Below are 72,089 nucleotides of genomic sequence, written 5' to 3'. Positions count from 1 at the left end.
TTGTTGTTCTTGTTTGTTTTTATTTTGTTTGGGGGGGGTTAGTGAAGAAAATAAATTTTTATTTCATTTTCTTTCAGGAGACATTTGCCTTGCTGCATACCAAGAAGATGATGTTAAAAGATGCACAGATCCAAAGCCTGTTAGAGCTAGGCAAGATCTTAACATCCATAATATCAGTGATGGAAGGTATTTTTAAGTACACAAAAAAGTTGAAGGAATTAGAGATTTTTGAGATTATCTTGTCTGACTCCTTCGTTACATAGACTAGAACAATGAAGGTAAGAAGAATCCAGTGACTTCCTTAAGATTAGTGTCAAAGCCAAGGCTCTAACTGAGAGTGTTCCTGTATGTTTAACAGCTGACTCTCCAAAGGGACATGACACACTTTTATGTTTAATCTGAATTAATAAAACAAACCCTAATTTACAGCCCTTCACTGATTTCTGAAGTATAAATGCTTACAATGAAAATTTAACAATCAAGTTAGGTTTGAGTTGGCTCCAGTACAGCCATTACTGTAACCCAAATGTACTGGTTTCCAGTCTATGAAATCTTTTTTTTCCCCTTCTAGTATCTGTTATAGATAAGTTTTTTTCCTCATATTGTCTATGCTACAGTACCAAATGTTGTATGCAAACACAGCTGGATTAGCTCATGTAGAATTGAATCTTGGACTGGAAAGCCAAAAAGACCTTTATACCTGCTGCTATTGTGGCACCACTGAGATACAGAAACATAATACAGAGTTATTTGCCAACCAAAACATTGCTGGGAAAATGGTTGCCCTGGGAATAGAAAAAAATTATCTGTAGGTGGGGAGGAGAGGAGAACTCCATTGCAAGCAAGAGTATCTAAATCTAGACCCTTATTACTACTAGCTCATGTCGATGTTCTAACAGTGATACACAAAGGAGTGTTTGAAAATGTTCCCATTGATCGGAAGTGAATAATTATTACCCTCCCTCTATTATGAAATCATTATCAGAAAGTGATGGTGGAAAAGATAACCAAGATTAATATACACTTTTCATTATTTTAATGCAACCTATTGATTTTAAAGTAGTGTAGGGTATGACAGTTTATTACAATAAGACAATAAAATAGATGATGTGAAATAATTGAGAATGATCTCTTCACTTTCTATTGTGGTTGCGGCACATTATGTGCTGTGCATGTGGAGACATTTATGGCAAACTCTATCCAGCAATGGCAGCTTAAGCACTCTATAAATGAGCACTTTGGAAGCAGAGTATTATAAAATAATAGGCAATAAAGCTGGTAAATGTGGTCTTAATTTGATTCCATTATGTCTTAGAATGACAAAGAAGGAGGGGGGTCCTGACATCAAAGCAACTTAATGTTGGGTTGAATACATCTGTGCCACGCATGATGTAATGGGAGAACATAAGATGATCTAGATAATTTAGTCCCTCATCTGATAGAAAAGTCCAATGGTGTTCTAAGTTGCAGAAATAAGAATCTGTGGTAGGCTATTCCTTATACATGGAGGTATATACTGTTTCTGACAACTTTGTTATCATCATTACTGATTTGTTCTTTAGCTTCATGAATCCTTGGAACTTTTCTATAATAAACACTACTTCCAGAATTCACCCCCAGTGATATTGGTTTTATTAACTTTTGATGCTTAATTTTCAAGTTTGCAAGAATCATACCTAATCCAAACTAGTTCTAGAACACAGATAACATTCTTAGTAGGAAGGATATTCTAATGGGTAGTAAACTCTGTTCTTTTTTTTAAAGATTTTTTTTATTTTGAGTTTTATAATTTTTCCCCTAATCTTACTTCCCTCCTCCCACCCTACCCAGAAGGCAATTTTCCAGTCTTTGTAAACTCTATTCTTAATTCTTGTACTTAAAAGTAATAGATTATCTCCACAAAAAAAAAAAATTCCTCTGCTGTCATAGCCTTCTTTCTTTTCTTTTCTTTTCTTTTCTTCTTAACTATTCTCATCAGTCCCACTCCTCCCATATTCCCCTCTACTTGGCCTTTCTTTTCAGTTGTGCCCTTCTTAACCTCTTTGTTTCATGTTCTTTTTTTCTCCTTTTTGCCCTGAATTCTAGCTTTCCCAGAAAGTTTCATCTCTGGCAACCCAGAAATACAGGGTTAAATAGAAATGTAGAAATGCTTTTTGTTCTTCAATATTACCTTTTGACCTTCCCCTTACCAATCCAATCCAATTCAATTACCTAACTTCTTTATATTTTGTGCCACAAAATGCTACCTATTCATCTTGTGCCTGATCACTAGTTCCCTATCTTATTCTCCCTTCTTAAAAAGTTCAATATTGGGCTGTCTTTCTTATCACCCCAACATTTGCCATCAAATTTTGGAAGTTGAAAACCACTTAAACATGCTTGCTTCCCAGTTCACGAAATGCCTTTGTTCTTTCTGCTTCTTTATTGTATCCCAATTGTACATAGGGAAGGCCATATTATTATATGATCACTTTTATTTAGTTTAAAATATTTTCTTTTATTTTGTCTTGTTTCTTAATTTGGATAGTATTTTTTTTTCTCATTACATAAAAAGTTTTCAACATTTTTATAAGATTTTGCATTGTAAATATTTTTCTGTCTCTCTTATTTCCTTTCTCCATAAGACAGCAAGAAATTTGATATAGGTATATGTGTACAATTATGGTAAACATATTTCCATATTGGTCGTGTTTTGAAAGAAAAATCAGAAAAAAGGGGAAAAAACAAACAAAAAAGTGAAAATTTGCATTCAGTCTCCATAATTATTTCTCTGAATACGGTTAATAGTTTCCATTTTGAGACTTTCTGAATTGTTTTGGCTTATTGTACTGTTGATGAGAACCAAGTCTATCATAGCTAATCACAGCACAATGTTACTTTTCCTCTCTATATTGTTCTTCTAGTTCTCTGCTACATCATTAGCAGCAATTTAGGTAAGTGTTTCCAGGTTTTTCTGAAATCCACTTGTTCATTATATCTTATAGCACAATACTATCCAATATTATTCATATACCACTACTTGTTCAGTCATTCCCCAATTGTTGGGGATCCCTTCAATTCCCAACTCTTTGTCACCACAAAAATAACTGCTATTAATATTTCTGTACATGTGGGTCCTTTTTCCTTTTTATAATCTTTCTGGGATGCTTGTAGTGATTTTGTTGGATCAAAAGGTATGTGCAAATTTATAACCTTTTGGCCATGGTTATAAATTGTTCTCCAGAATGGTGGAATCAGTTCACAACTCCAACAGCAAGACATTGTGTTCCAATTTCCCTACATACTCTCTAACATTTTTCATTGTACTTTTCTGTCATATTAGAAATCTGCCAAAAGAAATGTAAATTTGAATTTTGGACATGTGCAAGATGTGTTGGTGTTTACTAGGGCCAAATCACTCTGATTTTCATCAATTGGTCAACAATAGGTTTCAGGTCAAGTCCCAATTTATCATTGTTTGAGTCAAGATTGTTTTAGATTAATGTGAATAGAAACTATTTCTATTATGACCAAAAACTCTGATTTTTTTTTTGACCAGGTAAAAGAGGCCAATGCTTACTTAATTTCTTTCTTATATCCCTAATATGTTTGGACTAAGTAAATGAGACAAAACTTGATTTCTTTCTTACATAGATTAATCCCTGAATGGACACTGCCAATCAAACTGAGGCCTTTTAAAAAGCTTAGTTTGAAAGGGCTAAAATCTCTCACTGCATCCAGGGCTATCTCCAGTTATCCTGATCCATATCTGGCCACTGGACCCAGTGGTTCTCAAAGAAAAAAGTGAGACTGGTGGCTTTGTACAACCCTCCCTCACTTAAATCCCCCCAAATTTACATGCCATGACATCATATCCTGATGTCATGGTCCTCTTTGAGAATGGAAGATAAGCACAAACAACAAAACCAATCTTAAAGATGTGAAGTGACATCTCAGAGTTGTTTTAGATTTCATTTCTGAAATCAATATTGATTTAGAGCATTTTTAATATGACTATACAAAGTTTTAATTACTCAATTTGAGAAGTGACTGTTCATATCCTTTTGCAATTGATCAATTGCGAAAATAACTTGCATTCTCATAGATTTGATTCAGTTCTCTCTATATATTTTAGAAATGAGATCTTTTTCCTTTGCTAAATTTTCCTTTTTAAAAAATAATTTATTTATTTATGAATTTTACAATTTTTCCCCTGATCTCACTTTCCTCCCCCAAACCCCCCACAGAAGGTAATTAGTTTGTCTTCACTTTGTTTTGATACATTGATATAAGTTGAATGTGTTGAGAGAGAAATCATATACTAAAGGGAAATATATATATATATATATATATATTATATATATGAAATAACAAAATTACATAATAAGACATAAATTAAAGGTAATAATCTTTGGTCTTGGTGCAAACTGCAAAATTCTTCTCTGGATATAGATGGCATTCTCCATCACAGATACTCCATAATTGTCCTTGATTGTTGCACTGATGGAATTAGAAAATCCATTAAGATAGATCATCAACCCCATATTGCTGTTCTAGTGTTCAATGTACTTCTGGTTCTGCTCATCTTGCTCAGCATCTCTTCATGCAAATCCTTCCAGGCTTCTCTGAATGCCTATCCCTACTGGTTTCTAATAGGATAGTGTTCCATAATGTACATACACCAGTTTGTTCAGCCATTCCCCAATTGATGAACATTCACTCAGTTTCCAATTATTTGCCAACAAAAACAGAGCTGCTAGGAATATTTTTGTACAAGTGATGTTCTTATTCTTTTTCATGATCTCTTCAGGATATAGACTCATTAGTGGTATTGTTGGCACAAAAGGTATTCATATTTTTTATTGCGCTTTGGGTGTAATTCCAAATTGCTCTCTAGTAAGGTTAAATAAGTTCATAGATCCACCAACAATGTATTAGTGTTCCAGATTTCCCACATACCTTCCAACATTGAATATTTTCCTTTCTGGTCAAATTGGCCAGTCTGAGAGGTTTAATTTGCATTTCATTAATAAGTAATTAGAGCAATTTTTCATATGACTATGGATCACTTTGATTTCCTCATCTGTAAATTGCCTCTGCATATCCTTTGACCATTTGTCAATTCGGGAATGGCTTGCTTTATTTTTTTTATAAATTTGATTCAGTTCTCTATTTATTTTAGAAATGAGTGTTTTGTCTGAAATACTACTTGCAGGGTGGCTAGGTGGCACAGTGCATAGAACACCAGCTCTGGAGTCAGGAGTACCTGAGTTCAAATCCGGCCTCAGACAGTTAATAATGGCCTAGCTGTTTGGCCTTGGGCAAATCACTTAACTCCATTTGCCTTGCAAAAACCTAAAAAAAAAATACTAGTTGCAAAAATTGTTTCCCAGTTTACCACATTTCTTTTGATCTTGGTTACAGTGGGTTCGTATGTGCAAAAGGTTTTTAATTTAATGTAATTGAAATTATCTAGTTTTTTTTAAATGATCTTATTTCTCTTCCTTGGTCATAAATTGCTTCCCTTTCCATTGATCTGACAAGTAAACAATTCCTTGATGTCCTGTATTGCCTGTAATATTATCTTTTATGTCTAAATCCTGTATCCATTTTGATCTTATCTTGGTAAAGGGTGTGAGATATTGATCTAATTCAAGTTTCTTTGATACTAACGTCAAATTTTCCCAACAGGTTTTTTTTTATTTTTTAAAAAATGTTTATTTATTTGTTTGTTTGTTTTTTGCAAGGCAAATGGCGTTAAGTGACTTGCCCAAGGCCACACAGCTAGGCCATTATTAAGTGTCTGAGGCTGGATTTGAACTCAGGTACTCCTGACTCCAGGGCTGCTGCTCTATCCACTATGTCACCTAGCTGCCCCCCAACAGTTTTTTTAAAAGAGAGTTTTTATCCCCAAAGTTGGACTTCCTGGGTTCATCAAGCAGAAGATTACCATAGTCATTTCTGACAGTTGTACCTACTCTATTCCACTGATCTATCACTCTAATTTCTAACCAAGTTCAGAAAGTTTTGATGACTCCCAAGTATTTTATTTTGTGTGAAATTACTTTGAATGGAATTTCTCTCTAGCTTTTTCTGCCGCATCTTGTTAGTCAAATATCGAAATACTGAAGATTTCTGTGACTTTGCTAAAGGTGCTAATTGTTTCTTGTACTTTTTTAGAAGATTTTTTTTTTGATTCTCTAGGCATAGCATCATGTCATCTGCAAAGAGTGAGAGTTTTGTCTCTTCCTTCCCAATTCTAATTCCTTCTATTTCTTTTTCTTCTCTTATTGCTGAAGCTGATATTTCTAATACAATATTGAATATAGTGGTAATAATGGATATCCTTGTTTCACCTCTGGTCTTATTGGGAATGCTTCTAGCTTATCGCCATTGTACATAATGCTTGTTGATGGTTACAGGTACAACTACTTATTATTCTAAGAAACAATTCATTTATTCCTATGTTCTCTAGTATTTTTGTAGGAATGGGTGCTGTATTTTGTCAAAGGATTTTTCAGTATCTATTGATAAAATCATATGATTTCTGATAGGTTTGTTATTGATGTAATTATTTATACTGACAGTTTTCCTAATATTGAACCAACCCTGCATTCTTGGGATAAATCCTACTTGGTCCTATTATCCTAATGATAACTTACTGTAATCATTTTGCTAAGATTTTATTTAAAATTTTTGCATTTATATTCATCAGGGAGATAGGTCTATAATTGTCTTTCTCTGTTTTGATTCTTGAGAGTTTAGGTATCAGAACCATATTGGTGTCATAGAAAGAGTTAGGCAGTGTTTCATGTTCACCTATTTTTCCAAAAAGTTTATATAAAATTGGAAACAATTGTTCCTTAAATATATGACATAACTCACCTGTGAATCCATCTGGCCCTGGAGATTTTTTCTTAGGGAGTTCCATAATGGCTTGTTGAATTTCTTTTTCTGAGATAGGGTTATTTAGGTATTTAATGTGCTCTTTATTTAACCTGGGCAATTTATATTTTTGTAAATATTCATCCATTTCACTTAAATTATCAAATTTATTGGCATAAAGCTGGGCAAAATAATTCCAAATTATTATTTTAATTTTCCCCTTATTGGTGGTGAGTTCTCCTTTTTCATTTATGATACTAGCAATTTTGGTTTTCTTCTTCCTTTTTTACAATCAAGTTAGCCAGAGGTTTATTAATTTTATTGGTTTTCACAAAAGCTACTCTTGGTTTTTTAATTATTTCAATACTTTTCTTGCTCTTGATTTTATTAATTTCTCCTTTAAATTTTAGAATTTCTAATTTGAATTATGCTCAAAGGGTAAGAAAAATGTGCATGCCCTTTGATCCAGCAATACAGCCACTGAGTCTATACCCTGAAGAGATTATGAAAAAGGGTAAAAATATCACTTGTACAAAAATATTCATAGCAGCCCTGTTTGTGGTGGCACAGAATTGGAAATTAAGTGAATGTCCTTCAGTTGGGGAATGACTTAACAAACTGTGGTATATGTATGTCATGGAACAATATTGTTCTATTAGAAAACAGGAGGGATGGGAATTCAGGGAAGTCTGGAAGGATTTACATTAACTGATGTTTAGTGAGATGAGCCGAACCAGAAAAGCACTGTATATCCTCACAGCAACATGGGGATGATGATCAACCTTGATTGACTTGCTCATTCCATCAGTGCAACAACCAGGGACAATTTTGGGCCAGCTGCAATGGAGAATACCATCTGTATCCAGAGAAAGAATTGTGGAGTTTGTACAGAGAACTATTACCTTCAAATTGGAAAAAAAGCGGTTAACTTCTTATGTAATTTTGCTTTCTCATACTTCATTTTTCTTCCTTAAGGATATGATTTCTCTCTCATCACATTCAATGGAATTTGGAAAATGTAAAACTCAAAATCAATAAAATCTTTCTTAAAATTTTTTAAAAAACATGCAAATCAAAAAACAATTTCTAATTTGATATTTAATTGGGGATTTTTAGTTTGTTCTTTCTTTAATTTTTTTGTTTCATGTTTAGTTCATTGATTTCCTTGTTCTCTAATTTATTCATTTAAACATTTAAAGATTAATACATCCCTTTGTAACTGCCTTGGATGTATCCCATAAGTCTTGGTATATTCTTTTGTTATGGTCATTATCTAGGATAAAATCATTAATTTTTTCTATAATTTGTTCTCTGATCAATTTATTCTTTAAAATGAGGTTATTTAGTTTCCAATTAGTTTTGGGTCTATCTGTCCCTGGCCCATTATTGCATGTAATTTTTATTGAATTATTATCTGAGAAAGATGCATTCAGTATTTCTTCCTTCCTATAACTATTAGGTTTTTATGCCCCAGCATATGGTCAGTTTTTGTGTAAATGCCATTAAATTTCCTCCATAGGTCTATCATGGCTAGGTTTTATAACAACCTATTTATCGCCTTAACTTCCTCCTTGTTGATTTTATGGTGAGATTTATCTAAATCTGAGAGTGGGAGGTTGAGGTCTCCCACTAGTAGAGTTTTACTAGCTATGTCTTCCTGTAACTCCTTCTTCTCCTCTAAGAATTTGGATGCAGGACTTCCAGGCCAAGATGGCAGACAGAAGACACACACTGTGTTAAGTGCTCCTCTTTCCTCTCAGAAATAACATAAAAATCCTCTTAACAGCACATTATTCAAGGTCAACTCAGACCCTGCTGCTGAGGGCTGCAAAACACTCCATAGAAAGCAGGTAGTGCTCCCTACAGTTTGGGCCTTGGAATTACTAAGCCAAGAGAACAAAGCCTCTAAGATTGTCAAAAGGAAACCTCTGAAAGCCAGCCCTCATCCACCCAACACAAGATACTAGAAATATGAAAAAAGACCAGCAAAAAGGGGGAACATGGAGAAATATTTAGCAGAAATAGATTCTAACCTGGGACTAAGCCAGCACTTCTGTGGAGAATATGAATTAGTCTCCAACCCAGAAACACTTCCTGGAAGAAATCAGGAATGAGTGTAAAAATCAATTGGAAAAATTGGGAAAAGAAACTCAAGAGAAGATTAACACTTTGCAACAAGGAAAGAAATCCTTGGAAAATACATTTGTGCAAATTCAAAATGAGAATAACTCTCTCAGATCTTCAACTGGGCAAATGCAAAAAAGAAAATAATTCTCTCAAATTCTGAATTGGGAAAATGCAAAAAAATGATTCTCTCAAAATTACACTTGGGCAAATGGAAAACTCCTTCAAAAATAGAATTAACCAACTGGAAAAGTAGTTACAAAAGGTAAATGAAAAATATTCTTCTCTATAAAAAAGAATGGAATCAGTGGAAACTAATGATTTCATGAGTCATTAAGATTCTTTTAAACAAAACCAATAGAACAAAAAAATAGAAGAAAATGTAAAATAGCTCATCAGCAAAAACACTGACCTTAAGAATAGATCAAGAAGGGACAACCTGAGAATTACAGGCCTTCCTGAAAACACTGAAGAGAAAAAAGCCTGGACTTAATATTATAGGACTTAGTGATGGAAAATTGCCCTGATATCATGGAACCAGAGGGGAAAATAGTGATTGAAAGAGTACATTGATCCCCTCTAGAAAGAGATCCTAAAATGAAAATACCAAGGAATGTTGTGACCAAATTCCAGAACTATCAGATAAAAGAGAAAACCCTGCAAGCAGCCAGAAAGAAATTATTTAAATAGCAAGGAGTCACAATCATGAGTATGCAGAACCTAGTGGCAGCAACATTAAATAATCAAAGGTCCTGGAATAAAATATTCCAAAGAGCAAGGGAGCTTGAAATATAGGCAAGAATACAATAGCTGGCAAAGCTGAGCCTTCTCTACCAGGGGAAAAGGTGGACATTTAATGAAATTGGAGATTTCCAAAATTTCTTGATGAAATGACCAGCTAAATAATAAATTTGGACATCAAACAGGAGGCCCAAGAAACACATGAAAAAGGTAAAATAAATGGTCAAGAAATAAAAAAATACCTTGCTATCCCATAAGATGAAACGGGCTATATACCCACTTATGAGGAAAATTCTCATAACTCTTGACAATTGTAATTCTATTAGAGAGAACATACTTAGCCAGAAGTGATGGACACTCATACCTTTGTGACTCAGAATGATTTAAAAACAATTCCTCCATAAAAAGGGGGACAGTAAGGAGATAGGAGGATGGAGGAGACTGAATCTGCATAAATATCAAAAAGTACAAAAGATGTGGGGAAGAAGGGAAGAGATGAGATCCACCTGAATTTTCATTTCATCAGACTTGGCTTAACATTAACTTAGACAAACTCAGTTAAGTTAAGAAACTTATCTTACCTTTCAAGTATTAAAAGTGGAACAGGGGAGGATAGAAAGGAAAGGGGGAGGAAAAAGTGTACTAATAGAAGGAAGGGGAGAAGAGGAAAGGGGAAAGAAATGGGAGGGCAGTTGATATAGGAGGGCAAACACACTGAAGGTGATGGTATTCAGAAACAAAACATTGGGGAATATGGCTTAAGGGGAAAGGGGGAAAATACAAACAGACGGAAGATAGCATGGAGGGTAATAAAGATTTAGTAATTTTAACTTTGACTGTGAATGGGATGAACTCTCCCTTAAAACATAAATGAATAGCAGAGTGGATTAAAAACCAGAATCCTACACTATGCTGCTTAAAAGAAACTCACTTGAAGCAAAAAGATACATATAGAGTAATGGAAAAGGTTGGAGCAAAATATATCATGCTTCAGTTGAAGTGAAAAAGGCATGGGTAACAATCCTTATCTCAAACAAAGCAGCTACAAAAATAGGTAACATTAAAAGAGATAAGGAAGGAAACTATATACTCCTAAAAGGTACCATAGACAATAAAGTAATTTCAATACTAAATATGTATGCACCCAATCATATAGCATCCAGATTCTTAGAGGAGAAGTTGAAAGAGCTAAAGAAGACATATAGAGCAAAACTTTACTAGTGGGAGACCTTAACCTCCGACTCTCAGATTTAGATAAATCTAACTATAAAATAAATAAGAAGGAAGTTAATGAGATAAATAGATTTTTAGAAAACCTAGATATGATAAAATTATGGAGGAAACTGAAAGGAGACAGAAAGGAATATACTTTTTTCTGTAGTAAATGGTACTTATACAAAAACTAATGTGCTGGTGCATAAATACCTAATGATGAACTGTAGAAAGGCAGGAACAGTGAATACATCTTTCTCAGATCATAATGCAATAAAAATCATATGCAATACTGCAGCAGGGGAGATAAAAACCTAAACCAAATAGGAAACTAAATAACGTCATTTAAAAAAAATGAGTGGATCAGGGCAGCTAGGTGGCACAGTGGATACAGCACCAGCCCTGGAGTCAGGCGTCCCTCAGTTCAAATCCAGCCTCAGACACTTAATAAAGACCTAGCTGTGTGGCCTTGGGCAAGTCACTTAACCCCATTGCCTTGCAAAAACCTAAAAAAACTCAAACAAACAAAAATAAGTGGATCAAATAAAAAATCAGAGAAATTAATTAATTATTTTATTCTAGATAATGAAAATAATGAAATGACATACCAAAACCTATGGGATTCACTCAAGGCAGCTGTCAGAGGATATATCTATAAATGCTTACATGAATAAATTACAGAAAGAAGAAATCAATGAGCTAAATATGCAACTAAACAAGTTAGAGGAAAAAATTAGAGAAAGTACAAATTGAAAACCTCCAATTAAATACCAGATTAGAAATTCTACAAATTAAAGGAGAAATTAATAAAATCAAAAATTTGAATTAATAAATAAAAGCAAGAGCTGGTTTTATTGAAAAACAATAAAATTGTTAAATCTCTAGGCAATTTGATTAAAAATAAAGAAAACCAAATTGCTTGTATCATAAATGAACAAAAGTGAACTCACCACCAATGAGGAGGAAATGAAAGTAATAATTCAGAATTCTTTTATCCAACTCTATGCCAATAAAATTGACAATCTAAATGAAATGGACAAATATTTACAAAAATATAAGTTGCCCAGATTAAATGAGGAAAGAAATTAGAAACCTAAATAACCCTATCTCAGAAAAAGAAATTCAGCAAGCCATTATTGAACTCCCTAAGAAAAAATCTCCAGGGCCAGATTGATTCACAAGTGAATTCTATCAAACATTGGAGGAACAATTGTTTCCAATTTTATATAAACTCTTTGGAAAAATAGGTGAAATCGGAACTCTGGCTAAGTCTTTCTATGCACCAGTATGGTGTTATTACCTAAACCAGGAAGAGTTAAAACAGAAGGAGACTTATAGAGCTATCTCCCTGATGAATAGAAATGTAAAAATCTTAAATAAAATTTCAGTAAAATGATTACAATAAGGTATCACTAGAATAATATATTATGATCAAGTAGGATTTATCCCAGGAATGCAGGGTTGGTTCAATATTAGGAAAACTGTTAGTTTAATTAATTATATCAATTAAAAACCTGTAAAAATTATATGATCATATCAATAGATGCTGAAAAAGCTTTTGACAAAATACAGCACCCATTCCTGCTAAAAACACTAGAGTGTAGGAATAAATACATTGTTCTTTGAAATAATAATCAGTATCTATCTGAAACCATCAACAAGTATTATATTCAACAGAGATAGGCTAGAGGCATTGCCAATAAGATCAGGGGTGAAACAAGGTTGCCCACTATCACCACTACTATTCAATATATTAGGAATGTTAGCTTCAGCAATAAGAGAAAAAAAGAAACTGAAAGAAATAGAATTGGAAAAGAAGAGACAAAACTCTCACTCTTTGCTGATGACATGATGGTATATCTTAGAGAATCCCAAAAACTCATCTAAAAAACTACTAGAAATAATTTGTAACTTTAGCAATGTTGCAGGATATAAATTAAACCCTCATAAATCCTCAATATTTCTATATATGACTATCAAAATACAGCAGAAAGAACTAGAAAGAAAAATCCAATTCAAAGTAATCTCAGACAATAAAAAATACCTGAAAGTCTACCTTCCAAGGCAGACTCAAAATTTTTTCTGAAAACAATTACAAGACACTTCTCACAGAATTAAATTCAGATTCAAATAACTGGGCAAACATCAACTGCTCATGAATATGTCAAGCTAATATAATAAAAATAACAATTCTACCAAAACGAAATTACTTGTTTAGTGCCCTGTCAATCAAAATTCCAAAAAATTTTACTTTAATGAATTAGAAAAATCTGTAAGTAAATTTATATGGAGGAAAAAAAGGCAAGAATTTCCATGGATTCAATGGAAAAAAGTTCAAATAAGTTTGGCTTAGCCTTACCAGATCTAAAATTATATTATAAACTATCAGTCATCAAAACTGTCTGGTATTGGCTAAGAAAAAGAGTGGTGGATCAGTGTAATAGTCTAGGTGCAATAGCAGCAAATGATTATAGTATCTGCTGTTTGATAAACCTAAAGAGTCCAACAATTGGGATAAAAACTGTCTCTTCGATAAAAACTGATGGGCAGCAAATTGGTAGTTAGTATGGTAGAAACTTGGATTAGACCAACATCTCACACCCTATACCAAGATAAGATGAAAATAGATATAGGATTTAGACATAAAAAATAATATTAAAATAAAACTTGAAGATAAAGGAGTATTTTACCTATAAGATCTATGGAAAGGGAAACAGTTTATGACTAAGGAAGGGATGGGAAACATTTCTAAAAACAAATGATGTTTTTGATTAAATTATTATTATTATTATTATTATTATTATTATTTTAGTTTTTGCAAGTCAATGGGATTAAGTGGCTTCCTCAAGGCCACACAGCTAGGTAATTAGATTACATTAAATTAAAAAAAACCTTTTGTACAGACAAAATCACTACAACCAAGATCAAAAGAGATGTAGTAAATTGGGAGACAGTTTTTACAACTAGTATTTCTGACACTAGACTCATTTCTAAAATATACAGAGAACTGAGTCAAATTTTCAGAAAAACAAGCCTTTCCCGAATTGACAAATTGTCAAAGGATATACAAAGGCAATTTACAGCTGAGGAAATTAAAGCAATCCATATTCAATGTGAAAAATTGTTCTAAATCATTACTTGTTAGAGAAATGCAAATTAAAGCATGTCTGAGATACCACCTCACACCTCTCAGGTTGGCCAAAATATCCAGAAGGGACAATGATCAATGTTGAATGGATTTGGGAAAGCTGGGACACTAATACATTGTTGATAGAGCTGTGAACTCATTCAAAATTTCTGAAGAGCAATTTGTAATTATTCCTGAAGGGCAACAAAAATGCACATACCCTTTGATCCAGCAATACCACTACTGGTTCTATACTGTAAAGAGACTATGAAAAGGGTAAAGACATCACTTGCACAAAAATATTCATAGCAGCCCTGTTGTGGTGGAAAAGAATTGGAAATCAAGTAAATGTCCTTCAATTGGGGAATGGCTTAGCAAACTGTGGTATATCTATGCCATGGAACACTATAGTTCTATTAGAAACCAGGAGGGATGGGATTTCAGGGAAGCCTGGAAAGATTTTCTTGAACTAATGCTGAGTGAGATGAGCAGATCCAGAAAAATGTGGTATATACTAACAGCACCATGGGGGTGATGATCAACTTGGATAGACTTGTTCATTCCATCAGTGCAACAACCAGAGACAATTTTGGAGTATCTGCAATGTAGAATACCATCTGTATCCAGAGAAAAAAATGTGGAGTTTGAATAAAGAACAAAGTCTATTACATTCAATTTAGAAAAAAAAACATTATCTTAATATATAATCTTGCTGTCTCGTATACTTTATTTTTCTTCCTTAAGGATATGATTTCTCTCCCATCACATTCAACTGAGATCAGTGTATACCATGGAAACAATGTAAAGGCTAACAGAATGCCTTCGGTGGGGATTGGGGGGGGAGGGAAGCAAGAATGGGGGGAAATTGTAAAACTAAAAATTCATAAAATCTTTCTTAAAAAAAGGATTTGGATCCTATACCATTGGATGCATACATATTTAGTATTGAAATTACTTGTCTGATTACAGTACCATTAGAAGTATATAGTTTCCTTCCTTATCTATTTTAATGATATCTATTTTTACAGCTGCTTTGTGTGTAATAAGGATTGCTACCCTTGCTTTTTTCACCTCAGCTGAACAAAACATATTTTGCTCCAACCTTTTCAATTACTATATATATGTATTTTTTTCTTCAAATGTGTTAATTATAAGCAGCCTATTATAGGATTATGGTTTTAATCCACTCTGCTATTCTCTTACACTTCATGGGAGAGTTCATCCCATTCACATTCAAAGTTATAATCACTAATTCTTTATTATCCTCCATGCCATCTTCCCTCTGTTTTTATTTTCCCCTGTTTTTCAATTTATCCATATTCCCCAGTAATTTGTTTCTGAATTCTACCATCTTTGGGGTGTATGTCCACTTCTATAGAAACACCCTCCTCTTTTTTCCCCTTTCCCTTTTCCCCTTCTTCCTTTCCTTCCTTCTATTAATTCCTCTTTTTCCCCCAACCCCCTCTCCCTTTTTATACTTGAAAGGTAAGAAAAGTTTCTTATTTTTTAGGTTTTTGCAAGGCAAATGGGGTTAAGTGACTTGCCCAAGGCCACACAGCTAGGTAATTATTAAATGCCTGAGGCCGGATCTGAACTCAGGTACTCCTGACTCCAGGGCCAGTGCTCTACCCACTGCACCACCTAGCCACCCCTAAGAAAAATTTCTTAATTGAATGTGTGAATGTAAACTTTAAGCCAAATCTGATGAGAGTAAGATTCTTCTTCCCCTCTAATTGAATAGGTCCTTTGTACCTCTTTATGTATTGTGATTTACCCCATTTAAACTCTTACATCCTCCTGTCTCTTTACTGTCCCCCCTTTTAAAAGAGATATTGCTTTTAAATCATTCTATCAGAGTCAAGGTTAAGTCATGAGTGTCTATTATTTCTGGCTATGTATATTCTCTCCAATAGAGTTACAATCCTAGAGAGTTGTGAGAGTCTTTCTCCCAGGTAGGGATATTGTAAGTTTCATCTTATTTGAATAACAGTTTTTTTTCTTTACCCTTTTATTTTTAGCATTTTCATGTTTCTATTTGGTCTCCTGTTTGAAGTCCAAATTTTTTATTTAGCTCTGTTCTTTTCATCAAGAAAAGTTGGAAGTCTCCTATTACATTAAATATCTATCTTTTCCCCTGTAAAAGAAAACTCATTTTTGCCAGATAGTGAATTCTTGCCTGTATTCCAAGCTTCCTTGCTCTTCAGAATATCACATTCCAGACCCTTCAATCCCTTAATGTTGATGCAGCCAGGTCCTGGGTAATCCTTCCTGTGGTTCCTTGTTATCTAAATTGTTTCTTTCTGGTTGCTTGCAGGATTTTCTCTTTTATCTGATAGTTCTGTAATATGGCCACAATATTCCTTGGTGTTTTCATTTTAGGATCATTTTCTGGGGGGGATCAATGTATTCTTTCTTTCTTCTTTTTTTTTAGTTTTTTTGCAAGGCAATGTTGTTAAGTGGCTTGCCCAAGCCCACACAGCTAGGAAATTATTAAGTGTCTGAGACTGGATTTAAACCCAGGTACTCCTGACTCCAAGGCCGGTGCTTTATCCACTGTGCCACCTAGCTGCCCCAATGTATTCTTTCAATACTATTTTCCCTCTGGTTCCCTCAGATGGTTATCCAATATAGTTCTTCCCTTTCCCTATCAAATTCATATGCAAAAATCTATCTAATTTCAGAGTCTTAACTTTCTTTCCTCTCACTAATTTTTCTATCCTTTTATATGATTTCTCCCATAATCATTCAACTTAAATATCATCCTCTAAAGTCACCAATGATCTCTTATTTTCTATATATTATAACCTTTCCTCAGTCCTTAATTCTCTTGGTCTCTCTGTACACTTCATAACATTGGCTTTCCACTCCTTCCTCAATGTATTTTCCTACCTTTAGTTTTCATGACAGTACTTTCTCTTGGTTTGCATCCCACATATTTGACTACTACTGCTCAGTGCCCTTTGCTCTATCATGAACCACATTCACAACATCTTTTCAACCACAATATGTGAGAACATCCATGCTACAGTCCACATCAATCTTTTCTTTCTCTATACTTTCAGTGGTTTTATCATCACCCACATTGGTGAATTATTATCTCTTGTTTTATGGTACCCTCAATTTCCCTCTTGAGCTCTTGTGTTTCATCAACAACTGACTGCCAAAGAAATCTCCCTGGAAATGCTGTAATCATTACTACATGTCTAAAACACAACTCATTTTCTTTTTCTCCAAACTCATTACACTTTCTAACTTCTATTTGTCTATTGAGCAGTTCAACATCCTTCCAGTCACCTTATTTCATTATTTGGGTGTCTCTTGATTCTTTAGTCTTCCTCCTCCCTATTTCATACTTAGTTAATGAACAAATGTTATTGATTTTTCCTTTATAATATCTCTTATCTCTTTCTTGTTCCCTTATTTCAACTCACAAAACTCCCACCAATTTCTCATCCTCTTTGGTCTAAATTCTTGTAATTGGCTCCAACCTACTCTTTTTACCTCAAGTCTTTTCTTTTTACCTCAAGTCTTTCCTTTTATGGGCAAAGCTGCCAAATTGATATTACAAGCACAAGTTTGACCACATTACTCTTGTGCTCAGATCACTTTGGTGTCTCTTTATATTCCAGGATATCTTAAACATTCCTATGTCATTTAAAGCCCTTTACAATCTGGTTCCCAACTATATTTATAGGTTGATTTCACATTACTCCTCATGAACACCATATTCCAGCCAAAGTGATGTACTTGTTATTTTTTACATAGACTATTCCATTCTCTGCCTCCTTTTCTTTACATACATTCTCACCACCCAATCTTTCTATTCTAAGAATACCTTCTTATCTAAGTCTTTTGCATTTGACTTTAAACTTAGATGCTACCTCCTACCTTTGCTGATTCTTCAGAATATTATTCCTCTTTTATTTCATTCCCATTGTATTCTTTGTACATATGTGTGAGTGTGTGTTTATTTGAGTTCATGCTATTAACTACTATAAATTTTGAACTCCAAAATGTTAGGAAGTATTTGCTTTTTGCCTTTTTAATTCCAATTTCTAGCAAAATAATTCATAGATCACATATACTTAATGAAGGCTTATTGAATTGAATTGCATAGATTTAAGCTATATTGAATTGAATCATCTTAAGCATAGCCTCTGAGAACTTTAAAGAAATAAGGCATTTAGAAATAGTATAATCCAATACCTTCATATAGCCTATGTAGAAATTAAGAAAGGGGTTGCTAAAGTCATACAGCTATTTAATTGTAAGATTTGAAGTTGAATCAAGGAGTTCTAACTTTAAGGATGGCATCCTTTTAAATATGTCAAGATGATATACTTCCAGGGAAAAAATAAATTAAAGGAACAGAATAGCAAAAGATTGGAGCAAAAGATTCAAGTTAACAAAAAATTCAACAGTAAAGAAATAATTGTTTATTGATCAAAATCACTAAAATAAGGGATCTTAAATCCTAGCCCAGTGCAAAAGTAAGGAGCATATTTCTCTGGTTATTTCTGATGACTGGACTGGATTAGTGAAATTATGTTGATTTGATAGGGAAAATGACACAATTATTTAATTAGCAGGAAGTTATTCAACATACATCATGTATCTATCTCCCCTAATCCTCAGGATTTTATAACTTTTACATTTAACCATCTGACTTCTGAATTTTCTCTTCATTTTCTTTATTTACCAGTATTAGTGTGCTAGTGAAAAAAAGTTATAGATTCACACTGTCTGCTCTAGACTACCATACCCGCATTACCTATCATTTTTTCTCTCTTGTCATATTATGGTTCTGGGTTACCTTTACCATATGCTTTATCTTCTCCTTTTCACATGTTATTCAATGGATCTAACTACATTTATGACAACAAGGTTGTGCTGATACCTAAATGAGGAAGAACTAAAACAGACTAAGAAAATTATAAACCAATCTCCCTAATGAAAATTTATTTGTTTCCATGTTGTACATTGATCCAAATTGAGCATGATGGGAGTGAAATCATATCCTTAAAGAAGAAACATAAAGTATAAGAAATAACAAGATCAGACAATAAGATATAAGTTTTATTCTAAATTAAAGGGAATAGTCCTTGAACTTTGTTCAAACTCCATGGTTCTTAATCTGGATACAGATGGCATTCTGCATTGCAGACAGCCCCAAATTGTCCCTGATTGTTGCACTGATGAAATAAGCATGTCCATCAAGGTTAATCATAACCCCCATATTACCATTATGTTGTAAAGTATTTTTCTGGTTCTGTTCATCTCACTCAGCATCAGTTCATGCAAATCCCTCCAGGCTTCCCTGAATTCCCATCCCTTCTGATGCAAAATCCTAAATAAAATTTTAGCAATGAGACTACAGGAAGTTATTACTAGGATAATACATCATGATCAGGTAGGATTTATACAGTTAGGCAGGGATGGTTCAATATTAGGAAAACACTCAACATCATTGAACATATCAGTAGCACAACCAACAGAAATCATATAGTTAGCTCAATAGATGCTGAAAAAACCTTTGATAAAATTCAACATCAATTCCTATTAAAACACTGGAAAGTTTAGGAACAAATGGATTTTTCTCTTAAAATAATAAATAGTATCTCTCCAAAAACTGTCAACAAATATTAGATGTAATGGAAATAAACTTGGAGCATTTCCAATAAAATCAGGGGTGAAAAGGGGTGCCCATTTAATATAGTATTAGAAATGCTAACTGTAGCAATAAGAGATGAAAAACAAATTGAAGGACTCAGAATTTGGCAATGAAGAAACAAAGTTTTCCCTCTTTGCAGATGATAAGATGCTATATTTAGAGAACCCAAGAAAATCACCTTAAAAGTCTTTGACACAATTAACAAATTCAGCAAAGAAGAAGACATCAATTACACCCACATAAATCATCAGCATTTCTATATAGGAACAACAAGGCCCAAGAACAAGAGATAGAAAGAGAAATTCCATGTAAAATTACTATAGACAATGTTAAATACTTGGGAATCTAACTTCCCAAGATAAACTCAGAAACTGTATGAACACAATTATAAAGCACTTCTTATCCACAGAAAATCAGGTCTAAATAATTGGAAAAATATTTATTGCTCATGGTTAGTTCAAGTTATCATAATAAAAATGATTATTCTACCCAAATTAAATTACTTACTCAATGCCATACCAAACTACCAAATAAATAATTTATTATGTAAGAAAAAAATAGTAAAAAAATTCATCTGGAGCAACAAAAGATCAAGAATAGCAATGAAACTTATGAAAAAAAATATAAAGGAAGGTGACCTAGCTCTATCAGATCTAAAACTATACTATAAGGTCGCAGACATCAAAACTACTTGGTACTGGTAGTGGATTATGATCTGTTAAAAAAAACAGTAATAAATGACTACAGCAATTTACTATTTGACAAATCAAAAAACAACACTTTCTGGGATAAGAATTCTGTATCTGACAAAAATTGTTGGGAAAACTGGAAAATAGTATGGCAAAAACTTGGCATAGACTCACATCTCACAACTTATATCTAAATAAGGTCAAAAATAGGTACAATATTTAGACATAAAGAATGACACCATAGATAAATTAATAGACCAAGAAATACTCTATCAGATCTATGAAAAGGGGATAAATTTATGGCCAAACAAGAAGTAGAGTACATTATGAAATGCAAAATGAATGATTTTGACTATATTAAATTAAAAAGTTTTTGCACTAATAAAAGCAATGCTGCCAAAATTAGTAGAAAACCAGAAAGCTGGGAAAAAATCATCACAGCTAGGAGTTATGATAAAGGGCTCATTTCTAAAATATATAAAGAATCGTATCATTTTTATAATGTTACAAGTCATTCCCCAATAGATAAATAATCAAAGGGTATGAACAGACAGTTTTCAAATGAAGAAATTAAAGCTAAAAATAATAAATGAAAAAATGTTACAAAACATTATTGATTAGAGAAATGAAAATTAAAACAACAATGAGGTATCATATCACCTCACACCTACAGATTGGTCAACATGAGAAAAAGGGAAAATGATTAATGTTGAAGAGGTAGTAGGAGGATTAAGACATTGATGCATTGCTAGTAGAGTTGTGAATGGATCCAAGCATTCTGAAGAGCAATATGGAACTATGCCCAAAGAGCAATAAAAATATTCAAACCATTTGATGTAGCAATTATAATGCAAGTTCTACATACATTTTTCTGCAGTAAATGGAACTTAAACAAAAACTGACCATGTATTACCATAAAAACCTAATGATAAATTGCAGAAAGGCAGCAATAGTGAACATACCTTTCTCAGATCATAGTGCAATAAAAAATCACATGCAATATTGGGCCAGGTAGATATAGAACTAGAGCTAATTGGAAACTATATAACCTCATTTTAAAGAATGAGTGGATCAAGCAACAAATTAAACAAAGAATTATTTATTCATTCTAGATAATGACAATAATGAAACAACACACCAAAACCTATGGGATACATTCAAGGCTGCTGTCAGGGGATATGCTATATCTTTAAATGCTTATATGAATAAATTAGAGAAAGTTGAAATCAATGAACTATATATGCAACTAAAAAATTAAAGAAAGAACACATTAAAAACTCCCAATTAGATAGCAAATTACAAGTTCTAAAAATTAAAGAATAAATTATTAAAATTGAAAGCAAGAAAACTATTGAACTAATAAATAAAATCCAGACTTGGTTTTATGAAAAAAAAACTCAATAAAATTGATAAACCTCTGGTCAATTTGATTAAAAAAAAGAAGGAAGAAAACCAAATTACTAGTATCATAAATGAAAAAGATGAAATCACCACCAATGAGAAGGAAATTAAAGTAATAATTCAGAATTATTTTGCTCAACTCTATGCCAATAAATTTGATAACCTAAATGAAATGGACAAATATTTAAAAAATATAAGCTTCCCAGGTTAAATGAAGAGGAAATTAGATACCTAAATAACCCTGTCTCAGAAAAAACGAAATTCAACAAGACATTGTTGAACTCCCTAAGAAAAAAATCTCCAGGGTCAGATGGATTCACAAGTGAATTCTATCAAACATTTAAGGAACAATTCTTTCCAATTCTACATAAACTCTTTGGAAAGACAGGTGAAGACAGAACTCTGACTAACTCTTTCTATGACACCAATATGGTGCTGATACCTAAGGAAGAATCAAACCAGAGAAAGGAAATTATAGACCTATCTCCCTGATGAATATAGATGCACAAATCTTAAATAAAATTTAGCAATATGATGACCACAAGTTATCAGTAGGATAATACAATATGATCAAGTAAGATTTGTCCTAGGAATGCAGGGGTGGTTCAATATTAGGAAAACTGTAAGGATAATTAATTACATCAATAACAAACCTATCAGAAATCATATGATTATATCAAGATATGCTTAAAAAGCTTTTGAGAAAATACAGCACCCATTCCTGCTAAAAACACTAGAGAATATAGGAATAAATGGATTTTTCCTTGGAATAATAAGTGGTATCTACTTGAAACCATTAACAAGCATTATATGCAATATGGATAAGCTAGAGGCATTCCCAGTAAGATCAGGGGTGAAACAAGGATGCCTACTTATCACCACTATTACTCAATATTGTATTAGAAATGTTAGCTTCAGCAATAAGAGAAGGAAAAGAAATTGAAGGAATTAGAATTGAGAAAGAAGAGACAAAATTTTCATTCTTTGCAAATGACATGATGGTGTACATATAAAATCCCAAAAAATCATCTAAAAACTAGTAGAAATAATTGGCAACTTTAGCAAAGTTGCACAATACTAAATAAATCCTCAGAAATCCTCAACATTTCTATATATGCTTGCAAGATACAACAGAAAGAGTTAGAAAGAGAAATCCCATTCAAAGTAACCTCAGGCAATATAAAGTACTTGGGAGTCTACCTTCCAAGGTAGACTCAAATACTCTTTTTAAACAATTGCAAAACACTTCTGACACAAATAAAATCAGATTTAAATAACTGGGAAAACATCAACTGCTCATGGATAAGTCGAGCTAATATAAAACAAATGGCAATTTTATCAAAACTAAACTATTTATTTAGTACCCTAACAATCAATATTCCAAAAAATTACTTTAATGAGTTAGAAAAAATTGTAAGGAAATTCATATGGAAAAATAAAAAGTCAAGAATTTCCAGGTATTCAATGAAAAAATTGCAAAACAATGTGGCTTAGCCTTAACAGATCTAAAATTATATTATAAAGCATCAGTCATCAAAACTGTCTGGTATTGGCTAAGTGGTGGATCAGTGGAATGGACAAGGTGTAATAGCAGGAAATGATTATAGTAATCTGCTCTTTGATAAACCCAAAGAGTCTAGCTGTTGGGATAAAAACTCTCTCTTTGATAAAAGCTGTTGTGAATATTATAAGTTAGTGTGGAAGAAACTTGGATTAGACCAACACCTCACACCTCATACCAAGATAATACCAAAATGGATAAAGGATCTAGACATAAAAAACAATATTAGAAACAAACTAGAAGATCAAGGAGTAGTTTACCTGTCAGATCTATTGAATAGGAAGTAGTTCATAACCAAGGAAGAGATGGAGAACATCATGAAAAACAAACTAGATAATTCTGGTTACATTAAATTAAATAGCTTTTGTACAGACAAAAACCACTGCAACCAAGATCAAAAGAAATGCAGTAAATTGGGAAACAATTTTTCAACTAGTATTTCTGACAAAGTACTAATTTCTAAAATATACAGAGAACTGAGTCAAATTTTCAAGAGAAAAATAGTGATTTACACTTCTTATTAGAGTAGTGAGGTACCACCTGAGGTACCACCTCACACCTCTTGGACTGGCCAATATGACCAGAAAGGACAATAATCAATGTTGGAAGGTATGTGGGAAATCTGGGGCATGATTGAATTCTTGGTGGAGCTGTGAACTCATCCATCCTTTCAAGAGAACAATTTGGAATTATGCCCAAAGGGCAACACAAATGTGAATATCCTTTTATCCAACAATACCACTACTGGGTCTATACTCTGAAGAGATCATGAAAAGGGGTAAAGACATCACTTGTAGAAAAAAATCATAGTAGACCTGTTTGTGGTGGCAAAGAATTGGAAATTAAGTGAATGTCCCTCAACTGGGGAATAGCTTAATAAACTGGGCTATATGTTTGTCATGGAACACTATTGTTCTATTAGAAATCATGAGGGATGTGAATTCAGGGAAGCCTGGGAGGAATTTCTTGAACTGATGCTGAGCGAGATGAGCAGAAGCAGAATAATATTTTACACCCTAACAGCAACATGGGGGTGATGATCAACCTTGGTGTACTTGCTCATTCCATCAATGCAACAATAAGGGACAATTAGGGGCTATCTGTGATCGAGAATACCATCTTTATCCAGAGAAAGAATTGTGGAGTTTCAACAAAGACAAAAGACTATTACCTTCAATTTAGGAAAAAAAAATACTTATGAAATTTTGCTATCTCTTATAATTTATTTTTCTTCTTTAAGAATATGATTTCTCTCTCATCTCATTCAACTTAGATTATTGTATACCATGGACACAAACAAACAAACAAAACGATTCAGGTGGTTCTCACTTCCTACCTTATTCCCATCTATTGCAATAGTTCCTTTGAACTATTAATGTAATGAGTTTTACCCCCCCCTTCCATCTCCTCTATCCCTCCATCTCTTTACTGTCCTCCTTTTAAAGAGGTATTTTTTAAAATCTGTCTCATATAATTCTTTATTGTACAAATGTGATCTTTTAAATCTTAGTATAAAATAAACAAGAAGGAATTTTAGAAGGTAAAAGGATTGTTAGAAAACCTAGGCATGATAGACCTATGGAGGAAAACGAATGAGGATAGAAAGGAAAATACTTTCTTTTCTGCAGTACATGGCACTTACACAAAAATTGACCTTGTACTAGGGCATAAAAACTTAATCATCAATTGCAGAAAGGCAGAAATAGTGAATAAATTTTTTTCAGATCATAATGCAATAAAAATCACATACAATATTTGGCCACAGAGATATAGAACCAAAAATATTTGGAAACTAAATAATCTCACTTTAAAGAATGAGTGAATCAAACAACAAATTATAGGATGTATTAATTATTTTATACTAAGTAATGAAAATAATGAAACCACATCCCAAATCCTATGGCATACATTCAAGGTGACTTTCAGTAGAAATATTACAACTTTAAATGCTTATATGAATAAATTAGAGAAAGAGGAGATCAATGAACTAAATACACAACTAAAAAAATAGAGAAAGAACAAATTAAAACCCCCAGTTAAATACCAAATTATTGATTCTAAGAATTAAGGGTGAAATTAATAAAATCTAAACTAAGAAAGCTATTGAACTAATAAATAAAACCAAGAGATGTTTTTTTAAAAAAACAATAAAATTGATAAACCTCTTGTCAATTTGATTGAAAAAGAAGAAAAACAAATTGCTAGTATCAAAAATGAAAAAAGTGAAGTCACCATCAATTGGGAGGTAAATAAAGTAATAATTCAGAATTATTCTGCCCAATTCTATGACAATAACTTTGAAAATGAAATGAAATTGATGAATATTCACAAAAATATAAGTTGCCTAGTTTAAATGAAGAGGAAATTAAATACCTAAATAACACTATCTCAGAAAAAGAAATTCAACAAGTCATTATTGACCTCCCTAAGAAAAAATATCTAGGGCCAGATGAATCCATAAGTCAATTATATTAAAAATTTAAGGAACAACTGGTTCAAATTCTGTATAAACTTTTTGGAAACATAGGTGAAGACAGAACTCTGACTATTTCTATGACACCCATATAGTGCTGACACCTAAACCAGCAAGAGTTAAAACGGAGAAAGAAAATTACAGACCTATCTCCCTGATGAATATAGATGCAAAAATCTTAAATAAAATCTTTGGAAAATGACTACAAGTTATCACTAGAATAATACATTATGAACAAATAGATTTTATCCCAGAAGATATTATTTTTAAATTATTCTATCTGAGTCACAGAAAAATTATGAGTGTCCATCTCTTCTGGCTAAGTATATTCTCTCTAATAGAATTACAATTATTGTGAGTTATTAGAGTCTTTCTCTCAGGTAGGGATATAACCAGTTTCATCTTTTGGGGTAGCAGTTTTTTTATTTTTTTAGCCCTTTTTATTTTTTACCTTTTCGTGTGTTTCCTGTTTCTTGTGACTGAAATCCAAATTTTCTATTAAGCTCTGGTCTTTTCATCAATAAAAGCTGTAAGTGTCCTATTTCATTAAATGTCAAGCTCTTGTCTTTGAAGAAAAGGCTCAGTCTTGCCAGATAATGACTTCTTGACTGCATTCCAAGCTCCCTTGCTTTTTGGAAATTTGCATTCCAGGTCCTTCAGTCCCTTAATGTTGATGCAACTTGGTCCTCTGTAATCCTTACTGGGGCTCCTTGGTATCTAAATTGTTTCTTTCTGAATGCTTGCAAGATTTTCTCTTTTATCTGATAGTTCTGGAATTTGGCCACAATATTCCTTGGATTTTTCATTTTAGGATCATTTTCTTGAGGAGATTAATGTATTCTTTCAAAACTATTTTTCCTCTGGTTCTATGATATCATTGCAGTTTTCCACCACTAAATCCAGTAATATTAAGTCCAGGCTTTCTTTTTTCTTTTCAATGTTTTCAGGAAGACTAATAATTCTAATTTTTTTAATGATGTTCTCCTCCTTGGACATAAACCCCTTCCCTTTCCATCCGTCTGACAGGTAAACTATTCCTTGATCTCCTAGTTTGCTTATAATATTGTCTTTTATGTCTAAATGTTGTACCCACTTTGATCTTATCTTGGTATAGGGTGTGAAATGTTGTTCTAATCCAAGTACCTGCCATACTAATTTCCAATTTTCCCAACAGTTTTCATTGAAGTGAGAGTTCTTATACTAGAAGCTGGACTCTGGGTTTATCAAAATGCAGATTATCACAATTTCCTGCTCTCTCTTTTGAATATAAACTAGTTCACTGATCCATCACTATTTCTTTCTTTTTTTGCAAGGCAATGGTGTTAAGTGACTTGCCCAAGGCCACACAGCTAGGTAATTATTAAAGTTCTGAGGCTGGATTTGAACTCGGGTACTCCTGACTCAAGGACCAGTGTTCTATCCACTGTGCCACCAAGCCACCCCCCACCACTGTTTCTTAGCTCATACCAGGAAATTTTGATGACTGGTACTTTATAATATAATTTTAGGTCTGGTAAGGCTAAGTCACCTTCTTTTTCACTTTTTTTTTCATTAAAATCTGGGATATTATTCACTTTTTGTTGCTCCATATGAATTTAGTTACATTTTTTAGCTCATTAAAATATTTTTTTCAAAGTTTGATTGGTAAGGCACTAAATAAGTATTATACTTTGGGTAGAATTGTCAGTTTAATTATATTAGCTTGGCCTGTCCATGAATAGTAAATATTCGCCCAGTCATTTAAATCTGATTTTATTTGTGAGAAGTGTTTTTGTAATTTTCTTTCATAGTGTATCTGAGTCTTTCTTGGCAAGTAGATTGACAACTAATTTATATTGTCTGAAGTTACAGACAAAAAAGATCCTGAAATATTAAGTTCAGGCTTTTTTCCCCTCAATTTGTTAAGGAATCCCAATGATTCTTAAGATGCCTCTTCTGGATCTATTCTGTAGGTCAGTAGTTTTTCCGATGTGATATTTTTTGTTTGTTTAACAGATTATTGTTGTCTCATGAAGTCATTATTTTTCATGGATTCCATCCAATTTTTTTAGATTTTGCAAGGCAATGGGGTTAAGTGGCTTGTCCAAGGCCACACAGCTAGGTAATTATTAAGTGTCTGATGACTGATTTGAACTCAGGTACTCCTGACTCCAGGGCTTTTGCTCTATCCACTGAGCAACTTAGCCACCCCCATTTTTTGTTTTAGAGAAGAATTTTCTGCATTTACCTTTTGTACCAGCTTTTCCATTTTTCCATTGAGAGAATTATTTTCTTTTTTTCACTTGTCCAATTGTATTTTCCAAGGATTTGTTTTCTTGTTGCAAGGTGTTAAATTTCTCTTGCAAGTTGTTAATTTTCTCATGGGTTTAGTTTCCCAATTTTTTTTAGTATTTTTTTTGCAAAGCAATGGGGGTTAAGTGGTTTGCCCAAGGCCATACAGCTAGGCAATTACTAAGTGTCTGAGGCTGGATTTGAATTCAGGTACTCCTGACTCCAGGGCCTGTGCTCTATCCACTGTGCCACCTAGCCGCCCCCACCCAATTTTTCCAATTGACTTTTGATCTCCTTCCTGATCTCTTCTAAGAATTCTTTCTGTGCTGGAGACCAATTCATATTCTCCTCAGAAATTCTAGCTCTCTCTGAGTTAGGGTCTTTGATTTCAAGGTAGCTTTCAATGAATTCCCCTTACCTCTGGCTTTTCTTCATTGTCTAGAATCTTGTGTTGGGGAGGAACTGTTACACCGACTTTGGTTTTGAAACCCTCAGAGGCTTTGCTCATGGAGCTTAGTAACTCCAAGTGGGCTAGCCAATAGGGAGTGTTAGAGGCTTTCTCTGAATTGTCTGTGATCTTTATTTGTGATCCATTCACTAGATCCAAGGTATGGGGGGAGCAGCAGGATCTGAACTATCCTTGAAAAATATGTGCTGTGCTCTTGGACTATAGAGGTAATCTTATTAGTCACTCAATACTGAGAGAGATGTGCTACTCACACCTGACCCTGGGGGATTGGGGAGGTTATTACTGTTTTTGCTGTGGGAAGAGTTCCTTTCTCCAGCAGGGATGAAGGGAGGGGCTAAAGTGAAAAATATGGGGCTTGTTGCTTTGATCTTCTAGGCCAGCAGAGTTGACCAGATTAATATCTATCCATTGTGCTGGAGCTCTCCCACCCTCTACACTGGAACTTTTCCTCCAACCTCACTGGAGCTATCCTGCCTGCTTACAAAGCCAAAGATTTTGATGCTGTTCTCAGATTAGACCCAGGTCTCACCCTACCTTCCTTGTATTGGGTCTCTGGTCTCTGTCCCTGGCTCACCCCCATTCCCTTGAGACAGACTTTGTTAGTAGATGTTCTTCTCCTTTGCTCTTTCAGGATTTTTTAGATCTGAATTCTATTAAGAGGATTGATTAATATTAATTCTGAGGAAAAGCCAGGAGACCTTAGGAAAGTGCCTGCCTTCTCTCCACCATCTTGGCCAGAAGTCCTTTGCAAAATTTTTCACATGACTCCTCTCTACAAATAAGCCTCTACCTTTGCTTAGATCCTTATAACTTCTTGCCTGGAAGAGCATACTACCATCATGACTGATTCACTCTTAGCATATCTCTACTTTCTAATCTATTCTGCTGATATCTTTCACTTTATGGATGATTTCATGTAATTCACATTCAGAGTTCATAGTTAATAGTTTATTTCCCTTCATTCTCTTTTCTTATATTTTATATTTCCTATATTCCTCATTCCGTATTTATTTCAGGTTCTTGCTTTTACTTATACTGTTTTAAAATTTTCTTCACTATCCCTGTCCAAGTCTACTTTATTTTATTTATAAATAATCATTCTTTCATTCTCATCTATCCTGTTACCAATCCTTTGGAGTTGAATACATTGCTATACCAAACTCTGCTATGTATCAAACAGTTCAGATTAAAATTAATTAAAAAATTAAACCAAGATTATTTTATAATTATATCAGTTGTCAGCTAATTTTAATAAACAGAAAAAAAGAAAAGCAAATTCCCAACATCAAAAATAGAGAATTCACAAGTAAATGAAAAGATATTAGAAACTCTCACTATATGCTAATGAAATTGACAATGAAATTCATGAAATGTATATTTATTTAAATAAATAAAATACCTGAATTAACAAAACAAGAAAGAATAATTTAAACAAATCAAATATAAAATATTGAATGAACCATAAACAATATGGATTCACAAGTGAACTCAATAAAATATTTAAAGAAAAATTCTCTTGTTGAATAGACTATTACTACTATTACCATTCCAACAGATTCATTCTATGATATAGATATGGTTTTGATTCATAAAAGAAGTATAGTTAAAACAGAAAAAGAAAACTATATACCGGGGCAGCTATGTGGCATAGTGAATAGAGCACCGGCCCTGGAGTCAGGAGTACCTAAGGCAAATCCAGCCTCAGACATTTAATAATTATCTAGCTGTGTGGCCTTGTGGGCAAGCCACTTAACTCCATTTGCCTTGCAAAAACAAAAATAAAAAAAACTATATACCAAAACAATTAATTAATATTGATGCAAAATTTTTAAATGAAATATTTGTACAATAGCCTAAACATAGTTGTTTTCCTTCATTGAAGTAGAGGATCAAACTAACATCACAATGTCAAGTATAAGATATATTCTGTCTAACTGTGGCTAAAGAAATCAATACAAGTTAAGAAGTTTCTATCATACCTTAGACACAAATAGTCCATATTTGGAGTGGAGATAACTCTAAATTTGTGCACTTTTTTGAGTTACTGAAATCTTATTTTGCTAACAGAGTACATTGGTAAAGAAGCTAAAGCAACATAGCACAAAAATTTATGATCCAATTGGGTTTATTTCACTAATGCAAGATTTACTTAATATTAAGGAAACCATATTAGCCATATTAGTAATGAAATGAACAAAATCATAAGCTACATGATGAGGTAAAGAAAGACAATTTTGACAAAAAAATAGAAATTTGCTAAAAAAATCAATTTGGAGCAACTAGGTGGTGCAGTGGAAAGAGTACTGGTCCTGGAGTCAGAAGGACCTGAGTTCAGATCTGGCCTCAGACACTTAATAATTGCCTAGCTGTGTGATCTTGGGCAAGTCACTTAATCCCATTGCCTTAAATAAAAAAAAATTTTTAAATAAACTTAGAAAATAATAGGAACAAATAGATGTTTAATTAAATGATAAAGGATATCTAACCAAAAGATACATACATTCATACATATGTAGGTATATATGTATGCATGTACATATATAAAGAGATGTGTCTGTATACTCACATATATACATACATGTGTATATATGTATATATGTGTATATACACATGTATATATATATATACATATATATATATATATATATATATATATATGAATGAACTGTAATTCTTTCCAAATAAAATCAAGTTTAAAACTGATGTTTATTGTTGTCATTTCAATTTTACATTGTGCAAAAAGAATTGGCTGGGGTAAGAAGATAAGAAAAAAGAAATTGAAAGATTAAATGTATTTCACAATGGAAAAACCAAGATTTTGGTATAACAATGCATTATTTGGTAAAAGAAAATGTTGGAAAAATTAGAAAGCAGTATGAAAGAAACTAAGCATAATCCAATATCCCAAACTATTTACCAAAATAAGGTCAAAAATGGATATATGACCTAGATATAAAGAGAAATATTATAAGAAAATTAGATCATGGAACAATTTCTTATAAGACAGGTGTAAGCAAACAAGAGGTAGAAAACAAAGTATTATAAAATAGATAATTTCTAAAATATTAAATTAAAAAGTTGAATTTTTTGGTTGGTTGTTTTTTTGTTTTTGATTTTTAAAAATAATTATACTCCAAATCAAAAGTAAAGTAGAAAATTGGGGGATTATAGACAATCAGATAAAGGTCTCATGTAAAAAACATAAATCAGTGTTTTTCAAATCTATAAGAATATGAATCATTCTCCAATTAATAAATGTTTAAAGGATATTGATAAACAATTTTCAAATGTAGAAATCAAAATAATTTGTAGTCAGATAAAAATGCTATAAATCATTATTTAGACTAGTAAAATTAATTATTTAGATTTAAATCATTTTTAGATTACAAAAATTGAAATTAAAAAATCAACCTTGAGAAATCATTTAAACCTACCATATTATATAACATGATCAAAAGAGAAAGCAACAAGTGTTGGGAGTGGAAAAATGGGGCATATTAATTTAAACTATGTATACCCTTTGATTCAGCAAAAGCACTACTAGTTCTATTTCAAATGATGATTAGGAGAAAAGGAAAAGTGAAATATATTCTAAGATATATATATATATATATATATATGTATATATATATAAAACAGCTCTTTTTGTGGTGGCAAAGAACTGGAAATTGCAGTTTCATCAATTGACAAATGACTTAAGAAGTTATGGTTTATGCTTATGATGGAATACTATTATGCTATAAGAAACAATGACTTCAGCAGTATCAGAAAATATGGAAATACTTGCATGAATTAATGGAGAATAAAATGACTTGAACAAAGAGAAATTGTAAAAACTAATAGCAATAATGTTTTAAAAAATGAATAATTATTTTGACACTTATAAATCTCCCACTTGGCCATAAAGGTTATATGAAGAAAGATACTATCTTCATTCAGTGAAAGAACTGAGAAATAGAAGTATGTGTAGAATAAATTTACATATATAAATACATAAAGACATATATCCATACATAGACACACATTTGGGTATATATGTATGTGGTAATCCTGCATTATTGAAATAAGTTCAATTGGATCATTCTTATTTGTTTTTAATGGTACCCATCTCCAGAGTGGTCTGAGAGATGGAAAAAGAAGAATAAAAATAAATTTACATGATTATTTTGCTGTTTATTTCAAACAAATGGCAAGTTGTACATAATAAATTTGCATTTTCATTCAGAATCATCTGGAAATGCTTGCTCTACTCTACAAATGTTTATTAATATAACAGGAGGTAAAGAAAAACAGAATTATTGTTTTTTCAGAGAACAAAAGGATGTGTTTAAAGAATTATGATGATTTAAATAGTTTATAGCTTCAAGAAATTTTCAGAAAAATAAAATTAATACACACAAATCATTTGAAAGATTAAATAATTAATCCTTGCCATTTGTTTGCATTATCAATACCTCTCAAGTAGAAGAGATTGTAAAGGATATTCCACTTGAAATAATTACAAAATTTATAAAATACTCGGGAATCTATCTACCAAGATATGCATGATAGCTACATAAGCACCATTATGAACCACTACCTAAAGAAATAAAGAAAAAGCTAAGTGAGTAGAATAATATTAATTGCTCATGGCTAGGATGAGCTAGTTTAATAAAAATGACAATACTATCAAAATTAGTTTACATAGTTAAGGCCATATCAAACTACCAAGAAATTACTTTCTAGATTAAAAGGAGAAAAAAACAAATTGATGAATTTCTCATGGAGTCAAAAAAAGATTAGGAATTTTAAAGGAAATTAAAAAATGGAAACAAAGGGGGATACTAGTACCATATTTCAAACTAATATACAGATTCTTTTTTTTTTTTAGTTAGAATTGGGATCGTTTTATTAGTACTCCATTCCTTTCTTTCTACCAGAAAGATGTCATCAACACTTACTGGTTGGTCATGACTAACAAGACTCAGAACGAACTAGAAACAAGCTTGGACTGCTGTGGCCTCTTCAACTCTACAACCTTGTACTCCCAGGATTATAACTTCTGCACTGCTGTGAGGATATGGGGCTAGGGATAGTGACAGTGGACAATGTCCAGATTAGGGAAGAGGATTAGCATCATGAGATTACAGAAACTGTATGAATGTATGAATGGCTGGAAAAGGTTTGAGTGATAATCAGTGAACATTAATACTGGTTAACCATTTCCCAAGCTATATGGCCTCTTGAAAAGGGTGGAACAGGGCCTGTTCTTTTATCCACCAAGAACCATCATTTTGAATCCTCTTATTTCTAGCTCTGCAAGACCCACGGCCCAAAGTGCCAGGTTTGTGGAGACAAGTTCATTAAGCATTCTGATGAAGCACTGAAAATCCTGGGCGGGTGTTGGACTCTTCTTCAGCTTTACAGAGGTGAGGTCTTCCCTTCTTGTTGGACTTATCTTCCACATCACTCTCCTTCTCCTAGTTGGAGCTATAAACTGTGGATTTGAGTGCATCATACACAGGTGTTGCTATTTCTTTCCTTCTAAAATGTCCCCATTTCCTCCCCCAGATCCTAGGTGTGTGGTTAGCAATGAGATTCCGGAATCAGAAGGACCCTCAAGCAAACCCCAGTGCCTTCCTATAGAGATCTCTGGATGCCCCTGACCCATCTTTTCCCTACTCCTTTGTGGTGGGGACCCCAGGGCCTTTTCCATGTAAGGAAATAAGAAGAGGCCCTTTTTTTTACTACAATCCCTAAGCTGATTGGACAGTTAGGCTTCTGTCCTTGACATGAGGTTTTGGGGATAGGCAGAGTTGGGAAGATTCTGAGAATACCCCCATGCTCCCAGGAAGCAGGATGCTATTTATCAAGTGCATGTGATTGAATGAGGCAAGAAGCTCCCTGTAAACTCCAGCCCTGCCAGCCTCCTTCTAGACTGACTTGATCTGTCTTACCCTGCCCAGGATCTCTCCTCTCCAAGGTTAATCACAGCCAAGGCACAGCCAATCATTAATGGAAATAATGTTCCTTAGGGGTGAGGTGAGTGGGTAACAATCCTCCAAAGGTGACAACTTTCTCACATCAAGAGCATATAGGCTTTGTATTTTTGGATAATGTAGTGAATGTAAAAAAAAAATAAAGCCTTTTTAACCCTGTATTTGCATATTTTTTTCTATTTTCTCAAATGAAGACTGTATTAACCTTAAACCCTATACGATTTGTATTATTCCATAAAGACCTTATTCATTCACTTTGAACTACCACATTGTCTATTTTCATCCCTCACTAATTTGCAGATTCACAGTTAATCAGAGAGTCAGAAACATAAAAACCAGACCAGCTTCGTGTTTTGCTTTTTTCCCCCGGTATAAACCATCCTCTACCCTCTCCTCTCCCCCGCAATCTAGGGGGTTAGGGTGGGAAAGAGAGATGTCTCACAAAGGGCATTGGTGGTAGGGAATGTCCTTAAGGCAGTAAAAGATTCTGTGTGTAAAATGGTTAAGGATTTGGGAAGGGTATGTGTATGGAGGATCGTGTTCTCCCTCCTGCCTTGTGATGTTGAACATCACGGTGGCGGTAGGAGTGATCCCAGTGTCCGTGGGGAGCGGAAATGGTAGCTCTTCTTCCTTTTGTATTGGTCCTGGATGTAGTTCTTCCAGTGGTCATTCTGGGTTCCCTTGCCCAGCTGTCTGTAGGTAAGTGTGTTGCAGAGCTCGGAAGGCAGAGATTCGTTTGTGGGGGCTAAAGGTTAGCATTTTCCAGCAGCAGTTGTGCTCCAGGTCCCTCAAGCTCAGGCACGACAGATTGTAAAGGCTGGGGACTACAAGGAGTAAAGGCTCCTCGGGGCAGAGAAACATCAGGAGGCCAATCATCTTCTACTGGCAGCCCGATCAGGTCAAAGATTTTGCTTAACTGGTCAGCTTCAGAGTTTCCACAGAAGAGAGGCTTCCTACGGAACATCTCTGCGAAGATGCAGCCAACACTCCAAATGTCCACAGGTGTTGCATATGCTGACTGCAGGAGAACCTCAGGAGCACGGTACTAGAGAGTGACTACCACAGGTGTGAGTGCCATCTGGCAGCTGTAGATCCGGGCTAAGCCAAAGTCAGCTAAGTTGACGGTTCCACTACTGGTCACAAGTATGTTTTCTGGCTTCAGGTCACGGTGGACAATGCAGTTGGAATGAAGAAAGTCTAGGCCTCTTAAAAACTGTCTCATTAGGTCCTTAATGGTCTCCAAGGGCAGCCCTGGTGGAGGGGCCTTGTCCAGGTACGTCCTCAGGTCTTGGTCCACATGTTCGAACACCAGGGTCACCTTGGTCTCTCGGTCAGTTCGGGCGGTGGCACAGACATCCCTCAGCCGGACCACGTTGAGATGCTCGAAGGCCTTCCAGCCTCCTCAGGAGGGCGGACCGTGCTGACAGGCAGTCCCCCCCTTCCTCCTCCCGTGGGGACCTTCACACTCTTGAGTGCCACGAAGTGGCCGCTGTGGGGGTCCCGGGCCTTGTAGACCGGCCCGTAGGCACCCACGCCGATCTCGGCCACCGGTTCATACCGAGGGATGTCCGTCCTGAGCCTAGGAGGAGGCGGCATGGTTACCCTGGCCCGCCGGGGCCCCGGGATAACGGGGGATCCTCCGCCCCCGCCGGCACCCCGCCTGGGAAATGACAGGCCAGGCGCTGCGGGGCGGGCAGGAGCCGCGGGGCAGCCAGGCGCCAGGCCGGTCCAGCAGCCCCCGGCCCCGGCCCCTTCCCGGCCGGCCCGGCCCTTACCCGGCGGCCCAGCTCGCTCGGCCTCCCGCTCGGGCACGCGGGGCGCCGAGTAAAGTACAGATTCTTAAAGCAATTTAACAATTGTTGAAAAACAACAGATGAATCAGTGGGACGTATTAGATACATAACCTAACAAATATAGCTAATACACTTAATAACAATAATGATAATAATGATGATGATGATGATGATGATGATGATGATAATAGATTCCAATTACTGGGACAAGGACTAATTATTTTTCAAAATCTTCTGGGAAGGGGAAGCTAGGTGGTGAAGTGGATTGAGCACCAGCCCTGGAGTCAGGAGTACCTGAGTTCAAATCCTCAAAGCCTCAGTCACGTAATAATTACCTAGCTGTGTGGTCTTGGGCAAGCCACTTAACCCCATTTGCCTTGCAAAAACCTAAAAAAAATCTTCTGGGAAAATACATAGAAGACATTAGATTTATATCACAACTTCAAAACTTTTACAAAGACTAGCTCCAAAGAGATTCATATGTACATATAGAAGATATAATAGCTAGAAATAAAAGATACAATAAAGAGCAAAAAAGTCACATCATAAGTCAATTACTAAAAAAAGGAAATATCAAGACCAAAAAGAGACAGAGAAGATTATAGGATATAAATTTATAATATCATGAAATGTGAACAATAAAATCAATAAAGTTAAGATTAAAAGGGAAATAAATAGAAAGTAGGAAGTTAAATTGATAAAGGTCTTCTTTCCAAGCTATACTGTTGTCCCAAAAGATTTAGTGCAACTTTAAATTTTAATAGAGAAGAAACAGACAATCTATAGCCAAAAATTGAAAAAAAATCCCAAATCATTACTAATTGGTGAAAATTAAAACAATTCTAAGTTTCCAACCTAACACTAATTCAATCCATAAAAATGATTTAAAAGTATAATGATAAATATTGGAAGGGTTATGGAAAAACAAACATATTGATATACTGTTTTTATACTACAGATTTGTTCTACCATTCTTAATTGTAATTTGGAGTTATCGGCAAAATGTTATTAAATAGTGCATATACTCTGCTCTAGCTATATCACTGGAAAACCTATAAACAAATAAAAATCATTAAATAGGAATATGCTATAGGTACAATAAAACAAAACATATTGTGGTACCAAAAAAAACTAGAAATTAAAGGGATATTCACCAATTAAGAATTGTGACTAAGTTGGGAGAACAAATTGTTGAGTTTCATTGTGCTAAGTATATCCAAGTAATCAACAAAAGCTATTATGCAGAATTTTTTATTATTTAGACTTAAGAATATGTTAATAATGGAGACTAAATTAAAATATTTTATATACATACATATATCTATTATCTATCAATCATATATCTATCTATTCATTCATTCACCAATCCAGCCAGCCAGCCAGACACCACCCATTCATTTACAAATATATCCCTATATTTCTTTATTAATCTTGTTTAAGCATGATGGAAGTATAGTAGTTGTCTCAAGGAATGAATTTCTCATCATCAGATTGGAGGCCTAATTAATACTATTGCTACTGCTGCTGCTAGTACAGGTATTACTACTGCCATTATTATTATTACTATTACTCCTTCTCCTCCTTTTCTTCCTTCCTTTCCTTCTACCTGATATTATATATTGCATTTTGAAGTTTGAAAAATACTTTACATCAATTATTTCTTTTGAGCTTCACATCACCATTGGGAATGACTGGATAAATTATGGTACAGTAGATTCTCATCCTTCATGGTATTTATGTTATATAAGGTCACTGTGAACAATGTATTAGCCAATTCTGAACCATTGCTCCTAGGAGAAATGTAAGGTTCGTTTTTGTGAATCTTTAGTCACAGCATTTACTTTAGTACTTTCCAGAGAGACCTTATATACAGCAAATTTCCATTTACTTTTTCTGGATGAATCATATTTTTGATTCATTAACATTGAATTCATAGCCAACTGCACTATAATCCATGCCTCAACAAAGTTTATTTAACACATATTTTCCATAATTCACATCATAGTCTTCTTCTGCTTATAAGCACCATACAGCACTTTAGCATTACACATGAGGGCTATTTTAAATAGTGAAATCACTAACAAAAAGAAGAAAAATGCAAAAAAAAGGAAATGCTCAGTAGACTATTAAAAGGATGTTTATTTACATTAAGAGAGCTGAATCAAGAAGTTAGCACATCACTTTCTTTGACCTCAACTGGGAACTTGTATGTCAGGTGACTAAAATCATTGACATTCTGCACATGTCAAAAATGATCTTGAAGTCATCCTGAGAATCTATTATAAAAAATAAATATTAGTAAATATGGAATCCACAAATAATGAAGATTGACTATGATTGTGATGAATTCTGTTGTACTTCAAGAAATGAGGAAATAGATGATTTTAAAAAGACAAAGAGGGGCAGCTAGGTGGCACAGTGGATAGAGCACCGGCCCTGGATTCAAGAGGGCCTGAGTTCAAATCTGACCTCAGACACTTAATAATTACCTAGCTGTGTGACCTTGGGCAAGTCACTTAACCCCATTGCCTTTAAAAAAAAACTAAAAAGATATAAACAATCTTTAAAACTTTTATGAACTGATGAAGAATAAAATCAGCAGAAAAAGATTAATACTTTTTTCAACAACTTGAAAGATAACAACAGTCTTTGGAACCTATAAGAATTATGATCATCATTACACTGAACTTCTATGATTCCAGAAGAATGTGATGAAATATACTATGCACCTCATGACAGGTAATGGATTTACAGTAATGTATGAAACATTATTTTTAGATTTTTGCAAGGCAATGGGGTTAAGTGACTTGCCCAAGGCCACACTGGTAGGTAATTATTAAGTGTCTGAGCCCAGATTTGAACTCAGGTACTCCTGACTCCAGGGCTGGTTCTCTATCCACTGCACCACCTAGCCACCCCAGAAACATATTTTTGTAAACAGCCAATGAAGAAATGTATTTTTCTTGACAAGGCTTTCTTCTTAAAAGGAATGTGTTTTTCCTTTCTTTTTCTTTTCCAATGATGTGTGTATTCGGGGAGTCAAAATAGCTTTATGTTTTTAAAACAACCACTTTAAAATTATTGCTATTGATGTATAATGTTGGATGCACTTTCAGGTGAAAGTCATATTATTGGCTTCATTAATTGCTTCAAGTTGTTACAGGAAAGTGGTCATGGAGTGGGGGAAATAAACTGGAAATGTTGGTAAGGTGAAAGTAAAATATGTCAATACATCTTTTAAATTATTTTTCTTACAAGCAGTTCTGACTATATTACTTTCTTTTTTTTAGGTTGTTGCAAGGCAAACAGGGTTAAGTGGCTTGCCCAAGGCCACACAGCTAGGTAATTATTAAGTGTCTGAGACCAGATTTGAACCTAGGTACTCCTGGCTCCAGGGCCGATGCTTTATCCACTATGCCACCTAGCCACCCCTATATTACTTTCTCAATAAACTCCAGTGACTTCCTATGGCATAAAAAGTCCTCTGCAAACCTATCTTGTCAACTTTGTATATTACTCCCCTTCTGGAGTCCTGTAATCCAATCAAACTGACATTGTCTCTATTCCTGACATATCACTCTATTTCCCCTTTCTGGGCCATCCTCTATGTTTTAAATGTTTGAATTCCCTCTCAAACCTTGCTTCACAGAATCTCTGTTCCTTCCTTTAAGATGAAGCATAAACCCCATCATCTACATCAGTGTTTCTCAAACTTTTGGGGCTTAGATCTCTTTTACATTCTTAAAAAATCATTTTGGAGAGCTTTCATTTTCTTCATTATATTTTTATATATTTATCATATTATATATTACATCTTATATATTTAAAATATGCATTTATTAATTCATTTAATAAAAATCAACATATAGCATGTTAAAAACACATTTCATGAGAAAAGCATTATTTTTCAAAAACAAAAAAGTGAGAAGAGTCACAATGTTTTCATAATTTTGCAAATCTCTTTAGTGTTTAGCTTAATAGAAGAGAGCTGGATTTTCATATCTGCTTTTATATTCAATCTGTTGAAATGTTACTTTGCTTGAAGTATATGTAAAAAAGATGGTCTCATATAACTGTGTAGTTGGAAATGGGAGGACTATTTCAATAGACAAATAGCATCTTTGTGTTTTTATGAAAATAAATTTTACCTTAGACTGTGCTTTGGGAATATCTGCTCTGCATGAATCCTTTTCCTGCTCCCCATAACCGTTAATGCCCTCCCTCTGTTGAATTTGTTGTATGTATATTATCTTTTAAAATGTTTTTTTCAAATATTTAGCATTTTTTTCTCCTCTGAACCCTTCTCAGAAAATTAGAAATTCATGATTCTTGTTTCTTATAAGGATAGTCATGTAAATAAGTGCCTACATTAACTGTGTCCACTACTTCTCTCCCATGTGGTGTGTAGCTTCCTTCATCATCAGTCCTTTGGAATCAGGATTGATTATTGCATTTATCAGAGTTCTTATGTCTTTCACACTTCTCTATGATTTTTTTCCATCAAGAATCTATGAGTAAAAATTAATTCATTTCTTTGTACTTCTATATCCAACTCCTAGAAGAATGCCTGAAATATAATAGAGACTTAATAAATGCTTATTGTTTTTAATGCTAGAACTATTGAGAACATAGAACAGCAGGAATAGTTCCTTCAAACATTTGTAAGTTTGTTAGGACAATGAGCTATATATTACCTTAGCTAATTAGCATCTTTAAGGCATTGTGTACAAAACATCATATACAAAGAGCTAAGAGATATATCATATAGTTCATAATATAACTTCAGAAAAGATAAATCATTGTAGCTTTCAGTATTATGAGGTTACTTTGAATTGAGAATTATAGAACAGTAACTTTCCCTTGATGTCTAGTCATTCATTCTAAATTGTCTATTGGATATAGATACCTTAGAGAAATAGATAGGAAGATAAGGATTTCAGATTGTATATACTGAATTGTTATGCCAATAATCCATCCTTTATACTAATTTTCTCTATCTACTGGATTGTGGGTTCTTTGAAGGCATGGAATATCTTGCTTTTGGAGGGACTTTCTTATATGGCATTTCCTACACTAAAAAATTAGATAAAGTTAAAAAAATAATATTTAACATAAACATTTGAAAAATGGTAAATATTTGTTAAATGTCTTTCATTCATCTTACTAATGATTTCTTGTTTGCAAAATCCGATGATCTTTATTTTTTGAGTTCTCATTCTCTTTGAATTTGCTACAGTCTTTGACATTTGTGACTATTTCTTTCATACACTGTTCTCTCTAGGTTTTAGGATACAGCTCTCTCTCTCCTCCTTCTCCTCCTATCTATTTGACGACTCCTTTTCTATCCCCTTTGCTGGATCCTTCTTTATATTATATACTCTAACCATTGGTATACTTCAGGGCTCTATCCTAGTCCCTCTTTTCTTTCCCTCACATGGGAATTTCAATACTTCTCTGTGATTTAATTACCATCTCTATACCCATGAATCCCAAATATTCCTTTCCTACTCCAATACCTCTTCTGACTCAACCTTACATCTCTGTGTTTCAGACATCTTGAATTAGATGTCTAGTAGAAATCTTCAACTCAATATGTTCAAAATGGAACTCTCCCCTTGCTCTTCTATTTTCTCTCTTATCATAGAGGGCAACAACACCATAATTCCAGTCCCTTAGTCTTAAATTTCAGAAGTCATCCTTAATTCCTTACTATATCTCATGCTCCATGTGGCTAAGGCTTTGTGGATTTCACCATTGCAATATCTCTTGAATCTGGTCCCTTTTCCATTTAATACTTCTAGCACTCTAGTTCAGGTCCTCATCATCTCATATTTGGATTATAGTTATGGCCTATTAGAGGCTCTGCCTACTTGAAGTCTCTCCCCACTTCAATACATTTTCCATTCAGACTTAAGTGATTTTTCTAAAATACAAACTTCTCACCATGTCACCCTCTTACTCAGAAACACTAGTGACTCCATATTGTCTTCAGGATCAAATAAAAATGCTCTGTGGGATATCCAGCATCATTCATAACCCTGCCCACCCCCACACACACATGCACTACACCTTTCCATTACCATTATAGTTTTCTTCCTGCCATATATACTTTTCAATTCAATTATACTAGATTCCTGGCTGTTCCACAAATAAGGTATTTCATCTTTTGATTCCAGGCATTTTCTCTGACTGCCCCATCCCTACTTAAGATTCTCTCCCTCCTCTTCTCTAATTACTGATCTCGATGATTTTCTTTATGCACTAATTAAATCCTACTTTCTATAAGAAGTCTTCTCTAGCCTCACTTAATTCCTGTGCTTTCCTTCTGTTAATCATTTAAAAAAATTTTCTGTAAACCATTTGTTTTGTATTTATGAGTTGACATAGTCTCCCCCATTAGGTTGTGGACTTCTTGAGGTCATGGACAGTTTTCGCCTCATTTTGATTTCCCCACAGTGTTTAAGCAGAGTATTTGGCACATAACAAGTTTGATTCTTAAAAAAAAAAGGGTTAACTGATTAATTGATTGATATTTATTCAGATAATTCCCAGAATGACATATCTATCTCTAATCTTTCTCCTGAACTCCACTGCCTATTACTTAATTGCATCGGTCAAAATGGATGTCTCACAGATATCTCAAACCTAATACACACAAAGCAGAAGTTGTTATCTTCCACCTCTACAACTGACTTCTCTTTCTTAGTTATCTATTTCTATAATAACTATTTTAGATGCCAGACGTGCATTTGGAGTCATCTTTGTTTCTTCACTCTCCTTTACTCCCCTTGGCCAATCAGTTAAGAACTCTTATTGATTTTACCTGTATAATTTTACTCTCATTCTTTTCACTCACATTGCTGCCCTATAGTTCAGGCCTTCATCACTTCTTACCTGGACTATTGTAAATGGACTCCTAATTGATGTTTCTTTGCCTCAAAAGTCTCTCATCTCTAATCCATTCTTCATATAGTTGCCAAACTGATTTTCCTAAAGCACAGATATATGTCACCCCCTTTCTCAAGAAACTCCCAAAAGCTTTCTATTAACTCTTTTTAAGTTTGTCCATTTGTAATTTTAAGATTTTAAGAATATAGCTCCATTCTATTTTTTCATGCCTATTAAACATTATCCATTTTCATATATTCTATGTTTCAGTCAAACTGGCTCATAATTTTGTTTCTTCTATATGAATTTCTATTTTTTGTCAATTCATTTTTCTAGGCAAAAATCAAAGGACAGTCCATTATCACACCTTTCCCCATAAAAATTGTAATAATTATGTGAATACTGCTCTCAGGACAAGGTAAAGAAAGGAGAAAGTAGAATGGGTGAGGCAATGGAGTGGATACCAAGGAGATGACTGGCATGGATGTTCAAATAGAATATGAAATATGGTCTATGTCAAGCTAGATATGATGAGTCTTGTGCATTTCTGTTTGTTGACACAAGCCAGGACTGGATGTTCTTAGGGTAATGACTTCAAAGCAAAAATGGATCATCAGTCAGGTCATAGTCTTAGGTCTGATGCTCTGGAGGGAGCAATGGTGGACTAAGAAGAAAGGAGATAGCAATTCACATTGTGGGAGCTAATGAAGTCTGCAGGGCAGAGCATGTAGAGACAAAAGATAAATGTCCAGGTCAGAATATTGGATTATGCCTATAATTTACAGGAAATGAATAATGATTTCCAAAAGAAAACTGAGAAATAGCAACCAGACAGAGAGGAGTAGAATTAAGAGTATTGCCATGAAAATCTGCAGAAAAGAGGGTATCCACATCTTGAGGATTACAATCAATGCTATGTGCTAAAGAGTGTTCAAGAAATGAGTGGACAGAGAAAGGTCAAATGGACTTAGCCATTGAGAAATCATAAAGAGATCAATTTAATTGAGTCTTGAGGTCAGAACTTCGATTCCAAGGGGCTGAGAAGAGAATGTAAAAAGAATTGAAGGAAGCATAGCAATCTGTACCCCACCTCCCGGAAGTTTGACTGTGTAAGAGAAGAGAGATGTACTTTTAGGGGATAGTAAATCTCAATGAAAAATTCTTTTGTTGTTGCTTTAAGTGCAACTACATTTCCAATCAAACAAGTAATGTTTTATTTGCTGTATTTGTAGAAGAATTGCCTCCTGATTCAACAATTATCTTGAAAGTGATAGTCACAGAGAGTTGCCTATAACACTGAGGGGTCAAATGACTTTTCCAGGGTATCACACAGGGTATCAAGTATAGACTTGAGCTTAACTTCTTTGACTTTGAGGCCAGTTCTCTAACCAATCTACACTACCTCTCTGATCTGTAAAGTCCCTTGCTTTTCTATGTTAAATGACATGGTATCTCCAACACAGGAACACACTTGATTAAAACCAGTTTTAAAAGAGCTCAATGGAAACTAGGCAACTGTGGTTCAAATATAAGTCTTGTTGTAAAGGATCCCTTCAGACATTTATTCCTCAGTGTTACAGAAAATAAGTGGAGTAACTCCATGTAGTGGGGTCTACAGGATTGCCTCTGATATCACCACCCAGTTTGCGACTGGGTATCATTGATTTCCCCTCATGACAGAACTGTTATATCACCAGTTTGATCTCTCAGCATCTATTTATGAATCCTATGGAGTTAATAGCATAGTCATGGGGAAAGAAATGATACATTTTCATTCCTATTGAGTATGCCTTCCCAATCCCTCTCTTTAAAAACAAACTTTTATATCCCCTACAGTGGTTTAAATATCACACTTCAGGGGTAGCTCACCATATATAGTAACCATGCCCACATTGTAGCTCCTATGTGGTCATATAATTATATTTTATGTCTAAGTCTTTATTTGCATCTTCCAAGAGACTAGGTCACATTTCATGCTAATTTTGGTTTGAATTAAAGAGTTGTAGAATATTAGAGCTTGATGATACATCACAAATCATGGAATTCAGGAGAATGAGAGTTCTTATGAAGAATGAGAAATTAGAGATACTTCTTGGGGGAAGTGAATTGTTAAAGTTCTCAAACCTATTAAGCAGAATCACCTGAACTTAAAAATTGGGTATTATGACTTCAAGTTAAGTTCCCTTTTTATGGTGACAAGGGGAAGAGGATTTGGTTTTAAACTTCAACCCCACATTAATGGGAAATAAAAATATCTATCTTTAAACCAAGAGCCTTTGAGGCTGAATCTACTGAATCTACTGAATACTAAATTATCAGAAAAATACATTTTATATTTATTAGAAGAATACTAAGGAATAGAAAATTTAGTTAACACCTATAAAGGCAATGTATGAGAACACTACAATCACATGATGAGTTATTAATGTAGAAGTTTTTTTTTAAAACTAAATACAATGTACAATCTTTAACAAAAGGTATCTTTGGGGAAGTTAAAAAATACAAAGAAATCTTCATGTTCAGAGCATTTTTGAGATGAGTGTTTTGTTAAAACCTCCCCAAATTAATTGCATCCAAGTGAAGTTTTTTTCAAAATATTTATCCATTAATTACTTACATTTATAAAATGTGGTCTTCAAATAATTATCTTCATTTTATTCCTGAGGAGAAAGAAATCGAAGATATTCAGTGACTCATCAAAAGGCATTCATAGTAGCTGGCAGATCTGAGACTTGAATTCAAGTGCCAGTAAACTATGCTGGTACTCTAGCATTACTTTTCAGACTTCACAGTGTTTCAAGGCAAAGAATATTCAATTATTAATTATGGAGTTCTCCCAAATAAAGCATCAGGATAGTTAGAATAACAGAAATCTCAAGTTGAGTTGAGGAGTTATCTTTTTTTTTTTCCATTTGCTAAATCAAGTTAATCAATGGACTAATCACTTTATCACTCCATAAGATATAAAAGTAGAAAAATCATTGTAATTAGGGAAATAAATCCATTGGACTCAGATACATTTTATTTTTGTATCACTACTTACCTATTTTAATTTTTGTCTTTTTAAATTTTGAATTTCAAATTATCTCCTCCTTCTAACCCATTCACCAGCTACTGAGAATTCAAGTAAGTAAATATCAATTATATATACGAAATCAATCAAAATATGTTTCCTTCTTATCCATATTTCAAAAAAAAGCAAGAAAAAGAAAGAAAATGGGAAAAATTTACTTCAGTTTGGGGTGCAATTCATCAATTTCCTCTCTTCAGATGCAAAACATTTTTTCATCACAAGTTCTTTCAAAATATCTTGGATTATTGAATTGAAAAGAGTGGGACACTCACAATTGATCATCTTTACCTGATATTTGTCCAGTAATTTTCAACCTAACTCTGCATCAGTTCCTAAAGGTCTTTCCAGGTTGTTGGGATTTTATTCCTCCTGAAATCATCTGCTTAATAATTTTATATAGTACTATATTACTCCATAAAAACATATATCACAATTTATGCAGCCATATATTCTTTTTCTCTTTCTTTGATATCTTTAGGTATACAGATCAAGTAGTTTTATTGATTGATCAAAGGATATGCTAAGTTTTATCCCCTTTGGAGTCTAGTTCCAAATTGTTATTTTTATAAATTTAACTCAGTTCTTTACTCAGCATATATTTGAGAAATGAGTCCTTTATCAGATAAACTTTCTGTAAAAAAAATTATTACTTCATTGTCTATGATAACTTTCAGCAAAATGTAGGTTATCTGATTACATCTTAATTATATTTATTCTTGCATTGACTTTATTTTGAGACCATGATTGCCATCCCTGCCTGTTTTTGTTTAGGTAAAGCATGTCAGATTTTACTCTACCCCTTTATTTTAACTCTGCATGTGTCTTTTCATTTTAAGTGTATTTCTTACAAACATCATATCATTGAATTTGTGTTTTGAATAATTGTTATACAGTTTCATTTCACAGGCTAACTCATCTCTCATAGTCACAGTTATGATTACTGTGTATTTCCCTCAATTCCTTTTTCTTCTATTTCTTCCTCTCACTCTCTATTTTTTCTTTTATTTCTCCTCAAAAGCCTATTTTGCTTGTAACCAATGCTTGCCATAATTTGTCTTCCTTTCTACCTTATCTTTATCTTATTCTCTTCCTGTCCTATTTCCCTATTCTTCCATTATATAATTGTACATACATTCAGGAGTGTATATTCTTTCATCTTTGAACCAATAATGATGAGAGTGAAGTATAAGCATTGTTTGATATCATTCCCTCCATTTCATTCTCAATTGTAAAAGTTCTTTCTTGAGCAACTCTTTTTATAAAATTAATTTATTTATTTTCACAATATTACAATAATCTTGTTGTAAAAGTAAACATAATTCTCCTCCCCCAAGAAAGATAGAGAAACCTCAAGAAAAATAAATTGAGAGAAAAAAGTGTACTTCTTTCTGTGTTCAGAAACCATAGGCTTGCTCTCTCTCTCTCTCTCTCTCTCTCTCTCTCTCTCTCTCTCTTTCTCTGAGATGACTATATATTTTATTATAAGTTCATCAGAGGAATTGTGTTAAAATCTTTTCCTACCATTTCTACTGCCAGTTGTATTTCCCTTCATCCTATTCCTCACTATCCCAATTTACTCTATTCACTCTCCTTTCACTTTGTCCCTCTCAAAAGTATTGTATCTGCCTACCTTCTCTCATGATCTTCCCTCTTTTTTTATCACCTACACCCCCCTTCCTCTCCCTGTCCCTTTTCTCCCATCCTTTTTTCCCCTTTTTTTTCCTCTAGGTTAAGGTAGATTTCTATACCCTACTGAGTGTGTATGTTATTTCCTCTCTGATTCACTTCTGATAAGAATGAAGACTCACTCATTCCCCTTCACCCCTATCCACTCTGTTACAAAAGCTTTTTTTTCCCTCTCTTTTTTTTTTAGGTTTTTGCAAGGCAAGCGGGGTTAAGTGACTTGTCCAAGGCCACACATAAAACAATTTTCCTGGAGAATTTCTTGATAAATGAAGCCTAGGCTCTTTTCCTGGACATGACTTTCAGAAAGCCTAATAAGTTTTAAATGATCTCTTCTGGATCTGTTTTATAAGTCAGTTGCTTTTCTAAAGAGATGATTCACATTTCCTCTTAGTTTTTCATTCTTTTGGCTTTGTTTTAATGTTTCTTGATTTCTCACAAAGCCATCAGCTTCCCTTAGATCCATTCTAAATTTGAAGGAATTATTTTCTACAGAAAGACTTTGTATCTCCTTTAACATCTGGTCAATTCCGCTTTTTGAGGTATTCTCAATGACTTTTTGAACTTTTTTTATTTGACCAAAACTAGTTTTCTTAATGCTTGAAAAATGTCTCACTTTGAACTTTTACTGGCTCTACTATTCCAAAATTTGATTTGAAGCATTATTTTAAAGTTGGTGAGATGGAAATCTTTAGAGTTTCCATCTGGGGTACCTCTAAACTGCTATTTTGATTCTGCCCCCCAGCTTAGATAAGATTAAAAATCTCATCTCTCCAGAGAATGCATTGTTAAATGTCACAGTTGATTTGATAAGGAAATTGGATAGCTCAAGTTATAACTTTCCGAAACAAGATAATTATATTCTGAATAATTAAAAAACAGAAAGAATGGTTTTTCATTCTGATAATTAGTGTTATTTTAATAGCCCCTTTTTTCTGTAATATTTCATTTGTATTAAGAGAATTAGGGGTTTATAACTGGTATTAATGACTGGGGGAACAAAGAAGCCAAGGTGGTGAAGGGAATTTTACTCTCTGTTTCTAGGATCTTAGGACAACTATCCTTACAAAGTGTTTGAAATACAGCATTAAAGCTCCTTTATATAATGACTTTTAATTACTACCGTAATTCTTTTTTTAGGTTTTTGCAAGGCAATGGGGTTAAATGGCTTGTCCAAGGCCACACAGGTAGGTAATTATTAAATGTCTGAGGTTGGATTTGAACTCAGGTACACCTGACACCAGGGCTGGTGTTCTATCCACTGTGTCACCTAACCACCCCTACTACATTAATTCTTAAAATTATTTCTCCTTGACATGTTTTCCATATCACCTTCTTTTCCTATGAGATATTTCACATTTTCATTTCTTTATTTATTTGTTTGACTTGATGTCATAGAATCATTAGTATCCAATTGCCCAATTCTCAATTTTTAGGAATTATTTTCTTTAGTGATTTTTTGTTAACCTCTCTTTCCATTGGGGCTATTCTACTTTTTGGGAAGTTCTCTTAAGTGGATATTTATGCCCCTTTTACCATTTTGCCTATTCTTTTTTTAAGGTAATGATTAGCAAACCATTGACTCTTTTTTTCATTTTTTAATATCTTTTTTACAATTTATTTATTTATTTATTTATTAAAATTTTCTTTAATTTATATACTAGTAAAATATTCCTGTTGTAAGAGTAAACATAATATCCCCTCCTCCCACAAAAAATAAAACTGCATGAGTAATAAAGTGAAAGACAGACTGAAACATCTTTTTTTTCTATGTTCTGATACCATTGGCTGTCTCGAGTGAATCATATTATTTATCCTAGTCCATCATAGAAGTTACTTCCATATTTTTCCACAATTGCTGTTGAGTATTGTAATTCCCTCCCTCCATTACTCCCCACTGCCATCTATTATAGTTTCTCTCTCTTTTCCCTCTGTCTGTTTTCTAAATTGTGCTGTGATGTAGCTGAGTAGCACAGTGGACAGAGCACTGGCCTTTGGAGCAAGAGGGCCCAAGCCTACATCCCATCCCAGAGACCCAGCAACCAGCCAGCCCTATGGTCCCAGACAGGCCACCAAATTCTACCAAACAGCAAAAAGTAAAAAAAGAAAATGTGTCATATCTGACTATCCTCTCCTCTATCTCCAACATCTAACCCTCCCCCATCCCCCTTCTCTCCTTTTTCTTCTAGATTTCTATACTCTATAGAGTGTGTATGCTTTTTTCCTCAGAGCCATTTCTGTTTAGAAGGAAGGCTCCCTCATTCTCCCTCACCTTTCCTCCCACATGAAAAATCTTAGCCTATTCTACCTCTCCTTTCTCTTACTTCCAGTACATTTCCCTTTCACCAATTGACTCCATTTTTATAATACATTATAACTTCAAATTTGGCTCTCTCCTGTGCTTCATCTATAAAGGTTCCTTCTACCTGCTCTGTTAAATGAGAAGTTTGATGAGTATTATCAGTATCATCTTCCCTGCAGGAATATACACAGTTCATCATCATTAAATTCTTCATAATTTACCCCTTCTCATCCATCCTTTCTATGCTTCACCTGAGTCCTGCTCTTGAAGACCAAACTTTCTGTTCAGCTCTGGTCATTTCAACAAGAACATTTGAAATTCCCCTGTTTCTTTAAAAGTCCTATTTTTCCCCCATGGAAGAGGATGTTCAGTTTTGCTGGGTAGTTGATTGTAAGTTGCATTCCAAGCTCTCTTGCCTTCCAGAACATTATATTCTGAAGTCCTATGAAAACCTCAATGTAGTTACAGCTAAGTCCTGTGTAATCCGGACTGTAGCTCCATGATATTTGAATTCTCCTTCTGTATGCTTGCAATATTTTCTCTTTTACCTTGGAGTTCTGGAACTTGGCTATAAAATTCCCAGGGGTTGTTTTTATCTGGATCTCTTTCTGGGAGAGATCAGTGGATTTTCTCAATTTCTATTTTACTTTCAGCTTCTAGGATATAAGGGTAATTTTCCTATAGAAATTCTTTAAAAAATGAGGTCAAGACTTTTCCTGATCATGATTTTCAGGTAGCCCAATAGTTTTTAAATTATATCTTATGGATCTGTTTTCCAGATCAGTTGTTTTTTCAATGAGATAGTTCACATTATCGTGTAGTTTTTCATTCTTTTGTTGTTAAATTATTGTGTCTTGATTTCTTGCAAAATCATCAGCTTCCTTTAGCTTCTGAAGAATATGTTTTCCTCAAAGAGCTTTCTTATCTCCTTTTCCATCTTGCCAATTCTGCTTTTTAAAGCATTCTTCTACTTATTAACTTTTCTTAGAAAGATTTTACTTGAGTTTTACAATTTTCCCCCCATTATTTCTTCCCTCCCTACACCCCCCACAGAATGCAGTCTGTTAGTCTTTACATTGTTTCCATGGTATACACTGATCTAAGTTGAATGTGATGAGAGAGAAATCATATCCTTAAGGAAGAAAATTAAAGTATAAGAAATAGCAAAATTAAATAATAAGATATTTTTTTTCTAAATTAAAAGTAATAAACTTTGTTCTTTGTTCAAACTCCACAATTCTTTCTCTGGATACAGAAGTTATTCTCCATTGCAGATAGCCCAAAATTGTGTCTGATTTTTGCACTAAAGGAATGAGCAAGTCATTCATGGTTGATTATCACCTCCATGTTGCTATTGGGGGTACAATGTTTTTCAGGTCCTGCTCATCTCACTCAGCATTAGTTCATGCAAATCCTTCCAGGCTTCCCTGAATTCCCATTCCTCCTGGTTTCTAATAGAACAATAGTGTTCCAAGGCATACATATACCACACTTTGTTAAGCCATTCCCCAATTGAAGGGCATTCACTTAATTTCCACTTCTTTGCCAGCACAAACAGGGCTGCTATGGATATTTTTGTTCAAGTTATGCTTTTACCCTTTTTCCTAATCTCTTCAGGGTATAGACCTAGTAGTGATATTGCTGGATCAAAGGGTATGCACATTCTTGTTGCCCTTTGGGCATAATTCCAAATTACTCTCTAGAAAGGTTGGATGAGTTCACAGCCCCATCAACAATGTATTAGTGTCCCAGATTTACCATATCCCTTCCAACACTGATAATTGTCCTTTCTGGTCCCTCATTAACTTTTTGAATGGTTTTTATCCATTTGACCTAAACTGGTTTTTAACATGTTATTTTCTTCAGCATTCTTTTATCTCCTTGACTAAGCTTCTGACTTCATTTTCATGTTTTTTCCTGCATTGCTCTCATTTCTCTTCCCAATTTCTCTTATACCTCCCTTACTTGATTTTTAAAATCTTTTTTGAACTCTTTCATAGCCTGAGCCCAACTTCTATATTTCTTGTAGTCTTTAGATGCAGAAGCTTGCAATTTCTCATCTTCAGAGGGTGTATCTTGATCTTCCATGTGACCAAAGTGTTTGTCTATGGTCAGGTTCCTTTTTTCTGTTTGCTCATTTTCTGAGCCTGTTTGGGGCTCTTGAACTTTTGAGTATCATTGAGACACCCCCGAAAGGACCTCAGTTCATTCAAAATCTTATGGGAGGCTCTGACTGTTCTCTTTGGCCCTCAGTTCAGGGGCTGTGAGAAAGGTCCCTGCTCCATGGGGGTCCCAGACTGCCACCAAGGTCTGGGTATGGTCAAAACCCCAGAGTCCTGTCCAAAACACAGAGGACAGACCTTGGTCATTTCCTGGGATGGGGCTGTGCTAAGGATTGTGGCCATGCTGAGGAGGGTCATGCTGGCCTGGGCTTCATTCTTGCTCTGACAGAGGTCTCCCTGCTGATCTTGCAAGTTGTGCTTGGTACTCCCTGGGGTGGCCAAGAAACTACTTCTACTGCTGCAAGCTGTAGCTCCTATGGACCCAGGCACCTTGGGGCTGTTCCTGCAAGACTGAAGCTCCTTTGCTCTGGTTACACTGTTGCCCCCTCCAACTCCACTATTTTCCAGGCTACTTTGGGCTGGAGAATTAACTCACTGGATCTTTCTGTGGGTTTTGTCTCTCAAAAATTTAGTTACAGCCACAATTTTAAGGTTTTTGAAATATTTTGGAGAGAGTTCCTAAGAAAGGCTGTTCTCCTGTCACCATCTTGGCTCCACCCCTATGGAGGGTGAGTTCCCACACAGAGCTTGGAGAACAACCAGCTTGACCAGGGACCTGAGTTCCATACTTTCAGTAGAGCCCTTTGGCCAGAACAAACAATAAGGAATAAACAACTAACCCCTCAAACCACCACCCCTCAGGGAAACAGAGATTAACTCCTTTCCCCAAGGCCCAGCTCAGTGTTCAAGGTGAACTCAGACCCTGCTGCTGAGGCTATCAAACACTCCAGAGAAAGCAACCAGCACTGCCTACTGGGTGGCCCTTGGAATTACAAAGCCAAGTGAACAAAGCCTCTAGGATCTTCAAAAGCAAACCTCTGAGAGTCAGCTCCTCCCCAATACAAAATCCTAGAAAGATGAAGAAAGGCCATAAAAGGGGGCCAATGGAGAAATACTAAGAAAAGACAGATTCTAACCCAGAGAGATCTAGCATTGTTGAGGAGAATATGAAATGGTCTCCAGTCCAGAAAGACTTCCTTGAAGAAATCAAGAAGGAGTTCAAAAATCAATTGGAAAAACTGGGGAATGAAACTCAAGAGAAAATTAACATGTTCCCAGAGAAAATTAGCATCTCACTACAAGAAAACTAATCCTTGGAACATACAATCAAACAAATACAAAATGAGAATATCTCTCAGATCTTCTATTGGGCAAATGCAAAAAGAAAATGATTCTCTCAATACTAAACTTGTACAAATAGAAAAATTCTTCAAAAATAGAATTATCCAACAGGAAAAGGAGTTGCAAAAGACAAATGAAGAAAAATATCATTCTCTTAAAAAAAGAATGGAATCAGCAGAAGCCAATAACTTCATGAGACAACAAGATTGTGTTAAACAAAACTAAAAGATCAAAAAAATAGAAAAACAAGGTAAAATACCTCATCAGCTAAACCAGTGATCTCAAGAATAAATTAAGATGGGAGAACCTTAGAATTATCAGCCTTCCTGAAAACATTGAAGAGAGAAAAAAAACCTGAACTTAACATTATAGGATTTAGTGATGGAAAATTGCCCTGATATCATGGAACCAGAGGGCAAAATAGTTATTGAAAGAATACATTGTTCCACTCTTGAAAGAGAACCTAAAATGAAAACACCAAGAATATTGTGGCCAAATTGCAGAACTATCCGATAAAAGAAAAAATCCTACAAACAGCCGGAAATAAAAAAAAAAATAAATACCCAGGACCCACAGTAAGGATTTTGCAGGACCTGGCCACAGCAACATTAAGGGTTTGAAGGGTCTGGAATGAGATATGCTGAAGAGCAAGTGAGCTTGGAATGCATCCAAGAATCCACTAGCCAGAAAAGCTGAGCATTCTATTCAAGGAAAAAGATGAACATTTAATGAAATGGGAGACCTCTAAGATTTCATGATGAAAAGACCAGCGCTAAATAGCAAATTTGGGCATCAAAAGGAAGGCTCAAGAGACACATTAAAGTAAAAAAAAAAACTTCTATCTAATAAGATGAACCTGGCGATACACCCACATGGGAGAAAGAGTCTCATAACTCTTGAGAATGGTAACTCTATTAGAGAGAATATATGTAGCCAGAAGTTATGAACACTCATAACTTTTCTGTGACTCAGATAGAATAATTTAAAAACAATACCTCCTTATAAAGGGGGGGGGCAGTAAGGAGAAGGAAAGTTGGAGGGAGACTGAATGGGGTAAACTCATTGCATCAAGAAGTACAAAAGACCTATCGTAATTAAGGCAAAGAAGGGAGGAGGTGAGAACCACCTCAATCTTCATCTCATCAGACTCGGCTTAAAGTTAAATAAGACATATTTGGTTAAGTTAAGATACCCAACACCTTTCAAGCATTAATAGGGGAAAAGGGGAGTGGAGAAAGGAGGGGGATAAAAAGGGGAACTTACAGAAGGAAGGGAAGAAGGAGAAAAAGGAAAGGGGAAAGAAAGGGGAGGAGGGTTGATATAAGAGGTGGTGGTATTCAGAAACAAAACCCTGGGGAATTATGGAGAAAAGGAGAAAAGGGGGGAAAATACAAACAGAAGGAAGATAGCATGGAGGGCAATAAAGAGTAAATAAATTTAACTTTGAATATGAATGGGATGAACTCTCCCTTAAAACATAAGCGAATAGCAGATTGTTTTTAAAAACAGAATTCTACAATATACTGCTGACAAGAAAATAATTAGAAGCAAAAATATAGAGTGAAGGTAAAAGGTTGGAACAAAATAAAGTTTGCTTCAGCTGAAGTGAAAAAAGCAGGGGTAGCAATCCTTATCTCAGACAAAGTAGCTGCAAAAATAGATAGAATTAAAAGAGATAAGGAAGGAACCTATATCCTCCTAAAAGGTACCATAGACAATAAAGTAATTTTAATATTAAATACGTATGTACCCAATGGGACAGCATCCAAATCTTTAGAGGAGAAGCTGAAAGAGCTACTGAAAGACACAGCAAAACTCTATTAGTGGGAGACCTCAACCTCCCACTCTAAAATTTAGATAAGTCTAATCTTAAACAAGAATGAAGTTAAGGAGGTAGACTGTTAGAAAACATAGATATGATAGACCTATGGAGAAAATTGAATGGGGTTAGAAAGGAATACACTTTCTTTTCTGCAGTACATGGCATGTATACAAAAATTGACCATGTACTAGGACATAAAATCCTAATCATCAACTCTAGAAAGGCAGAAATCATGATTACACCTTTCTCAAATTATAATGCAATATATATCATATGCAATACTGGGCCAGGAAGACATAGACCCAGAACTAATTGGAGACTGAATAACCTCATTTTAAAGAATGAATGATCAAACAACAAATTATAGAAAGAATTAAGTATTTCTTCCTATATAATGACAATAATGAAACAACAGACCAAAACTGATGGGATACACTCAAGGTGGCTATCAGGGGGTATATTGTATCTTTAAATGCTTACATGAATAAATTTGAGAAAGTAGAAATCTATGAACTAAATACGCAACTAAAAAAAAATAGAAAAAGAACACATTAAAACCCCCCAATTAAATACCAAATTAGAAATTCTAAAAATTAAAGGAGAAATTAATAAAATTGAAAGCAAGAAAACTATTGAACTAATAAATAAAACAAAGAGCTGGTTTTATGGGAAAAAAACAATAAAATTGATAACCCTCTGGTCAATTTGATTAAAAACAGAAAGAAGAAAAAGTATAGTATCATAAATGAAAAAGGTGAACTCAACACCAATGAGGAGGAAATTAAGTAGTAATTCAGAATGCAATGAAGAATAACATCTGTATCCAGAGAAATAATTATGGACTTTGAACAAAAACCAAAGACTATTAGGTTCAAATTAGAAAAAAAACTATCTTATTATGTAATTTTACTCTTATACTTATTTTTCTTCCTTAAGGATGTGAGTACTCCGTCATCACATTCAACTGAGATCAATATATAACATGGAACAAATGTAAAGACTAACTGAATTCCTTCTGTGGGGGGGGGGGAGGGAAGCAAGAATGGAGGAAAAAACTGTAAATAACAAAATAAACAAAGTCTTTCCTAAAAAAATAAAAAGATAATATTTATCTTAAACCTAGAGCAGTTATTACTTATAAGCGATAAACTAGAAATCTTTCAATAAGTTCAGAGATTTGTAATGTCCATATTTACTGTTATTACTCAGTATTTCACTGGAAATCCTAGCTATAACAATAAGATAAGAAAAGGACTCTGAAGATGATATGATGGTATACTTGGAGAATCTCAAAGAGTCAAGAAACAGAAGAAAATAAAACATGCTAAAATAATTAACAATCTTGGTAAAGTTTTAGAATATAAATTAAACTTACATAAATCACCAGCATCTCTATATACTAGTAAAGTCCATTTGAAAGAGATAGAGAAGTTCCATTTTAAATAGCTGCAGACAGATTAAAATGCTTATGAATGTACCTGCCAAGACAAACCCAAAAAATATAGGAACACAATTACAAAATGGTTTTCATGAAATAAAGTAAAATAAAATACACACACACACACACACACACACACACACACACACACACACACACACATATATATACATATAGAACTGGAGAAATAGTCATTGCTAATGGGTTAATGCTAAGTTAATATAATAAAAATGACAATAAAACTAAATTCAATGCTTATTCAGTGTCATACCAATCAAAAGACTGCAGGATTATTTTATAGAGGTAGAAAAAAATTACATAATTCATATGGAACAACAAAATCTCTAGAATATCAAAAGACTCAATTATAAATGAAAGAAGTTAATCAAATGAACCAGATATCAAATTTTACACAAAGTGCTAATAATCAAAAGAATCTGACATTAGATTAGGAATATAGTTTTCACTCAGTGGAATAGAATGATCATAGAAAATACAGAAGGAAGTGACCACAATAAAATAATGTTTGATAAATGATTTCAGACTATTTGACAAAAATTTCCAGGAAAATTAGAAAGAAAAAAGTAGACAGAGACAAAAGATCTCACAGTGTATACCAAGATAATGTAAAAATGCGTGAATCATTTAAACACACAATGGTGAAGGAATGATACATTCCCTATCAAGTTCTTTCTTGATTTTTGAACTTCAAAACAATGTCTTTTCTATTGTTTCATTCTCTCTCTCTCTCTATTGACTCTCACTGTCTCATGCCTTCTTGCCTTGGAACTTCTGACATCTAACTGTGGCTTCCTGAAGACCTGCTCATTTCTCCCATTGATAAGTTCCTTCTGGGCTCTCCATTTTATGAAGCCCAAGTTAGTCTCCCTCTATTTTCTGATATTTTAACTTCAAATATCATAACATTGAGCTGGGTATTTTAATATTTTTCCTTCATTTCTACCTTAATTTTCAGCTCCCTTGGGGATCCTGAATGCAACCTCCTTGATAGCAGTCTGCCTTTCTTTTTTTAATTATATTTATTTTCCCAGTATTTGGCAAAATGTCTGATATATGCTAAGTTCTTAAGAGATATTTGTTATCGTCCTTTCTTCCAAAACCTAGTTCCCTGGTTTTGATTAAATAAAGTAAGCATATACATTTAGTAAAGGTTTACAAAGACCTTGGCATATTATCTAATTTGATATTTCAATCAAGCCAAGGAGGTGCATGTTACTATTATTTTAATTTTATGATTGAATAAATAGAGGCAAATTAAGTAACATGTCCTTCAGGATTTGAATTTAGGGTTTTCTGTCTCCAACTCCATTGCTGTATATATCACATCACCTAGTGACATCAAAATTTTCACTACTTTTTGTTTTTGTTTTTGTTTTTGTCAGTCTTTATCCAAATGTTCTTAAAATGTTTTACTTGGTAAGTTTCTAGATCTCTTCATATAAGTTAATCTTTCTAAAATTCAGTACTACTAACCTACTTTTCCTTTTTACCTGTTGCTTTGCAACTTTTATACCCTCCCATTGATTTTATATATATATATATATATATATATATAAAATATATATATTAATCATTTTCCTCATACTAGTTATTCTAAGTCATAATAACAAGACTATATAACTCTGACTGAATTTTGTTTTATTCAAAAGACACATAATAAGCAAAGGTATGGGATGGATTTTAGTACATATTAATAAGTTAAAGTCATTAACTTCCAAACCATATAAGCAACAAGATGAAAGTTTGAATTTTTCTCCAAATTTTATGACCTCTTAATCCTCTCTAAAATATAATTATGCATCAAAAATACAGTAGCACCAATTTTTCCATGGTCTAGCACCCACAGTGTCCAAAAACATGAAAAAAATACCATAGGAACTGATGCTTATTGGTCCTAAGCTCATTTGCCATAATTTCCTCACCTCCTAGGTGACTAACACAAATTCACACTGCCAGACTGAAGGAAACCACACAGGTTTACATTAAAAGCTACTCCTACAACTAATTTTCTCACTCAGCTTTTCAGTGCCAAAAAAATCCTTGCTCCAATCTAAGAAAGTTTGCTCAGGCCTTCAAAGTTCTTTCCTCAGGTCATTTATGACCACTTCAAAATTAATTGGGGCAGAGTCTGGGGAACCATGACTTGCCCACTGTGAGAGGAGTTTGAGATCTTGTAAGAGCTTGACCCCAAGGAAATTGTAATAAGAATGGAAGAATTCAGGAGGTGAGGGATAAGAAAAATAAAAGGGGGAAGGAGAAACTGAAAGTGCCAAAGTTTTTAGAAGAAGAAATCTCAAAAACATTTAATATAAAAAGAAAAAAAATATTTAGCAGGACAAAGAATAATAGAAGGAAATATGATCTCCAGATCTAATAAATGCATTATTTCTCTATGAATAAATATTGCTACATGGAGAAAAATGATCCAGAATTTGAAGAGACGCAGTACCCTTTGAAAAAAAGGAGGGTATGAATCCATTATGTGATCTTCAAAAGTTATGAGAGCAGTATATATAACCTACACAGCAAAAATAATGATCAGCGTAGAAAAGTGGAATTCTCAATCTCAAGACTCACTAAAGAAACAAGAGAAAGAACATAAATTGGGACTACAAATACATAAAAATGAAAGGAAACAGAAGATGGGAATCAAAAATCAAAATTTTTAAAAGTATATACTCACTATGCCAACACAACATACTCATCTTGAAGGTAGGATCATAGGTATTCTCCCAGATAAATACAATAAGCCAAAATACTTACTAGAAGAAAAGCACCCAGAACTTCCAAACAGAGAAAAAAATAAAGCCAAAATTGATAGAATTCATAGATGGTTTTCAGTTTTAAAAAGTGGCAGCAAACTTCAAATGACTGTTAAATTTATCAATTCTAATCAAAAACAAGACATGCAAGTTATCAAAAAAATCAGGCCACTACAAAAAAAAATGTGAATATTACAAACCTATTTTGGACCCATTTTTCAAAAAGGAGAATGCAATGGAATAATGTTTTCTGAAAAACACTAGAGCCTAGGATACAACCCAGTGATACTGCAAATTTGAGTTTATCTACAATGTGCTAAAGATGGACTTTTAATAATAAAACATATTTGAAATAATTTTTAGAAAGAAACATTGTTAGAATTGTTGAGACTATTTGCTTTTTTTGAACACCTTCAGTAGAATTGAAATTCGAATGAAGAATTGTAGACAGAATCAGCATCAAAGTGACAACAGAAATACTTGTGAGAGCCCTCATTCTAAGGAACTCAAGGAGATAGGTAAAGGGAAAAATCTGGTAAAGCTAATGGTAACAGGGCATTATGGACTAAACCTAGTGAAATCATGCCTACTTGTGAATGCTTTACATTACAGCATAGGAGTATGCATGAAAATGAGAAACTATATGGGGAATAAAGAATGATGATGTGCCAAGGTTAAATAAAGGTCTAGAAATGAAAAAGGGTACCCTTTGTAGGAAAGGAAAGAGCCATATGGGGAAAGGAGTAAGGGGAAGAAAGAAGACTGAAAATAAAGGGAGAGAAAATAGACCATACTTTGGAAGTAAGAGAGAGTCTTTGATGACTTGGACCAATATTTTCTATGTCCTACACAGCAATTGGCATTGTTCTGAGAGTGAGACACAATAGAAAAGAGTAATCCATGGTTTATGTTATCATTACACTGTGCAATGGACACTTTGTATAATGAGTACAAGGAAAAGAGAGAGCAGATGAAATTATGGGACCATGAATCAAAGAATAAGAGTCTACAGTAAACCAAAAGAAAATATAGATAATGAAAAGATTGAAAAAAAATTTTTCAGAAAGTATTGCACAAATGAAATATTAAAAAGCCTAATTAATAGGGCTAGTTGAAGGGGTGGAGAGGAAGAGAGGAAGTGACCCTGATATGGGGGAAAGAAAGGAAACTATAGATGGGGTGTTAGAAAGAGAGAGAGAGAGAGAGAGAGAGAGAGAGAGAGAGAGAGAGAGAGAGAGAGAGAGACTAAAAGAGAGAAGCAAATGAATGAAACTATAAATAAATGAAAAGAGGGGATAGGGGATGGAAGGGAAGAGAGTCAATGGGAATAGTCATTATTAAAGTACAGTCATTGAAGGAAATTTATAAAACTATAAGGATAATATAACATAAAAACCACATCTTTCAAGACAGATGAAAGTAAAAATAATTGTTATTTTTAAAACTGAATAGATTAAACATTTCAATAAAATGAAAAAAGGTGACAGGCAGGATAAGAAAACTACTTTCTTTTGCTTATTAGAAACAAATTTAAAAGACAAAAACTCAAAAATTAGGAAAAGAAAAATTTTCTACACATTTATTGAATCTAGAAAATCAAGAGTTGTCAACATTTTATTAGAAAAAAACTGTTTTAAATGCACAAAGAAGTAAATTTATCCTAAATGAATCATAGACAACAAACTAATAACAATATAATTCAAATGCTTTATCATCTAAATGTATTTTTTTTTAATCCTGAGCTTCTGACATAGGCAGTAACACCAAAGACTTCAATATTCTTTCAGATTTATAAAATGCAAGAAACACAAGCAAAAAAAGGAAATAACCTTCTAAGAAGCTTTTTCGAAGAAACTAGAGTTAAATGATTTATGCTATTCCCGAAGTTGGACAGAAAAACAATAGATTACATAGCTAGCTAGCTAGCTAGCTAGATGATATAGATATAGATATAGCATTTATAGGCATAAATATACTTCTCAGTACCACATGGAACTTTCACAAAAATTGACCATGATCTAAATGGTCAAATAGTCACAACATTTTTATATAAGATAATCAAATAAGAATAGAAATTGTTTCAGAAGCCACAAAATGTACAGACACAAATGCAAACAAAATGTAATCTTTAATAATGAATGGGTTATATTTTTATTTTTCTTTCACATCATAATTAATATGTATCTATGTTTAGCATATTTATACACATAAAGCCTAGATTGTATTGCTTTCTTTTGAGGGAGGGGAGAGGGAAAAGAGGGAGAGAAAATACTATGAAACTCAAAACTTTGCCAAACAAATGCTCTTTGAAAATTACCTTTGCATGTTGTTGGAAAAAAATAAATAAAATATAAAAAATAATGATTAGTTAAAGAATAAATTGTAGAAATACCTAAATACCTATATAAAAATGATGATTAAATAGCATACAAACATTTATGAAATCCAGCAAACACAATTCTCATAGGGGAAAATCAAAATATTTAATTATTCATCAACAAAATAGAAAAATAGATTTATACATTAAATATACATTTACAAAATTTCAAATTCAACAAATAAACAAACCTGAAATAAATACAAAAGGGAAGATATTAAAATTAGAAGGGAAATAAACTTGAAACAAGACAATAAAGTAATAATAAAATTAAATCAATTTCTTTTAAAAGTTTAATAAAATTGATAGCTATCAATAATATGAAAAAGAATGCAGAAAATCAAATCAATAAAGTAACAAATTAACAAGGTAAAATTACAACAAAACCAGAAGAAATTTAACAAATTATCAGAATATATGCAATTATTTACTAAATAAAACTGAAAGCACAAAGAAAATAGAGTAACCAATTCAAATTGTAAATTACTCTAGAAGTTGTAGTCATGTGAAGGAAAATAGAATTTTAAGGGGAAAACAGGTTATTTAGAATTTGAGTGAATAAAATGAAAGAAGACACTATGTCATTTCTAAAACCTGGTCATAATATATAAAAATATTAATAAATATGTTTTCTCACCTGGGCATGCTATGTAAATAATATTAATGAGGACCTTTCCCTCCCTCCCCACCCAAATCACTCAATTTCTCTCCCCCCAACAATTTCCTGGAACTGAGAGGGGATGGGTCACTGCTTCCTTGTGGGGATAGAGGAAAGGAGAGCAATTTAATTGATGACATGCCTACTAGATTTGAGGAAAAGTGATTTCAAAGAGCTGCAAGGAAGGAAAGGAGGATAAGATGTAATTAAATTCTATAGAGGATATGTCTCTAGAAGGAATGGTAACATCTCAGAAATGAAATTCTAAAGATACCAATAGAAACAATTTAAATGTGGAGTCTTCTAAAAACATCAATGTGGAGAATAGAAAGATCACTAACCAGCTTAGATCTTTTTTTTTTTTTTTTGCTTTTTTTGCAGGGCTATGGGATTAAGTGTCTAAGGTCACCTAGCTAGGCAATTAAGTGTCTGAAGTCAATTTGAACTCAGGCCCCCCTGACTTCAGGGGGTGCTCTATCGAATGTACCACCTAGCTATCTGTTACTTAGATTTTAAAATGTCATTTGCAGAAGAGCAACAATAGAGGTAATAAAAGTATGACAAGGTACACTAATACTAGTATTAAGAGAATTACAATTCCAAATGCTCTGAATATAGTGAGGAAATCTCAAATCAACTAAAAGAGCTTTTAAAAAAGGTCAAGTTTGTAAGGAGGTGGGGTCAGGGTGGGGGCAGAATGAGGACTAATGAAAATAAAAAACCCAGTCAGGTTTTAGGGTAGAATGAATAATAATGACAAATCCATTACAGTTCATCGTGGGGGCTTTTTTCCCCAAGGAGAATGAGTTTGGGATTGGAATGAAAGGAAAATGTTAAGTAAAAGACCATATATGATTGCTAAGAAATTGTCAATGATCATTGGAAGATTTTGGAGATTGAGAATCATAAAAAAACTAGAGAAAGATAGCTATTATTCTATTTTCCTAGAAATTGACAAGAATGGAATTTGCAATTCTATTTAGGGAATTTTACTTCTATTCCTGACAATACTTTAGGATTCATTAACTAAAAGATATTTAGTGAACATCTAGAAAAGGAAGCAAGGATAACAAAGAATCAACAAAGTTTCATTTAGAATGGTCATTTCAGACTTATCCCATTTCATTTGTAGCATTTTCATGTGAAAAGATCTGAATAATGCTATACATATAATTTGCACAGATTTTAGCAGAGAAGCTTGCAAGATATTTTATGATATTTTCATTGAAATGTTAGAGAGGTGTTGGATAGACAATAATAAGTTTAGTTTCATTAGGAACCGATTGAATGGCTAGACTCAAAGAGTAGACATTGGTACTTCAGTGCCACCCAGGATAAAAGACTTCAATGAAATGTCCAAAACACTAATCTTTGTTCTATACTCTTTAACTTTTTTATTGATCATTTGGGGAGAGATAGCCAAAATATCACATGTCAGAAAAAGCTCTCAAAATTTTGTTAATAGGTAACATTTGCCCTTAATCAAATGAAATTCAATTTAATGGAGAGAAATAAAAGATTATTTTAGGGTCATAAAATGACTTCACAAATACAAAAATGGGAAAATATATTTAGACTGTAGTTTGCAAAAGGTCTGAAGGTTTTAGTTTTCAAAATACCTTAATAGGTGTCAACACTTTTGATATAAGAACCAAAATAGCTATGTGATCTTATAATAAATTAAGAGATGGAGTTTCAGGAATAAGAAATGATTATGTACTCTTTCTAGTAAGACTGTACCTAGAGTATTATGTTCTTTTGGGGGAGCATGAGTTTAGGGAAGATGATGATGAAAAGGTGATAATCCACAAGAAGTTACCCAAGACACTGAAAAGAACCTATATGCATACCATTTAAGGTTTAATACATGCAACTAGAAATGTTTAGTCTGGATAAAAAAAAATGAAAGAATATATGATCCAGTGTTTTACTTCAAAAACTTGAAAGGTTATCAAGGTGACAGGAGATAAGATTGTTCTCCTTAACCTCAGAAAGAAGTACTAGGAGCCTGGAAATGACTACAAATAACCTGATATATAGGATATTTACATATATACACATGCACATGCACACAACACACACAAAGATATATACATGTATATATACATACATATCTATGCACATGCAAACACTGCATACTCAATATACCCAATACATATATATGGGTACATACACATAATACATGCATGCAATATATATGTGCATATATATACACACACAATGCAATATACTTGCACATATAATACATACAGATATCATAATTCATGTGTGCACACTCATATGTACACATTTTATATATGTATATATGTAAATGTGTGCATGCATACATAGTCCTATATGTTTCTATCTATGCTTATATAAACATCCTAACAGTGAAAACTACTTCCAAAGTAGAAAGGAATATCTGAAAGGTAAAATATTAAAGTTCTTCAAGTAAAGTTTGGACATTGATATTGGTCTTTAGTGTAGTTAGACGTTCATTAAGTTTCCATCAAACTCTAAACTTGTGTAATTTTGAAGTCCTATGAAATATAATTCTTTTTATTAAAATCTCAAGTTTCTTTTGTTATCTACAATGTGTGCATTTGTACAAAAATATTTTGGGCAGTTGCTCTATTATTAGCTCTTTTCTTGTATTTTGTCTTCTGATATTTCTTATAGCACTTTATAAACACAATTCAAAAACTCTCTATGATATTTATGATGCTAGGTATCTACTAACAATCCTTTCCCAGCCTTTTCATTTTAACATACATAATGTAATTTTGATTAATTTCATAAAAATTTTGGACAAAAATATAATTTCTAGATTTGTTAGGGAACTGAATCACTGATTAGAACCCTCTCATGCTCTGTAAACTATGTTCCAAAAATCTAAATTCCATGCCATGGTCTTAATTTTTTCCAAATCAGTCAATCAGCATTTATTATAGTACCAAGAACTGTGCTAAGAAATAGATACAGAGAAATATAAAAATCAGTTATGAACCTCAAGGAGATCACAATCCATTGGGGGAGACAATGTGAACAACTTGTTCAAATAAGACAATTTACTAGATGATTTGGAGAAAATTTCAGTCAGAAGATACTAAATTTAAGGGCTGGAGAAGCCTTCTTACAGAAGGAGTCACCTGCCTTTTTCTTCCGAAGGCCTTTCAATTTGATGGGGAACAGTGATGAGAACAGTTAACTTTAAGGTCTTCACTGTCTTGCCAGGACTTCATAAACCTTAATAATCCTTTCCAGGTTACTTTTGGCAATAACATCTGTTTTCTGATGTAATACTAGAAATAGTGTAATAGTCATTAAGTTTGCTGGATCTTGGGTGGTTTTCCATCTTTGTGTTAATGAAGCAGCAGAACTTTCTAATATCATGTTGACTATTTAATAAATTATTTGTTAATTTTCTTATTTTTAATTCAAATCATGCTGCTTCCCTCCTTAGGAATACTCTCTGATTTCACATTGTTCATATTATGTGAAGGAAACTCACCTTGACATTTTGACCTTCTAAGCTAATTTTCCAGCTTGATTCCATTTTACTTTCCTTCATCGCTAAATACAAGTTAACTGATTTGTGCCAGGAGGCATTCCCAATTCTTGATCTCATATTAATTCTATATATTCTACAGTTTAAGATATGCTTTTCAGATGAAAGAATGGTTAATTTCTGGAAATAGCACAGTGCAGTGGGGAAACTGCTGAATCTTGAAACAGAGGACTTGGATTCAAAGTCCAACTCTGCCACTCATTATTTCTGCCAATGTGAACAGAATATTTTACCTTCTAAGTCTTAAGGTATTCATTTCCAAAATTAGGGGCATCAGATTAATAGACCATTGAGGTTTTCTACTGCCTTCCATCTATGATTAACTTTATGGCATTAGATTTTAATTCCCATTGATGAATCTCTGAATTTGGTTTAAACTGCTTTGGGAACTGTTGTCACCCCTATTTTTACCATACCTCCAAACAGATAGACATTTCCAAATTTTATTTCTTTGGTAACATGAGCATCCTAGGTGGGAGGATGTAGTCACAGATGTGCTTCTGAGAGATTGAACTGTAGCCCGAGGCTATTCCATATGTTGGTTTAAATCTGCTTTGAATTTGTGACCTTAATGTTATTTAAAATTCCTTTGTTTTTGAGATAGGTTTTTTCGCAAGGGGAAGAGGCAATATTTTAACTCCCATATCCCTCTTTGTAAAGCAGCATTTTTCATGATTGTTAGGACAACACTGACTCTGGTCCAGTCTCTCACCTAAGTACTTAATCAGATAGTTCTAGGCCTTTTGGAGAGGGGATTACACACACAGTAATATTGAAGAGTCTCTTTGGATATATTCCAGCTTATTACATTCTGGATCCTATATCATGTCAGCATCTGAGAGACTTAATGAACTCTATTTGCTAAACAAGTTTACCCTCATCCCCACTCTCCCACTTCAAATACATTAAAAGTATCCTTTTTGCTAAAAGGATAGCATCCAAATCCCATTGTCAAGGTCATTTCCAACATCTTGCCTGACTTTATTTTCGACTATTAGTTTGCATGAACTATCTATTTTGACGAAAATGACCAACTTCCATTTTCCTAAATTTCCTTGAAGCTTTCATTCATCTTAGTTGCTCTCTTTTCCACTCATCTAAGTGCCACCTATCATATTCTTTAAAAAAAATCTGTTCTTTAGAAGTGATCTAGGTTGAAGTCTTTTTTTCTTCCTATAAGACACTAATGCAGGGGACATGAAGGTAGACATTCCTGTGAGTGAACTTGGTCAGGGAAGAATTGACAGTGAAAGTAGGAATTAACCTGGAACTTGATGAATGACAAAGTAAAAGGAGCACTGGGTATAGAAACCCAGGACCTATATTTCAAGTCTGCTTCTTACAACCTGTGGTTGTTTGATTATGGGAGGAAAATGAAGAAAGAAAGACATAAATAGAAAGAGAGACAAACTAGCAAAAATTATGTTGCAAATAGAATATGACAATACTTTAAGTAGATGGCAAGACAAAGACAAAAATGAAAATTCTTACTTTCAAGTACCTCACATTTTAATAGAAGAGACAACATGCATTCACTATATATATTTATATATATATATATACACACACACACACACACACACACACACACACACACACACACACACACATATATATATATATATATATATATATATATAACTCGAATCCCAAAACCCTTTTTTTCATTGGGGAGTTCAATGATGCTCATTTCACATGAGGGTGAAATGGAGTTGGAGAGAAAAAAGTGTTTCTTCAAACACTGCAGGCAATATTTAGGGGTTTCTGGCTTCTAAATTTTATAGAAAAGCTGGATGATGCTAACTCCACTTTGAAATCTTTTAAGGGAGAATGTTCAGGTAAGAGGGTGACATGAAAAGAACTGGCAATTTCCATTATGCTTCTATCTCCAGATTGACAAAAGGGACTCTGGAAAATTTTCCATTGAGTGAGATCTTGGACTCCTTTTGTTAAGATGAGTTGCCTTACTCCCAAAGGCAGAACCTCTTCAATCTGTACTGTAGTCTCCAACATATGCTTTCTCTGATTTCTATTTTTCTATTGATAGGTAAATGGGTTTCTTTAGTAACTGTTACGTTTATTTTTGTTGTGCAAAAGTTATGTGGAAGGGAGGAAATTAAGTCATACATATCTATTCATCCATCTATCTCTATTTACCTAGTTTGGGATTTTCCTTTCCATATTAATGAAGAGAAAAAGTAAGTTTTTGTTTGAATTTAAAATCATGTCTTCTAGACCAATATTATTTAAGGGAACAGATGGATATAATTCTATTTTGATTTATTATCTCTCTGAAGAGAGAAGAATGACCAAACTTCTGGCTTCAATCTCTCGATTTCCTAACTTGTAGGAAATGAAGTCTCACTTAGAGAAGGTTGAAGGAAGAAAAAAGTCTAGAGATTGTCTATTCTATCTGTCTTTGAGTCAGTCATTGCTACCCCATGATAATAACCTCATTATAAATAAATAGTAAATGCATGATTATGTTTAGGAGGAAGATACTTGTAACTGGGGTTGGTGGGGGAGGTGAATCAGGAGAAGCCTATAGGGAAGGTGACAAATGAGCTGATTTTATAGGAAATGAGGAAGAGAAATGAGTTCATTCTAGGCATGAGTGACAATGCGCATAAGGGCATAGAGATGGAAGTTGAACTGTCATATGAAAAATGGAAAATTTTTCTTGTAAATGAATCAGTATTGTAAAGGGAAGTAACATAATAAGCTTGAAAATGTAGGTTGAATCAAGGTTTAAATGGTTGTAGTGCCAAACCAGATAGTTTACTAATCATGGCATTGATGGGGAATCATTAATATTTATTGACATGGGAAGTGAAATACTTAGACCTCTACTTTCTGAATATGATATGATAGAGAATGAGACTATGGATACTGATCACATAGAAACCTGCTTAAATATGTAGATTATTGATTCTTCTCCAACCCAAATATATAGATAAAACATAAGATATTTCAGTACATTAAATGGTGTCACCTAATCCTACTCTCTGAGACAACCCTCCAATTGTTTGTGTATCAGTGTGTTTGTGTGTGTGTGTGTGTGCGCGCGCACACGCGCATGTGTTTACAGGAGAAAAAAAGGAGAAAGACAGAGATAAGAGAGATAGAGACAGAAACAAAGTGACAGAGACTTAGAGAATTGCTTAAAGATAGGGAATAATACAGGGAAGGGAGAGAAATGAAGACAGATGAGATACAACAGGGGATTTAGGAGAAGGGAGAGATGGATAATGAAGGGGGATTTTATCTGAGAAGTTCTAATGCTTCAAAGCAGCAACAAAGAAGGCATGAGACATTCTCTGAGTCTTCTTTTTTTCTTCTCCAAAATGAGGTTTGGACTAATTGTTTCCTAATTCCTCTTCTAGTTATAAATTCTATGATCTCTGGTATTCCAGATCCTGTATTCAAAGGCAAATACAAAAGAGAAAATCTTGAGGAAGAAAATGTGTGTTCAAGGAGGGCACTCACTTTCTAATCAGCCAGTGATGGGGGCATTGGGGAGAAAAGGGTCCTAGCCTTGATTCCTAATGGTGAAAGGTCAGTGTTGCCATGACAACTCTCCAGGCTACTTTGACTCTTGTAAATGGAAAGTTTTGTGTTAATGGTTCCGGTTGTGAAAGAGTAATAGGCAGGAAACTAAACATAATAGTCAAGAAAGCATTGAATGCCTGGTCTGACTCTCAAGTATCTCTCCTGATGAACATAGAGATTAATTCCAGAGCTCAGCAGGAAGACCCTGGACAAAGCCAAATGGCTTCATCACTCTCTTGCAGTTTGGAGCAGCTTATTTTTTTGTTCCAGACTCTCCCTAGATTTGGCCCCATCCCTGGAGGACTGATGCCAGCTCCAGGTGCAGAGGCTGATACAGAATTTACTAGTTACATTTGCTTTGTCAGGTTTGGTAAATGGCAGGTTTGGGACTGTTTTTAAGAAGGTTCATGTAAGGTAGGAACTAATTTATTGGCTATGGGAAATACATCTAGGGCAAGAGGTCACAAGAGGACCCTTAGAAAAGACATATTAACATTGAGTTACTAGTCTAAAAGTATTTATATCTAGATATTTTCCTGGACATAGAATTGTTCTCCAAATTTGAAATTATAAAAATGTTGTTTATATATCATTATAGTATTAGTTAGATATTTTATGATCTAATAATGGCAAATTCAAAGAGAAATAGATTTCCAAGTTATATTTTGATTTAGAAAACCACAAATTAATATTATCTATGTTTTAGGTATTTTAATATATCTTGTTAATCACTTTCCAATTGCATTTAATTTGTTTCAATCTCTACACAGTCCTTGGCCAGTGGTTGATAATGCCAAAATCTTGGAAGTAGAAAAATGGACACCAAGAGAAGGAAAATAATGTTCTAATTTTATACTATCTTACTCATGGCATAGTTTATATGAGTGGATAGGACAATAGAAGGGATTTAAGCTTCCCCAGATAATAATGATAGAGGAATGCAGGGATCATCATCTATTTTTCTTATTGTTGCTGTTTTTGGTGATGATGATGATGACAATGATGATAGCAATATGCAGAACCTTGTAGATCTATTGAGGTATAGATATCTGAACTGCAGTAGGGCGAAATTCAAAAAGGTATGTGCGAGATAAGCAGTCTAGATGAGAAATGGAGCAGGTCAGAACTCTTGTGCCAATTGGTGGCAAGGCTGAAATTGTGAATGATTGTTGAACTTCTTGTCTGAGAAGGATTAAGGAAACTCAGTTTCTCTCATTGTAATATTATTTTGTTACTATAGTTATATTGCAGTTTAATGGAAAGAACATTGTAGTCAGGAGATCTAAGTTTAATCTAGCCTTTTAACCTTTAATATTCTGTGGCATTAATTAGCTATGTCACTTCCTTTCTACAATCTCAGTTTTCTCATATATATATTTTAGTTCTTATTCAATCTAACTTACTTAATTTATATATATCTAACCTACTTAATTTATATATATAAATTAAGTAGGTTAGATTGAATAAGAACTAAAATCCTTTCCATTTCTGGTGATCTATGATTCTTTCTAAATTGATGCCAAAACAATTGTCATTTGAATTAATTTTATGGAGTCATCTTGGCTTCTGCCTTGAATTACAATCACATCCCCATGATATGATTTCTCATATGTCCTCTACTTGCTCTGGTAAATGAACATCAGAGATTGGCACTTAGCTCTACATCCTTTAAAAACCACAATTTATTGGGCTATATCTCCTTATTTTCTTGTCTTTCCCTTTTCTCTCCCTTGTGGTCCATTCTTGCCCTGTGCTACAGAAGCTAAAGGAAACATTCAAAAAGGTGAACTGAGGGATGGGAGGGGGTAGGAAAGGCAAGAGGACTTGAGGCATCACAAGCCTCAAAATAGAACCCTCTACTTCAACACCAGCTGTCTTTCCTTCCTCTTCTTCTGCTTCAAAGAGTATAATTTTTGGTTACTGTGCTACACTATATGCAGAAGCCTCACTCTTTCTCATAGATGTGTCATATACTGGAAAGAACACTGAGTACTGAGTCATAGAACTTGGCTTGAAATTGCATTTCTGCTACTGATTACCTGTTGGTAAGGCATTTAACCTTTTCAATAACTCACACAAATAAATCCTTTAGGGAAGCCCTGTGATGGAGGCAGTAGTCTTTTTAATCTCTTTTTTTAATAGTTGAAGGACTGTAATTCAGATATAGGGAAGCACTTGGCCATGGTCA

The 72,089-nt window shown here is 33.9% G+C and overlaps 1 pseudogene; it reads right to left on the bottom strand.

The window, feature by feature from the left end:
* Positions 1 to 33,643: 33,643 nt before the first annotated feature.
* Positions 33,644 to 36,367, bottom strand: LOC141517548 (cyclin-dependent kinase 4 pseudogene; annotated as a pseudogene).
* Between the last annotated feature and the right edge of the window lie 35,722 nt (positions 36,368 to 72,089).

Source organism: Macrotis lagotis, chromosome 1 (assembly GCF_037893015.1).
Source record: "Macrotis lagotis isolate mMagLag1 chromosome 1, bilby.v1.9.chrom.fasta, whole genome shotgun sequence".
NCBI classification, from domain to species: domain Eukaryota; kingdom Metazoa; phylum Chordata; class Mammalia; order Peramelemorphia; family Peramelidae; genus Macrotis; species Macrotis lagotis.
Note: the sequence above shows the minus strand (reverse complement) of the source record. Positions and strands in the feature narration are given on the sequence as shown.